Genomic DNA, 72,089 nt, shown 5'->3' with positions numbered 1-72,089 from the left:
GTCTAAAGTACCGTGAAGATTAGGCAAATTAGTCCGGTGACATAGGACTGCGTGCGACTACTCCTCCCAGTCCAGGAAACATAGCAAGTCCATAGCAAACAACTATTACAACCAAACAAAATGCTGCATGAACTCAACCAATCAGCATGGTCAGTGACCAAGTCCCACCCCCGAAAGTTTGTGAACTTTGAAAAAATACTACCTCGAGAGCAGGGACTTTCTTAGGGGGGAATTTTTACCCGGAACTTCATTTAGACTCTGGTCCCTGAGGTCGAAACACACCAGGTACCCTTAGGCGGAGCGTGTGTAAGATCGCAATGAATTAAGATGAGTGACAGCTTAGTGGTTATAAAGGGAGCTCTTTTATGCATGCTTTCTAGGCTTTATAACTTGTTTTCGCCACTTAATAAAAAAATAAAAACAGTAATTGCGACTTTATCTCAGACTTTTTTTCTCACAATTCGAGTTATAAAGTTAGAATTGCCAGATATAAACTCACAATTGCATGATATAGTCACAATTCTGAGATAAAAACACAATATAGTAACAATTCTGACTTTTTTCTCGCAATTGCGAGTTTATATCTCAGAATTGTGACTTTATAACTCGCAATTGTGAGAAAAAAAAGTCACAATGCTGAGATAAAAAGTCGTAATTACTGTTTTTAATTTTTTATTTAGTGTTAGAAACTGGCTTCCATAATATAGGCCTAATTCATTCAGAATTTGAAGATCACATTTTTTTTCCATTTATGTTGGGATGTGTATAGGTTGCTGATAGGCGACACGTAGCCTAACTATTTCATGACGTGTTTTCATGGAGGAATCGCATCTAGCCTTACCCGAGAGTTGGTTCACCCTCCGCCTATGCAGGTACCACCCCAAAGTCCCTAGTTCCTGGGGAGAGTTCCTGTGGTGGAAACGTGGCTTAAGAGATTATCAAACCAGCAATAGAGTCATTTATTAGTGTTGCTTGTGAAGGTTTTTAAATCATGCGGCTTATTGAGGAGAGGTGTGCTCTGACTTTTATGAGCCCATTGAGCCTATGATATTCACTCTGCGGTTGAAAAATTAAGAGAAAAATAGACTTAACACCAGACATAACTTTGTGACATGCCCTAGCAACCAGTTACAGCACCCTAGCAACCACCCCATAAACTTCCACTGAAAAAAAAAGATGGATCAGAACATCTTCAGAAAATGTATGTCTAGTTATTAATATTAATAAAATAATGAAATAACCACTATGCAGCCCCATACGCAACAAACAGTGATGCACTGTGTATTCTGACACCTTTCTCTCAGAACCAGCATTAACTTCTTGAGCAATTTGAGCTACAGTAGCTCATCTGTTGGATCTGACCACGTGCATCAATGATCCTCGGCCGCCCATGACCCTGTCGCCGGTTCACCACTGTTCCTTCCTTGGAGCACTTTTGATAGATACTGACCACTGCAGACCGGGAACACCCCACAAGAGCTGCAGTTTTGGAGATGCTCTGATCCAGTCGTCTAGCATTCACAATCTGGTCCTTGTCAAACGCGCTCAAATCCTTACGCTTGCCCATTTTTCCTGCTTCTAACATCAACTTTGAGGATTAAATGTTCACTTGCTGCCTAATATATCCAACCACTAACAGGTGCCGTGATGAAGAGATGATCAGTGTTATTCACTTCACCTGTCAGTGCTCATAATGATATGCCTGATCAGTGTATAAAACCTGTACTAATTAAAGGAAAATAAGTTGACAAAAAATGCAATATTTCGTGATAATATAAGAACATTTTTAAAAGACTTTTTTGACTGGGAACACAAAAGGTGTTACAGGCATAAGGGTTACATGCATTTGTTATTTATTATAATGGGGTTGTTAATGTAAGTTGAGCTGATTCTTTCCTGCTCGGATTCAGAAGGAAAGCCTGCATCATCATCATCATCATCAGCTCAGCAAAATGACACAGATATTCAGCGTTTCCAGGCTTTATTGCTAGCAAACGCCGCCGACGGCATGCACCAAACCACAGAACGAGGTAAAGAGTTTCCTAATTAGCCGGGAATAGGCAGCGCGAGGCAACTCTTTCTCTTTGTCTTCAATCTCTCTCTGTTGTGGCATAAAAGCAAACTGAATCAAATAGCTAGGCCTCTTTTCATGTCATGATGCCGGAACAGAAGTAGCCCCTCTCGACACCTCGGCTCGATGGAAATGAAAGCGACTGGTGTGAATATCAACACCCACCCGGTGGCTCTGTTTCACACTAACACACAGGAGACAAGTCTAAATTTAAACTCTCCGGCTCCTCGCAGCGCTAGTATTAGCTGCTAATGCTCTGGAGACCGTCACGCCCACTCGCCTTCCTGTCACGCTTGTTATTGTTTATATTTACACGTTTCACTTCTTCAACCACCTGTGCTAAAATAGAAGCCGCCATCTCGTCTTGTCATCTCGCCTGCGCTCTTGCTATTTGGGAGCTAACGTGTGTGTTTTTGGTATTCTTGGATTCTGAGTCTGTCCGATAATCTAAAATATATCATGTGTGAAGTAAAAAAGTGCACAATATTATTTTGTTAAATTCATGTTCCTCGTAATCTCGAATCAAAATAACTTCCAGCGACAACACTTCTCTGATTACGAGGGCGGGGCGACCTGTCACTCACATGAGATCCACCAATAGCTCACACCACCTACAACGTCACCAAGGCCCTGATCAGCCTGACGGGGGCGCTACAGCCATCATAAGTACGAAATGACTCATAATTCCTGAACCGTTAGGCCTAGGCTCAAATGTCTTATATCGTTGGAATCTTTGAATCAAGGTGGACAAGATTCAAAAATGTTGGGTAATTTGGATTTTTTTGAAAAAAACTACTTTTGCGAACTAGTCCTTGGTTTTTGACCCAATCAGAACCAAATCAGTGCAGCGAGATTATCTGGAGTCTAAGGGCCGCCAAAATGTTCAAAGTGATTGGAACTATAAAATGGCTGTAACTCGTGAACAGAATGAGATATTTTCACCAAACTTGGCACACCTATGTAAGAGCTCATTCTGTGGCCATGTGAAAAAGAATGTGGTGACTGGCCACTTGGTGGCGCTATAACAGGAAAAAAAAAACATGAAAACTGCTATAACTACTTCACCATGAAGTCAATCGACTTGAAAATTGGCATGTAGTGTCGTTGTCCGAGGTGCCACGACTGTCTGTGAGGACGTTGACATCTCGAAAAACATGACCGTCATCGGCCAATGAAATTTGAGCAGCACAAGGTTAACGGAGGCCGATCGGAATGAAACTTGCTGGGCCTGTTCGACTCACTGCCCTAGACGTCTGTGAGAAATTCGAAAGAAATCAACTTTGCCTCTAGGACCGCCGCTGTCCATTGAATCATTCATTAAATATTGGAGATTATTTCAAAAACCACTTGCGAACTAGTCCTATGTTTTTGGCTCAACCTCGATAACTTAAAAAGCTTTAAAAACACATTTCCTATGGTAAATTGCCTGTATTTACTGTAAATGGTCTTTTCCATCTATGATTGAGATATTTACAGGCTTGCTAATTAAAATATTATACCTTTTTATGCATGTGCTTAAAGGCCTTGAAATGCTTGAACCTCGATAATTGGTGCTCGCAGCTATATTTAATATTATTATTATCATTATTATATTGGCAATAATTTAATGATCAAATAATTAAAAATAATTATTTACATAATTTATTTCATTTATTAAATTGCTGTTATTATTATTAATTAAATCAGATATTTTTAAATATTTATATTATTTATTATTCAAAATGTTTTAATAATAATAATAAATAAAAATAATAAAAATATGTATTAATTTATGTAATATTTTTATTTTTACTTTTACTTGTTCTAATTATTTTTATTATTAGAATATGAATAATAATGATGATAAAATAATTTAAAATAATATGTATTATTTATATAATTTATTTAATTAAATTATTTTGGTATTATTATTACTACTAGTACTGATGCAGCTCCACATTTGATTTGCCTCTGGTTTCTGCTACTTTCATTTTACTAACTCTAGCTGCTTTGTTAAAGGCCACAGTGGTGAAATGAAAGGTAAATGGTGAAGTGAAGCTGGTTTTGGCACTGGCGGTAGTTTCTAGCTAAGGAATGGAGGACAAACCTTCTCAATCGAGGACAAACCTTCTCACAAACCCTCTCTATTGTACAACACTCACATCCGTCCTGACAGCTGAGCTCTCGTGTTTTCAAAGTATATAGTGTGAACAATGTGAAATTGCATCCGGAAAGCTTTAGGACACATCTAATGCTCGTCAGATCTTTTCCAGAACATGAATGTTTAATTCCTGACGGAGTTTCCTCCATAGATCGTCTTTACCTGAGGGATGCGCGAGTGTTTTCCTGCTGAGGAAACTTTTGATGCCGAGGACCGTGAGTCACAAAGCGCCGTTCTCATTATTTTCCCTCTTTTCTCTCATGTAGCCTATAGCTTTCTGTTTGAAATGTATATATGCTTTCACAGGAGCGCTTACTGGGAAATACGTTTCTCTGAATGTGTGAAAGCCAAGAATTATTCTGTTTGAAAGGGAAGCTTTTCTCACGGGGTTAAAGACAAAAACAGACAGAGTCAGCTTAAAGAACACAAGAACACTTGAGTGTAAGAAATAACTGCAGTAATACATTAATGAACATAAAAAACATTAAAACATTATTATTTAAACATTTTTTTAAATCAATGATATGATGCAGCTCAACGTTAATAACACATTTATATAAAATAATAATTATTAATAATATTTTTACATATAAATATTAAGTTGTTTAAACTTGTATGTAGAAATTATGACAATTATTTTATTATTACTATTATTAACAATAATTCAATAAATTATATAAATATATTATTTAATAAATTTAATTATTAATATATTGTTATCATAAACAGTGTATTTATTCATAATTTTAATGTTTTTATTTTTATTTTTTTTAGTTACTTTTTGGTTTTGTCAGTTTTTATTATATTAGTTTTTAGTATTAGTTTTTTTTTTTTTTTTTTTTTTAATGTTTGGTTTTTGGTCAGTTTTGGTAATTTTAGTGCTTCAACAAACTAAAATGAAAATTGGAAATGTTGCCTGAAATAAAATAAGGTTTGTGTTTGTTTTATATCAATTAATGTAGATGATTTTATTACATTTTGTTTTAGTGAATGATAATAACACAGATGAATATATTAAAAATATTAAATCAATTAGATCAACACATTTGATACAGTTTGCTAAATATATTTTTGTGTACTTATTGAAAAATGGAAACAATTTTAAAATAATTATTCTAATTACTGTATTATAGTTCATCTGATATCAATTGTTTTATAATTTAAAAATATTTAGATGAAAAGAAAAAAAAATTATATAATTTTAATATTTAAATATACAATTTAAATATTAACATTTTCCAAATTTTCACTCTAATTGATGTCAACAAAGAAAAGTTAAGGAAAATTAAGAAATATTCTTAATTTATTAAATTATTTTAATATTTAAATACACAACTTAAAAAAAGATATTCATAATTTATTGTAATTATAAGATAAATATTAAATTATCCACATTTTTGCTCAAATTTTAAGATAATATTGTTTGTAATAAAACAAAAAAAAGATGTAGATTAAATCGATATGCGATTAATAAAGCAAGATGAATTTAGGAGCAATATTTCATGCGTAACATTCAAGCAGATGATTGTAGGAACATTTAGGCAATTATTATACATTGGCATTTAGTATAATTAGACTTCAGAAACGAGGACCCTGAAAATGCCCGTTTCCGTGCGACACTTGTCATACTGAGTTCAGGTTGACCTCGTGACCCGAACGCCCATGGCCAGACTCGCAGAAGTTTACAAGCACATTTTGGACGCGGTTCTGGCTGGATGGAGTCGGTCTGAAGATGAGCCGTTGACTCACTGACGCGCTGCATCTGTCTTCTGCTCCAGTCAGTCAGCGCGAGTGGCGCCTCGACAGATTTGACGTGGGTGAGACAATGACTTTGGCCCGTCCCCAGCTTGACTTCCAACAGCAGCTCCCTGATGACGTCCTTCTCCCTCCAGAATGAGTCGGATGTCTTCGCAATGAGCTACAAACGCCAGTCTGCGTAACAAATGCTTATCGTATTTTCCAGAAAATAAGGTCCTGTTCACACCAAGGATGATAACTATAATGATATAACTATAACGATAAAGATATCATTTTATAAATCGTTTAAAATTTAAAACTATAGCTGAGTCCACACTACAGCTATAATGATAACAACAGAGAGAAATGATATCATTGGAATCACTTTCAGAACAGCCAATCAGAATCCTGTTACAAAGCATTTAAAGCGGCAGGCGACAAAACTGCAGCTCGCGCTTATAATAAACAGAACATAATATAATATAATGATCATTATAGTTATCTTTACAGTTATATAAGTCGCTTTGAAGATAAGTCATAGAAGATAAGTCGTAGAATGTTTCAGATGATAAATTGCGTTATATAAGTCGCTTTGGAAGGTAAGTCGTAGAAAGTTTCAGATGATAAAAAAAATTGCATTATATAAGTTGCTTTGGAAGATAAGTCATAGAAGATAAGTCGTAGAATGTTTCAGATGATAAATTGCGTTATATAAGTCGCTTTGAAGATAAGTCATAGAAGATAAGTCGTAGAATGTTTCAGATGATGAATTGCGTTATATAAGTCGCTTTGGAAGATAAGTCGTAGAATGTTTCAGATGATAAATTGCGTTATATAAGTCGCTTTGAAGATAAGTCGTAGAAAGTTTCAGATGATAAATTGCGTTATATAAGTCACTTTGAATATAAGTCATAGAAGATAAGTCGTAGAATGTTTCAGATGATAAATTGCGTTATATAAGTCGCTTTGAAGATAAGTCATAGAAGATAAGTCGTAGAATGTTTCAGATGATAAATTGCGTTATATAAGTCGCTTTGAAGATAAGTCGTAGAATGTTTCAGATGATAAATTGCGTTATATAAGTCGCTTTGAAGATAAGTCGTAGAAAGTTTCAGATGATAAATTGCGTTATATAAGTCACTTTGAATATAAGTCATAGAAGATAAGTCGTAGAATGTTTCAGATGATAAATTGCGTTATATAAGTCGCTTTGAAGATAAGTCATAGAAGATAAGTCGTAGAATGTTTCAGATGATAAATTGCGTTATATAAGTCGCTTTGGAAGATAAGTCGTAGAATGTTTCAGATGATAAATGGCGTTATATAAGTCGCTTTGGAAGATAAGTCGTAGAATGTTTCAGATGATAAATTGCGTTATATAAGTCGGTTTGAAGATAAGTCATAGAAGATAAGTCGTAGAATGTTTCAGATGATAAATTGCGTTATATAAGTCGCTTTGGAAGATAAGTCGTAGAATGTTTCAGATGATAAATTGCGTTATATAAGTCGCTTTGAAGATAAGTCGTAGAAAGTTTCAGATGATAAATTGCGTTATATAAGTCGCTTTGAAGATAAGTCATAGAAGATAAGTCGTAGAATGTTTCAGATGATAAATGGCGTTATATAAGTCGCTTTGGAAGATAAGTTGTAGAATGTTTCAGATGATAAATTGCGTTATATAAGTCGGTTTGAAGATAAGTCATAGAAGATAAGTCGTAGAATGTTTCAGATGATAAATTGCGTTATATAAGTCGCTTTGGAAGATAAGTCGTAGAATGTTTCAGATGATAAATTGCGTTATATAAGTCGCTTTGAAGATAAGTCATAGAAAGTTTCAGATGATAAATTGCATTATATAAGTCGCTTTGAAGATAAGTCGTAGAACGTTTCAGATGATAAATTGCGTATAAGTCGCTTTGGAAGATAAGTCGTAGAATGTTTCAGATGATAAATTGCGTTATATAAGTCGCTTTGAAGATAAGTCATAGAAAGTTTCAGATGATAAATTGCATTATATAAGTCGCTTTGAAGATAAGTCGTAGAACGTTTCAGATGATAAATTGTGTATAAGTCGCTTTGGAAGATAAGTCGTAGAATGTTTCAGATGATAAATTGCGTTATATAAGTCGCTTTGAAGATAAGTCGTAGAAAGTTTCAGATGATAAATTGCATTATATAAGTCGCTTTGAAGATAAGTCGTAGAACGTTTCAGATGATAAATTGCGTTATATAAGTCGCTTTGGAAGATAAGTCGTAGAATGTTTCAGATGATAAATTGCGTTATATAAGTCGCTTTGAAGATAAGTCGTAGAATGTTTCAGATGATAAATTGCGTTATATAAGTCGCTTTGAAGATAAGTCGTAGAAAGTTTCAGATGATAAATTGCGTTATATAAGTCGCTTTGAAGATAAGTCGTAGAAGGTTTCAGATGATAAATTGCGTTATGTAAGTTGCTTTGGAAGATAAATCTTAGAAAGTTTTGTCGCTTTTGAAGATAAGTCATAGAAAGTTTCAGATGATAAAAAAATTGCGTTATATAAGTTGCTTTGGAAGATAAGTCATAGAAGATAAGTCGTAGAACGTTTCAGATGATAAATTGCGTTATATAAGTCGTGTTGGAAGATAAGTCGTAGAATGTTTCAGATGATAAATTGCGTTATATAAGTCGCTTTGAAGATAAGTCGTAGAAAGTTTCAGATGATAAATTGCGTTATATAAGTCGCTTTGAAGATAAGTCATAGAAGATAAGTCGTAGAATGTTTCAGATGATAAATGGCGTTATATAAGTCGCTTTGGAAGATAAGTCATAGAACGTTTCAGATGATAAATTGCGTTATATAAGTCGCTTTGGAAGATAAGTCGTAGAAAGTTTCAGATGATGAATTGCGTTATATAAGTCGCTTTGGAAGATAAGTCGTAGAAAGTTTCAGATGATGAATTGCGTTATATAAGTCGCTTTGGAAGATAAGTCGTAGAAAGTTTCAGATGATGAATTGCGTTATATAAGTCGCTTTGGAAGATAAGTCGTAGAAAGTTTCAAATGATAAATTGCGTTATATAAGTCGCTTTGGATGATAAGTCGAGGTATGTTTCAGATGATAAAAAAAAAAGGTCGTTAAAATATTACGTTATTTTCCGAAAGATCCTGACTCGCGATAACTTTGGAGTTGAACTCAATGTCGTTATGGTCTTGAAAGTTTCTCATTTGTGTTTACATTGTCATGAATGGCAGGAAAACATAGTGCGACTATACTCTGTTGAGCGATATACCCGATACTTCAATGTGAATCTTGTTATTTTTATCGTCACAGAAACCGTAGTAAATGCTTAACTCATCTTGACCAAAGTCGAATTGCTCTTGTTTTTCCTCTAGGTATGTGAGTGCTCTAGGATCTGTCCAAAACGTAACTATTATGAGATATTTAGTATTTATTCGTATAATGTGAATCGTAGACAAACGTGCGATTAGAAAAAAGTAAGCCTGAAGGTCCACCACTAACAACACTGCTAAACATACCTGTCACTGGGGTGTAAGAAGAACCTGAGAAAACGTACATATGAGATTGCCACCAATTTAAAAAAAAAAACAGTTACGAAAATAGTTACGATTTGACACGAGATGATCCAAACACATTGGGCGAGTTGTATCAGTGATTCATAGTTACGATAGCAAAAATAAAAGGCATGTTAACTTATGAAAAGTGAAGAAACACTTCCCTTTTCATTTGTCGTCGCTGTCAAAGATTGTGCATCAACTCATATGGTAAAAGCTAGCCGAGTTAGCTAGATGCTAACACAAACTTTCTTTTTATGGGCTATACCATGCTTTTGCCACTTGAAGTGAATTCTGGGTCTTGAGGCGAAATGTTTGAATGTTTTATGTGGTGTTGAAGGACAACTTGGCTCTGGCTTTCTCTGTGGAGAGTTGCATTCTGGGCTTCAAACGCTTCGAGATGAGGCACAAACGCTGAGCAGTTCTAACCCGGAGCCATAACAAAACCAAACAACAGCATGGAGCGCTGCATGAGACTGATTTCTCTTTGGTTTTCCCGTCTTGAGCGTGAAAACGCTGCTCTGGAGAGCCTGGCGCGGCGCGTGACGTGTGCGGGATGGTTAAGTGGATCTTGACAGGACCGGGGCAGTGGCTTCACACCGGGGTTGATAAATGATGCTGGCACGGGAAGCTCCCAGATGCTGCCCTCCGAACAGACTCACGACCCACTAAATGGCTCTGTTAAAAGCCCGAGTCGGCCTTTGCCCTGTCCTGGGATCGGCTCAAGATGACATGTTGTCAGAGAGGCGGGAGAGACCTTCAGACACGAGCGCTTTTATGTCTGAACGATGAGAAACAGACCTTTGAGGAAAGCCGAAACCTGCTCAGCATTGCTGCAAGGGACACTTTATATATTAGCATAGCATGGGAACGCATAAATACTGTGCTTCTACGGTCGCTTTTCGGTTTCTGGTCAAAAAGTATCTTGCTGAGCTAGTTAACACTGTTTAATGGCATAGATATTTATAGGAAATGTTGTGTTTTCTGGCCTTAGACATTTTATAATAATGATAATAACAGTAAGTTATTATTATTATTAATAATAATAATTATGATAATTAAACAACAATTATAATAACAATTATTATTTCACATGTATTTTTATTTATTTTAATTTAGTTTATTTGTAATTATTATTTTAATTATTAATGTTTTGAAATAGTTTTGTCTTTTATAAAATAAGTTATTGTTAATAATAGTATTTATATTAAATTATTAATTCTGATAAATAAACAATACAAATAAGTATTATCATTATTTAACATTAATAATTTATATTAATTAGTTAACTGACATTTACTTCCTTTTAAATTGAAAAATTGATCAAGTACAATATATAATAATTATGATATAAACAATTATTTTTTTTAATAATGTTTGTTAAAATAAAAGAATGATTTAATATAACGTACATATATATTTTGTAATTATTTATTAATTATTAATTTTATAATTATTCATTTTAATTAAATCAAGAAAATAATTTATTTTAATATATATTTTATATATATTTTTAACCACCTTATGAAGAGGTCTTCACTGTTTTTATTTACCATTAAATACATAAAATATAAACAATTTTATACAATGTATCTATATTTTATATATAAAATATTTATTAATTTATTTTAATGCATTTCTTATTAAATAAAATATAAGCAATCTATGATTCTAAATATAAAATATATATAAACTTATTTTCATTTATTTTAAATAAAACAAAATGTACATTATGTAAGTTATGATTAATAGTAGTATTTATTTAACAATTGTTTCTTTGAATAATAATTATTAAAATAAGAGAATAATTTACAGTAATGTAGCATTTATGAAGACGGTTACTGTTCTCCCTGTGCTCGTTGCTTCTTTATCGCCAGTAAAAGTAAATCCTGTCAATGAAATGTACAAAAGTCTCACATTTAACTCCAGAAATTATTCCAAACACAGTTGTTGACAACTGCTAATTAAAAGATTAGTTAATGCTGTGCGTGATTAAAACCACTGCGGGCGTCAGACGTTTTTCTACTCATCCTAATGTTAAAGAGCTGTCGCTGGGCCTGTAATGAGGTGCGCGTTGGAAATCATTTGCATTTTTTACTGCCTATCTTGTTTATGGCAGAATTAGCGATGAAATCCTGAAGAGGAGCAGGAATACAGATGGCCGCCCGAGAGTGATCTGACACGAAGGTGACTCAAGTGTGCATGGAAATGGCTGCATATGTTTATAGGTTTATAATACATGGTGTTTGTGAAGCTAAACTAAACATTCAATGTTTTTACATATATATACTGTATATTTATTTAGTTTTTCCCAGAAACTATTATATATATATATATATATATATATATATATATATATATATATATATATATATACACACTGCCCTTCAAAAGTTTGGAAACAGCCCTGGCAAAGTGTGGTTTTGGACGATAGCAGCATAAATCCTTATCATTTTTTGGTGCAAATACATTACAGTTACTTGACATTATCATTGAAGACCAGCAATAATAATTTTCAATTTGATTACATAATAATGGGAATATAAACATGTCAAAGTCAGACATGCCCCTTTGCCAGCTGTGATGCTGTTTAAACTTGGCCCAGGTTTGTAAAAGATGTTTGGGTCAGCACACCTTAATAGCTTCAACAATTGATTGCCAATTAAGTTTAGAATACAATGAACCAATCAGAACCCAGTTTAGGTCAGATAGCTGCTAATACTGGATATTTTGATGAATCGAAAATTTAAGTTTTTTCTATGTATAAACTGTTTATGTAATAAAATATGTGTTCGTAGTTTGTGTTGTCCCTTATCAGTGCAAAATTATCACAAATTAAAAAGGATTCATGCCAATATTGTCCAAAACCCCACTTTTCTAGGGCATTTCCAAACTTTTGGAAGGCAGTGTATATATATATATATATATATATATATATATATATATATATATATATATATATATATTCAATGTACAACAGTCTCCAAAAACTCAAACCAATTAAACCAATAAGTTTGAAAACAGCCATTGCATCCATTGCATTTTACCGCACAGCAATTTGTTTGCTCAATCTATCAATTAGAGTAAGAAATCAACAATTCCTTTATTTTTTTTTATTTTAAGCAAACAGAAATCTGAGGGCAATCAGAAGCCACTGGTATGCAGGTGTGGGACCTCAATTAATAAAACAATACAGCGATCAGTCTGAAGTTGCGAAAGTCAAAAGTAGAACAACAAGGAGTTTGTTTTCTGATGCTGACATGTCTGATGGGGAAAAATACATATCTGCTGGCTGTGTCTCTGTAATCTTCCCTCAGATTCCCATTATGTGAAGAAAGGCCTGCGGCTTATCTCCAGCTGGAGAACTTGAAACAATCTCTCGCCGCACGTAGCCTTCGATAGCAACACTATCCACGTCTGCGGTGATGATGAATCTGCTGCATATGAACTCGACCCCAACCGGCCCGCAACGCCGGCCAAGAACCCAGGAGAAATGAATCAGAACAAAACACCATATGACACGACAGCTGTCCAAAACCAAGCTTCGTCATGGCCACTTTGAAAGCCAAATTACAAATTTCTATCTTTGACAATTAAAGAAATAATTCCTCCAAAAATTAATGTTTGACCATGCTTTATAATGAATAGCTTTCTTTCTTCGAGTTTTTGGCAAGTGTTGTCCACTGAATGGGAACTGGAGCTTCTGAAAAACATCATAAATGTATAATAAAAGTGTCCACACAGTATAAGTCAAACATTAGCTATGTGCGAGGAATGATCAAAATTTAAGTCGTTATTTACTGAAAATATTCAAGAGAGAATTCATGAACGATTCAGATCTTTTTGATGACTCCGGTCTAAATGATTCAATCACAAAATGAACTGAAGGATGGGAACTGGAGCTTCTGAAAAGCATCACAAAAGTCTAATAAGTGTCCACACAGTATATTCATGAGTCAAATGATAGCTATTTGTGACAAAATCTGACCAAAAGTTAAGTTGTTATTTACTGAAAATATTCAAGAAAGAATCTGTGAATGAATCAGATCTTTTTGATGAATCTGGTCTTAATGATTCATTCACAAAAGGAACTGATTCAGCTTTTTAGTTTGACTACCTTTGTAATTCACCGTCATGCCTGTTCTTAAAGCCAAATTACGAATTCAAATTTACATTTTTGACAATTAAAGGGATAGTTCACCCAAAAATGAACTAACTCTAAGGAGTTTTTGGAGGCTTTTTCTTTATTAATTACCATTGGACAAGAACTAGAGCTCCAAGAAAGCATCACAAAAGTATAATAAAAGTGGTTCACACTGTATATTCATAAGTCAAATGTTAGCTAGCCTATTTATGAAGTACTGACCAAAATTTAAGCCGTTATTTACTGAAAATCTTCAATGAACGAATCATTCTTTTGAATCAGATCTTTTTGATAAATCTGGCCTAAATGATTCATTCACAAAATGAACTGATTCAAAATGTGACTATTGTTTTGTAATGCTTTCTGTAGCTACACATTATTTTGTTACATATTTTTGAGGTATTTTTTGAATCTGTTTTATTTTTAATCTTTGTTCATTTCTTATCTCATCTCATCCCATCTAGGGCACCAAGAGAGCCAGAACTGCCAAAAAACCCAACAAAAACAGTTGCACAATGCCCCATTTTGGGCGCCAAGACTGGTTTGGGAAAGAGGTAAATGAAATTTGTTGGTGCTTACAAAGATGTTTCACAATAACCGGACTAATGCAGCTCAGAAATATAAAAGAATGTCATGTTCTTATTAGCCAGGGTCATTTATTGTGGTGACATGAATAGCGCTTTGTGTCGCCATGCTAGTGGATACGCACACAGATGCCCACACAAGCGAGTATTGAGTATTGACACGGATCCCGAGAGCACACCTTGTTAGTTTTCTGCTTCTAGCTCTGCTGTAATGGGCAAAACTGCACCCTGTGCCCTAACTAGGTCACACTACACTTAACGAGTGCCATGAGGTGATTCATTGTGTGTGTGTGTGTGTGTGTGTGTGTGTGTGTGTGTGTGTGTGTGTGTGTGTGTGTATATATATATATATATATATATATATATATATATATATTTTTTTTTTTTTTTTCTTTTTTTTTCTTTTTTTATATATAACAGTCAATAAATAGATATATAATTGAAAAAAAATATATTTTTTATTATTTGTAAAACAATAAAATACCAATTTGGATTCTATTTAAGGAAAGTGCCATAATTCCCACACTAAGTGCTGCATATGCAGCAAAGGCTTCTGGGAAAGTCCGGCAGATACAGACCCTTTAATTGTTGCCTTTAGAGATTCCCTAAGTGCTTCTCTTTTGAGGACAAAAACAATTAGAGTTGAAAACGCTGGTTTTAGGGAGCGTGTGCTGCGCTTTGGGCAGCTGGAAGGGCATTGGTGTGAATGGATGATGAATCGTCTCATTAATTCTTCAGAGAAGAAACCGAGAGAGAGACACAGAGGGCCGTGTAGAGCTGGACTGAGGCACTGACTGCAGTTTTTTGGGCTGTAATTACATGACGGGACTCAGCTGAAGCAGTTTTATTTATTTAATTTCATTTTCTGTATAATTTAAGCTTTTCGACAAAAGGTTTTCTGCTCATCACAGTGCCAAAAATCTCACACTTATTAAAAACAAAACCATCTTATTATGTTTCCATATAGCACATCGATGTAAAAATGTTTTTGAAGTCGTGAAATGACTGGTGATGGTGTACGTGACAGATTTAGGCACTTTTTACAAGCATTTTCTTAATGTTGCAGAAATGTTGTTGTTATAACATTAGCAGTACCATTTCTTTTATTTTATATTTAATATTGCTGAAACATTTTTGAGACGTATATTAACTTATATTTATTATTGTTTAAACAAGTTACATTAATGTATTAATTGTACAACCTGACAGCTACATTTATTATTATTCATTTATTTCATGTATTGAATTTATTTCATTATTAATATATTGCATTTATCATTAGAGTTATTATGCCTATTATAAAAAGCATTATATTTATTATATAGCATTATATTTAACTAAAGGTTCCACAAACAATGTTTTTTGTGAAAACCTTCCAGGATTTTCATAACATTTACTAAACATTTAGGACATTCATATATTTTCAACTGTTAAACGTTTTAAAAAGTAAACTTTTACTTTAAATAGTTACTTTACTTTTACTTTTTGCTTTAAAAGTAAATTTCTAAGTTTTAAAGTTTACATAAACTTTTACTTTTTACTTTAAAACTAAACTTCTAAGGTTCTAAGTTTTAAAAAAAGTGTTACTTTAACTTTTACTTTAAACTTTTACTTTTCACTTCAAAAGTAGTCTTCTAAGTTTCTGAGTTTTTCTAAGTTTTAAAGTTTACATAAACTTTTACTTTAAACTTTTGCTTTTTACTTTAAATATAAACTTTTGTTTCTAAGTTTTAAAAAAGTGTTACTTAAACTTTTACTTTAAACTTTTCACTTCAAAAGTAATCTTCTAAGTTTCTCAGTTTTTCTAAGTTTTAAAGTTTACATAAACTTTTACTTTTTACTTTAAAACTAAACTTCTAAGGTTCTAAGTTTTAAAAAAGTGTTACTTTAACTTTTACTTTAAACTTTTACTTTTCACTTCAAAAGTAATCTTGAGTTTCTAAGTTTTTCTAAGTTTTAAAGTTTACATAAACTTTTACTTTTTACTTTGAAACTAAACTTCTAAGGTTCTGTGTTTTAAAAAAGTGTTACTTTAACTCTTACTTTAAACTTTTACTTTTCACTTCAAAAGTAATCTTCTAAGTTTCTGAGTTTTTCTAAGTTTTAAAGTTTACATAAACTTTTACTTTAAACTTTTACTTTTTACTTTAAATATAAACTTTTGTTTCTAAGTTTTAAAAAAGTGTTACTTAAACTTTTACTTTAAACTTACTTTTCACTTAAAAAGTAATCTAAGTTTCTAAGTTTTTCTAAGTTTTAAAGTTTACATAAACTTTTACTTTTTACTTTAAAACTAAATTTCTAAGTTTCTAAGTTTTAAAAAAGTGTTACATAAACTTTTACTTTTTACTTCAAAAGTAATCTAAGTTTCTAAGTTTTTAAAAAGTTTACATAAACTTTTAATTTATACTTTTACTTTTTTCTTTAAAACTAAACTTCTAAGTTTCTAAGTTTTTCTAAGTTCTGAGTTTTCTTTAAAAAATAATTACATAATTTGTTTGAAATAAATTCATACATAATTATTTAATAATGGTAATTATTAGTAATCATTTTTAATATAATAACAATAATTATTATAAATATGATAACTTGCTGTATAAAATAAATCGGTACATGTTTTTATTATAAGTTATTTTATTAATGTTGTGCTGCAATGTAACCTAACTGCAACCAAAATGCATCGTTTAGGAAACACACAAATGTTTTGTATGTCATTTGCACCTAATTATGTCTCTAGAAATATTGAAACCCAAAGCATAAAGCAATGTGATCAGGTGACCTGTTGATGTTTCCAGAGGCTCATGGGAAATCAGGCCAATTGAACATCCTTGCATCACAATAGCTGGGGTGAAAGGTCATCGTTCCTGACAGCTTAGATTGATGTATGGATTGAAATTGATTTCCCTTTATTATAGTTTGCGTAATGAAAGTGCACTGGATTGATTTGCCTATTGAATTTCCATCCGTTTTCCTAATGTTAATGGCGATAAGTCACTTAAACAAACGCTAGACTGTGTTTTTGTTTTCTCCCACTTTGAGTAGAACAAAAAAAAAATCAGCTGAAAAGAAAAGAAATAACTTAATTACATATATAAACACATTTGTGTCTCTATTGTATGAAAACTACATATGAACTGACTCTAGATTCACAAGTGCCCTTGAGTATAAATGGCTTCTGATTAGTAGCTTTCATTTTCCCATCAGAAACATGTTAGCTTTGTATTTTAACAGTTTGTCCTTGATTATAGGATAAGAAATGTCTGTCAGGTTCTGTACTAATAGTGCATTTTACAATTTTCTTCAGTATTTTCCTTCTTTTTTCCAGGATTTTTGTCCCGCAGACGTGTTCTTAGAGAAACCCCGCCGTCTCGCCGTAGCTCGAGCGTCAGATGTCATTCCCGCTACTCAAACAGTGATCTGCATACAGAGAACTCATCATCTGGATCCTGTTGTTTAGGCTGGGAAACCCTGCAGCTTCGCCAAAGGTCACATGACAATCAATCTTGCTCAGGTGTCGATTTCCCACTGAATTAATGAGAGTTTAAGACGTTTCCACTCTTCCTCTCATTTGATCACACATTTATCTTCAGCGTGTCACTCAGATGTTTAGTCAGTGAGCCCTCTGGACAAGATGGATTGGAAATATTAGATGTGAAAGCTTGAGAAATCTACAGCGTGATCATTGCGTCTCATGCTGGTATGGCAACATCTTCATTTTAGTATCAAAATAGAATAAAACTCTTTTTTCATGGAAATAAATATATGTGATGTGAAGCTGGTAAACTCTCAGTTCTTCATGAAAGTGTTTTTTTTTTATTTTAACGTAATCAATAGAATATGAACATAATGAAATAAAAATATCAATGTATATTAAATTATCATATACAAAATTGTCTCCAGAAATCAATATTTTACTTTTTAAATATTTTTTTATATAAATAAATATACGGTTCTATGCAGTTTTTTATTATTAATAATGATTGTATTTATTATTAAAATCCTTGTATTATTTTATTAATTCTAATTATCACATTTAGATGAATAATTATTTAAATAAATTATAAAATAATTAAATATTATACAACCTGACAGCTGAATAAATTATTATCGAAGCTGAATGTATTATTAATATTATTGTTTTTATACTTATTAAAATCATCATCATCATCATTATTATTATACTTACTTGTAAAACTGTTATTTATTTATTTACTTAATCATATACCTATTATTAATTTTTGAATAAATTACATAATTTATTCAAAAATACATACTACATTGAAGTTACATTATTTATTTATTTATTGCATTTCATTATTATTTCATTTATAGCATTTATTTAATTATTAGTAACTGAATTATTTTACTTATTAAAACCATTATATTTATTTTTATTATATTATTTTATTAGTAGTATTGTTTATTTTTAATATTTTTAAAATAAAGTTTATAATTATAATAATAATTTACAAACTACTATGAAGCTAAAATGATTATTATTTTATTATTTATTTATTTATTTATTTATTTTATTATTTAGTTTTTTTTTTTTTTGTTTTGTTTTATTAAATTCATTATTTTTATATGTATTATTAATTATTTAAGAATTATATTGAGTTAGCTTCATTGTAGTTACTAGTTTGTATTGTTACTAATTATTTTTATTTTATAATTATTTTTGTAGTTTGTCTCCGTTAACGGATACCGTTGGCAAGTCCGCCAAAAGTGCTTTTGCATCTCAGTTGCTGACTTTAAGCAAGTATTTATATTTGTGTTTTGTCATATTTTGATGCTGTTATATTCGTAACACAACATATTAGTCTCAGTGGATCGTCTACATTAAAGGGATAGTTCTCCCAAAAATGAAAATGATCCCATGATTTACTCACCCTCAAGCCATCCTAGGTGTATATGACTATCTTCTTTCAGACAAACACAATCAGAGATATATTTAAAAATATTCTTTTAAGCTTTATAATGGTTGTGAAGGGGAGGCCAGATTTTAAAGCCCAAAAAATGCATCCATCCATCATAAAAATAATCCATATGGCTCCAGGGGGTTAATAAAGGCCTTCTGAAGTAAAGCGATGGGTTTATGTAAGAAAAATATCTGTATTTAAAACTTAATAAACTATAAACTTCTGATAGACAGAATCGATTTGCAGTGGAAAGTAACCCCTGACCCGACGCATGACGTAACGACAAACGCAGAAGCTCAGAGGATAGAGCAAAACATGGTAAATCATGGGATCATTTTCATTTTTGGGTGAACTATCCCTTTAAAGATGTCAGCAGTTGTCCACTGGTTTTCTCATTCTCGCCTCCGAACCGCTGGCGGAAACTTCCACGACATCCAGACGACGGCGGGCGAATCTGCTGACGCACGACTCTGACCTTTCTGAGCCATCTTTAATTTCCCCTCAGACTCTCTCGTGTCTTTGACCAGTTAAAGTCTGAACGCTTCCCGGTCCTTGCAGAAGTTCTGTGAGAGTTTGTCAGCTTGTTTGGCACGTGATTCATTTCATTTGGAGCGCCGGCTCGCGTTATTAAAGGCCTTTCAGTTGTTTCAAAGGTTCCCCTTTTCCTCACAAGACAGTCTCATTTCTGCCTTTTGTCCTGGACGGTATTTACGGCCATAATTGAACAGCGTCGGGTCTGCGAGTTCAATTGCAGTCAGAGGGGCTGGAGCTGGCGGATATGAAAAATGGGGCTCTTTTAAATGCTAATCAGCATGGTTAACGCGTAGCTCCTGCTTGCCTGGCAAAAATAATTGTGCAAATATACATGAAAAACTGCAGTCCTTATTTAAAGATGCGTCCCGTTGGCAGTGGGAGGGCAGTCATGCACAAAATATCCCTTATTTTTCTCCCGGCTTTTCTCTTTCACACTTAGCAGAAGACTTTGAGTGATAATTCCAGTCAAATATTTATCATCCTGAAGAGTTTCTGTGTCGTTTTATTGGGAAATGTCCAAAGAATAACGGAAAATAAGGATTATTTGTAACGATGGATCAAACAGCTTCTTGTTCACGAGACTCAGCGGGAGATTAAATTAAATATATTACCATATTTTTGGGGCTTTTGTGAGAGTTTGCTGCTGGGGACCAATTATAACTAATGTCTGAGGAAGAAACCAAACAGAATGAATGCTGGGAAAATTATATATGAGCTGGTTGATCTTCACAGTCTAGAGTCTTTGTCTCAGATTTTTCTTATAAACTGTCTTAGGAGACATTAAACCGACCCAGATGAATGTGAACTGCAGATCAGATCATTTGATTTTGGAAGAACTGAATGAGAAACATCTGAGTCCATATTGAGATCTCAAACTTTGATGGCGAGCCACACGTGAGATATCTGGGGTCGTTTTCCTTTAAAGAGACATTTTAGATGAAGTAGACTTGAGACAAAGTCTCTATTCAGCCTCATCACCATCTAGGAGGAACAATTGCTACATTAAATAAATGGCATTTTATATTTTTCATTGATCTATTAAAATCATTATTTATTTTTATTATTAATTTAATTATTTAAATATATAGTAGTCATATTAATTATACACTCTGGCAGCTACATTAAAGCTGAAATCATTATTATTAAATATTATTACTTAATTTAGTTGTTATACTTATTATTAAAATAATTCTTTATTTATTATTAAATTATACAACAATTATGTAAATTCTAAAACCGTACATCAAAGTCAAAATATTAATAATATTATTGTTCATTATTATTAATTGTTTTATTTCATTTAAGTACTATACTTTGTATCAAAACCATTATTTGTTGAATTATTAGCAGTTATTTAAATTATACAATATTTATTTTAATTACACAACCTGACAACTAAATTGAAGCTAAATTCTTTTTCTTCTTATTATTATTTATGCTTATTATTAAAATAATTAATTCATTATTCATTTAATTATTAATAATTATTTAAATTATATTATATTATATTATATTATATTATACAACATGACAGCAAAGCTAAAATATTATTATTGTTTGATTAAGTTTATTTAATTAATATATTTATCAAAATCATTATTTAGCAGTTATTTAAATTATACAATATTTATATTAATTACACAACCTGACAACTAAATTGAAGCTAAATTCTTCTTATTATTATTTTTATTATTTATGCTTATTATTAAAATAATTCATTTCATGTAATTCATTATATATTCATATATATTGTTATTATTATTATTCATAATTATTTAAATTATATTATATTATACATGACAGCTACGTACATCAAAGCTAAAATATTGTTATTGTTTTTAATTAATATGTTTATCAAAATCATTATTTGTTGTATTATTAGCAGTTATTTAAATTATACAATAATTATACAACCTGACCACTAAATTGAAGCTAAAATATTATTGTTGTTGTTAATATTATTAGTGCTGTCATGTGATTTAAAGTCTAATTATTTACACGATGTGGTGATTAATTATTCTAATTAATTACAAATTAAACGCACATCAATTTTGGCTGAGAAATTACTCCAAAAAAGTCATGAGAAAAGTATGAAATAGACATAACAAAAAGTAGCTTTAGAAAAAAAAAATATTTGATTTGATTCAAAATAAAAGGTATTACACCTTGTAAATGATGGCAGAATTTTCATTTTTGGGTGAACTATAATATAGAAATGTTGAATCGTTGGTTCACCCAATTGATTCGTTCAAAATGAGGATTTGTTATATCACAATACTTCTCATTTATTGAACTGTGTATAAAATCAATATCACATTTGCACTCATGCAATTCGGAATAAAAACAGCACTCGTGTGATATTGTTACTGGTGTGATATAGCTTAACTATATAATGATATAAATATGAGACAAAAACTATAAATTATACAGTTATAATAATTATACAACCTGACAGCTTTATTGTAGTTCGCAGATTGTAGTGTAACTAACTACTTTTTCGAAGCACTAGCTGAAAGTGAAAGTGACATGTGAAGGGCAAGTATGGTGACCCTCTGCATTTAACCCTTCCAAGTTAGTGAACGTCAACTCTCAACTGACTCTCTAACCATTACTCCACCACTGCCCCAAAGCCTGACGGTAGTTAGACTGAGTATTTTTTGGTCCTCAGAGCTGCTTTCTCTTGTGCTTGACGAGCGTGAATCGATTGTTCTCCGGTCGCTCACAAACAAGCGTGTCGTTGTTCCACGAAAGTGCCTGCTGAGGGTGAAGAAACAAACGAGGAGGAAGAATGAAATGAAATGCAGCAGATTTAAATAGTTGATAATCAGATCTGAGAACACCTGCGTCTCGCTGATAAGAACAGAACAACAGAAACAAGATGAAACGATACGGCAAACAGAGACAGAGGAGAATGTGAGTTCACTTTGTGCTGGAAATATCAGTGTTCAACAGCAGAAATGCGTATCGAACAGACTGATTATTTGAAATGACCAAGACAATATAGCAGACTTACTGTTTCACAAATGATGCAACTTTATGCTGGTTATTTGGGTGTTTCTGACTGCAGTGTTTTGAGTGTTCACTCCAGCAGATGACCCGGTTGAAAGCGTGAAAGGAGAAACTGGTTGGCACCAGCATATAGAGCATTATGATCAAGTCTTGTTGAAATAAAGTCATGAATGACCTTCTGTCTCCAGCTCATTAAGGTTTCTTAAACACCTAAACTCTAACAACAGAGTTTATTTGCTTGTTGAATTTTAACTGTGAATCAAAAATGACACCCAAGTTCTTTACAGGAGTGCAGATTTAGCTTTCAGCAGTCCTAAATTAGAGTTAAGACCATCTAAAAAATATGAAAGGAGCCAAATAAGATAACTTCAGTTATTTAATGGAAGAAAATGATCACCTAACCAACTTTTAATGTTATTTGCACAAGCTAACAAAGCATATAAGGATTTTATGGTAAGTGTAATTGGGTGTCGTCAGCATAAATATGATAGAGATGGAGCAAATAAAGCAAATAAAATCGGGCCCAAAACGGAGCCCTGCAGCACCTCATATGTAATGGACGCTGGAAATGAAGAAAATTCACCAAAGAAACTCCTCTTAGTAAAATGGGACTCAAAACAATCTAAGACTGCATCACAGATGCACAGATTTTAATGAATTTAAAAGAATGCATATAAATTCATGATTTGTAGACATGTGTATATATATATATATATATATATATATATATATATATATATATATATATATATATATAATATTAGTTTAATTATCTTATAATAAATATAATATAATGCTTGTAATAATTTCATAAAATCTCATGTAATAATTAATTCACATTAATATTTTAAATAAATTATATAGTAGTTATATTAACAATACAACCTGACTGCTACATTGAAGCTAAAATAAATTCAAATAATATTAATAAATATTTAATTAATAGATGTTTTTTCAATTAATGAATTTTACTTTATTAAAATTAAATTATTATTAATTATTATTAAATAAATTCAATTTTATTATTTAATTTATTGAAATTATATATTTTTAAATAATTTATTTTATTATTAATTACTTAAATTATTATTACCAATTTAAACTAGTTATGTGTGTGTATATGTGTGTGTGTGTAAATAAATAATTACATATCATTTGATTAAAAATGATTATTTGATATGTATTATTTGATAGATATACTTGACATAAATTTTATTTAAATAATTTATTTTTGTGTATAATTAATGCTAACAATGAAAGTCAACATGGAATATATTGAAATACATTTAATGTTTATTTAAATTAAATTACTATTAATTACATTTAAATGTGTATTTTTGTTGTGAAACTGAAAATTCAGCACTAAATAATGGTGTGAAATTTATCCTTGTTTGCCAGCGAAATTATTATTTTCTCTATACGCTGTTGTACTGCCTTCTATTCTCATTGAAATGATTATATTTGTAAGATGAATGCACTATATTTACCGGTGGGATTTTCTTTAAGCCACAACTTTACAAATATTTGTTGCTGCACTAGAGCTTAAAAAAAAGCATCTTAGTAAGTTAAAAAGCGATAAATGTGTATTATATTGGCCAATATGTACATTTCACAAACAGAAATCACCTTGTAATAATGACTTGTAAGCTTGTAAATAAGATCTTCTCATGAGGACTTGCGTCAGCTGGAAAGTCATTAAAGTGCCGGCAAAAGTTATTGCATTTTGATGAAAGATTATGAAGACAAACATTTTCTCCTTCAGTCTGGATTGAGTCTCAGTGTCTGTGCAGGAGAGTTTTATTACGGGAGTGAACGGGATGAGTTTTGATGTCTAGTTATCTCTCACATCAGCTGGATCCAGCTCTATATTCTCCGCACCACTGAATCTGCTCCATGTTCCAGACGTCAAATCTCACTCCATCTGTCACTCGCTCCACACCTTCCCTGATTCCTCTCGCTGTCGTTTAGCTGTGGAAACTCGTCACTGGGGTTTATTGGCTTCAGGGTCGCTGACACCCGTCACATGGTGTCTTTGTCCTGAGGGCGAATCCAGAGCAACTTTCAGAGACGCCGCTGGCTCTTTTTACCAGGCTCTGAATAAGAAATCACAAAACACTGTCTGAAGATACAAAGAAATGCCCAAACTTGCTTCACTGAACCTGTTAGTGTCAAAACATGAAACCTGAGCCTATAGCGGTTAGCTCAGATGCTAGTTTTGAGAGAATACTTGATTATTATATAGTGAACTTTATCTGAAGTCATGTAAAATCTGTATCTAAACAGGATTCATTTCAAACTGACTTACATGCTAAACCTAGTTGCTAGTTTAGCATCAACTTTTTCATTGTCTATCTTAAGAAAATGTGATTTCTTTTTGTATTTTTTATCATTATTTTTCTAAAAAAAAAAAACTAGCTTTTCTGTTTGTTTGCTTGCATGAAGTTTTCTTCATTTAACGCAATTTAACATGATATTTTAGCATTAGCATTAGCCAAAATGCTAATAAAAAAGATAAGAGTTTATTCTTTCAAAAGCCTTTAAAACAGCTTTAGCTTTTCAGAGCATTTTTTTAAAGCTTTTTTTAGGTTAGCATTGAATTTTTATTCTGTATCTTCAAATAAACATCATTTTTTCTCTGTATTTCTCTTATTTCCCTGTTAGCTTTAGCATGAGGGTTGTCTAATGTGTGCTATATTAAGCACTAGCATAAGCCAAAAGAACCTCCACAGAAAAAAAGTTTAGTTTAACAGTGATTTTTCATTCTGTATCTACAAATAATGTGATATTTCCCATCATTTATCGCTGTATTTCTCTTTTATTAGCTTTAGCATGAGCATTGTTTCTTTGTTTAACAGTCTAATGTGTGGTATTTTAGCATTAGCATTAGCAAAAAAAGGCTTTCACAGATAAAAAAAAGAAAACCGTTCATTGCTAGCTTCTTTCAAAAGCCTCTAAATTGTCAAATCTATCTAAAAAAAAAAAAGAGTAATAAACGTATCAAATGTAGCTTTAGCTTTTCAAAGCGCTTTTTAAAAGCTTTTTTCTTTTTAGTTTAGCAGTGATTTTTCATTCGGTATCTTCAAATAATGTGATATTACCCATCATTTCTCAATGTATTTCTCTTTTATTGCCTGTTAGCTTTAGCATGAGGGTTGTTTCTTTGTTTAACAGTCTAACGTGTGGTATTTTAGCATTAGCATTAGCAAAAAAAAAAAGGCTTTCACAGATTAAAAAAAGGAAAACCGTTCCTCGCTAGCTTCTTTCAAAACGTCAAATCTATCTAGAAAAAGAGTAGTAAACAAAATCAAAAGTAGCATTAGCTTTCTAGAGCATTTTTTGTGCATTTTTAAAAGTTTAACAACAACTTTTTCATTCTGTATCTTCAAATAATGTGATATTACCCATCATTTCTCTCTGTATTTCTCTTTTATTGCCTGTTAGCTTTAGCATGAGGGTTTTTTCTTCATTTAACAGTCTAACGTGTGGTATTTTAGCATTAGCAGTAGCAAAAAAAGGCTTTCACAGATTAAAAAAGGAAAACCGTTCCTCGCTAGCTTCTTTCAAAACGGCAAATCTATCTAGAAAAAGAGTAATAAACAAAATCAAAAGTAGCGTTTAGCTTTTCAGAGCGTGTTTTTTTTTTATAGCTTTTTTAAAAGTTTAATAACAACTTTTATTTATTTTTTTCTTCAAATAATGTAACATTATCCATGATTTCATGATTTATATCGCCATCTTGTTAAAAAGCTAGCTTTTCTGTTTTTGTTTTTCATTTTAGCACAGTCGAATGTGTGGTATTTTAGCATTAGCATTAGCCAAAAGGCCTCCACAGAGTAAAACAGAAAACCTGTAAGACATCAAAATCTATCTGGAAGAAGAGTATTAATCATATCAAATGTAGCTCTGACATGTTTCAGCTTGTTCTGAACATCTGTACGCTACGAGTGGGCGAATGTTGGTGTGTTTCCCAGAGATTTCCCGTTTTCCGCTCAAAGCTCATAATGAATGGCTCTGGTATGATCAGGGAGATTAGCATGGCAGAATCTTAATTCTCTTGTCAGGGGAAATGTTGGGGCAAAGTAATTGTTTGTACACTAATCATGTACACCAGCGTGTGGGCGAGCGCTCGTGCACATTCACACTTCTGCCTCAGTCGTGTTATTAATCACGACTTGATTTGTCCTGGTTAGCCCCAGCGAAGGCCGGCTCATGCTAGCATGCGTACAGGTCAGTTGGGTACGTGACTTCTGACACCTGAGGCCTTTGTGAGCAAAACAAATCATCAGTCACAGCTAAAACCATGCTGTACTTGGACCTCACTGTGTGTGAGTGAGAGAATAGAGGGTTTTTGAGGAAAATGTAGCGGTACAAGTATGTTTTGCTAACCTAGGAGCATCTCTATGCTAACACAGTAATGCAAATTCTTCCAGCTACGCAAACTCAAATGCATGTGCTATTGATTGCATCAATTTTTGTATATACCTAATTAACAATAAATGTGTTTTAATATCACATTTTATAGAAACTCTATCGCCCCCTTGAGTACTGGAGGATGTCTTATGACATGATTAACTGTTTTTGCAGTGTTTATTTTGCGTTTATCAAAGATATATTTTATTGTATTGTGTATATAGATTATTTCACACAAATCCTCATGAATAAACAGTGTTTTTGTGCGGTGTACCTGTGAGATCCGGTCTGCTCTCTCTCACAGGTGTGGCGTGTCTCCTGTGCTCAGGGTGAAGCAGACAGTCGTGCGGCGCTGCATGTCGAGCGCTGGTGCTCAGACTCGAGCGCTGCAGAGCTGATGTGACAGCGGCCCGTTCACAGCCCTGATTCAGTGTGGCAGTGAAGAGACTAATTACCTCCTGCGAACAGCCCTCACAAACAGCCCTGCAGCGCTCTGATACCCGCTCACTCGCTCCAGACCTGCTGAGAACATACACTGCCAGCGCTTTCACATGTCATAGGCACTGGAGATGGGTCATTGTATGCACTGACTAGGTCTTCAATAACTAGTGTCCTAAGTGATAAGGATTAGAATAAATTATATAAATTAAATATAAATAGGGTAAAGTAAGAACGTTGATCCATAAGCAACAGTCAGGTGTTAGTTCATTAATTACATTTGAGATGATTGTTGGTAGTAAGACAAGTTTCACATATTCAATCATTTTCAATGTTTAAAAATTTTCAGAGTTGAAATATGTATCAGTTAAAATCTGTATAACAATTCCATGAAACACATATTTAGTCAGAATCTCTATTAAAACTTATGTATACATATTCAATGACAGAATCTCGACTGAAAAAAGGAGAACAGTATAGAGGTTTATTATTTATTGTAGCACAAAATAAAGGCATATAATAAGGCAAAAAAGACAAAATTAATAAACAGGATGAAAAAAAAACATCTCAAATGTGAATACATGTTGATGGGAGCACTGTTGATTGATCACAGGTTATCATCAATTTTTGATGCGGTTCTGTTAACCACAAGCTCAACAAGCACTTTCCAGTGAGAAACCATCAGACAGATGGACTGAAACTGATCATTGACTCCAGTGTATATACATATATACAAATATATACATGTATTTCCACAAGAAATAAGGCACGTATATAGTACTTACACATACACACATAAGATATGTGCATAAATATATAAACATCTAATTGGGAAAATGCACTCTAACATTTCCATAGAAATGGTACAAATGGTACTTGGTCATCTATTAATAACTTTCTACAAATTAAAAAATTTAGTTTTTTTTGTAGTTAATATTTTAATTTATTTGAATGTCCTAAAAAATCTTTGGTTTTAGAAAATATTTGCAGAACTTTGTTTTCTTGTTAGAGAATTTTAGTTCTTATTAAAAAAAAAAAATTGCAAAACAAATATCAAGTAATATCATTAAGACAAATTATTTGTCTCATAATGAAAATGTTATCTCATTTAGCAAAATTCAAAGCAACAAATGAGGAATAAAACAAAAGCTGCTTTTCCACCGTCAGACTGAACGGTGGTATGAACGGAAAGAAATGGTCGATCAGCCACCTTGGTGAATGACGTCAGGGAGGTGCTGAGTAATAACTTCTTTAAGTGAATCCGTTTGAGATCGAATTAATGCTAGATTTTTTGTTATAAATTACTGACATGGCATTTGAGGACTAATTCTCATTTTCCTCAGTTATTTCCAGATTACATCAAATGCTTGTTCTAGAGCACGTACGCACATGCGCACTCTCCAAAAACGGTGCTTCAAATCTCTTGACAAACTAAAATATGTAGCTAAATGACATTTGTATATATTTGAAATAAAAGATATACATTGTACTTAATGTCAGCTTGCTTATTTTGCTCAAGATAATGATTTATTAAATCCACATGTCATAAAAACTATGCTTCTAAACAGCTCGAGAGAAGTCATTTCAACCACACAAGTTTGCGATGCAGTTTGCGAATGTTCGTTTGAACTATGTTCGGGAAACACCAAATCGTTGAACTATGTTAATAACGACGGAACTTGCGATGTTAGTTGGCTAACGATGCTTTTGGGAAACACACCCCTGGACGTGTGTTGTGTAGTGACATCACTGCTCAGGATTGGTCACTTTGCCTGGCTGCCAGTTTCTCTGTAGCACTATTTGCGCACTATTTGAGCGAAGTAAACACAAGAAATATCCCATCATCTTCCTCTTGTGTCTAATGACTGACGCATTTATTATACATTCCAAAGAGCTCCGTTATCAAACATGCAGTGGAAAATGAAACCATGTCCATACCGGCTGGGCCGGATTGGCACGGAATGGAACGGATAAGCAAAGAGAACAGTTTTGCCCCATGGTGGAAAAGCAGCTTAATTGATTCATTCTAAAAGAAAAACTAAAAAGCTAAATTTCAAGATTACAGATGGAGGAAAAGGTAAAAGTATAAAGAAGATTGTTTTACATGTGTATTTGAATGCTCACGGAAAAGAGTCTTTTAAAGTCTTTAGATGTTTCTTGAACTTTATAAAAGAACTCAGTTGTTGGGAAGATCATTCCACAGGTGAGGACCTGTGAAGAGAGGTTCTGGAAAGTGATTCTGTGCCTCTCTGTGAAGATACCATGAGGTGCTGCTCACTCATGACTTGGGAGGGGGAGAAAGGGGGGGGGGTGGATTCAGCATCTCATCTTCTAGAGGCGACATGGACTGTGTTTCAGAGTGTCGAGTTTTGTAATATCTGACGCCTGTGAAGTGAGATAAATGGAAGTTTAAAGAAATTTAAAGAACATTATCAAGGGATTCGCATATAATTTCAGACACACCACCAACAGAATTCTTACAGTTTGATCATGTCAGAGAATAAAAAACAAAAAACAAAAAAAACATGATGGAACTGATAACAGCAACAGGTTCACATTCACTGCACTCTTTTTCATTGTACTGCCACACACAGAAACACGTGTAAATACAGTACTTACCAGATTTGAATTTCTTCCTGAGTTTCCAAAGTAAATACAGTACAATCAGTACAAGAATAACTGCAATGACTATTACAACCAGATACATGATATATGAAGCATTTGATCCAAGTACTAGAACACAGAGAAACATAAACACAAAACACAATGAATAACATGGGAAAAAAACAACAGAAAAAGTAAAGGCATTTTCATTGTCAGTAAAATGTACAGGTAGAAAAATTAACCAGGTTTCAACTTACTGCTAGTATTGGTCCCATTCACAGTCATAGTCCTCTGGATGGGCTCAGTCAAACTCTTGTGCTCCACCACACACGTGTAAAGGGTCTCCTTATGTTCGTCTGGAGGGACAGAGAGGTTAAGTCTCCTCTGGAAGGTCCCGTCCCCATTTGGTAGTGTTTCTCCAGACTTCACTAATTTACTGGAATCACTCATAGCTTGTCCATTCTTCCTCCATGAGATGATTGTGTTTCTGAAGAGAAAACCTGTGACATGACACTCCACAGGAGAGTCTGGGTTCTTCTGCAGCAGAGACACTTTAGGAGGATCTAGAAGTAAATGCAGAACAGGGAACAAAACTGAGAACAGAGAAAGAAACACATGCATGTTCTGCTTAATTACAGTTTATCAGTCTCTAATTTAATGTTGACCTGCAGAGATTTATCAAGCTGTCTGTTGAAACACGGTTTATCTGGGATCTGCACATGCAGGAAAGAAATGATCAGCTGTCTCTCCTGGTAACTCTGATACTATACCTGCTTTCTCAAGAGTAGCTTTAGACACACGTAAGAACTTCTTCAGCCAGTAAACACACTCATAACTGTAGAAACGTTCCAGAGATTCAAGCTGTGTTCTGTCATTATTCCACTTCTGTACTGTGGTCATTCCCTGCTGTACAGGTGTGATGTATCTGAGCTCCTTCAGGTCCAGTGAGATGAAATCCTCTCCATCATAAGCGTACTGATCAAACCCTTGTGAGTCTTCAGTCTCATCGTCCCACTCACATCCATACATCCTCTGATACGTATGAACACCTGAAGAAGAAAGAGTGGTATACTTATTTTTTTTTCTTTCATTGTACAAGATAATCCTTTGAGGTTTGAAAATATAGTATAAGTAAGGGATAATGTACAAATAAACCTCTTCACGGTGAAACAAGACTCCTCCTGATCACCCTGTCAGGGTTTATTCTGTGATAACAACTGGCTGGATGTACACTATCCCGCTTATTACATGGCTACTTGCCATATAAGTAAATAATTAGACATTAAATATTGATTTGAGTTGAAATATTTTTATTAGCTAAATAAAAAGCTTCCACAAAGAAAAGCTTTTCTTCACATAAATAACAAGCACATGAAAATCATTTTAAATGACCTATTTATTATCTTATCCATGACAGTGTACAAAACAATAGTTCTAGCAACAAAACGAACACTTGAGCAATATTACCATAGTCCTCTGGTTTCATTTTACATATAGTCAATAACTAAGGCTGAACATTGCTATTGAAGACAGTCATTATCTTGAATAACAGACCTCAGAATGTCAGGACTGGCCAATCAGAATCAAGCATTTCAGAGAGCCATAAAATATTTTAACTCACCATGTGACTGACTGAATCGCTGCATTAGCACAGGAATGCCGTTATTGTACACCTGCTGCACATGTTTTCTGATCTCAGTGTCTTCTATCCACAGCTCTGTAGATGCATAATCTTTCATCCAGTCCTTTCTGGGAATCAGCTTCTTCGTGTCACTGTCATAATAATCAATCTGCTGATCATCCAGTGTAGTTACAGCAGAAAACTCTGGGATTCCTGCAGTCGTTTGGCCTGTTATTCCAGTGTATGTGGTCATGAAGGTGTGTGACTCTGAACAAACATTGAACACACAATCAACATTACAAAAACACAACACCACAAAGCTATTAAACATGACTCAACACCACATAGTGTAATAAATCAAATTATTATTTCTGTCAGGACCACTATCGTCAAATATGATAGATAATGCATAGAGTTTGTATTGGGGTATGGTTCTGTTCTGGGCAAGAACTCCCTGCGCATCCATGCAGCCTAGCATGGATAAGAGCAGGGAGAGCAGCAATAAACCCCCAAAACAAACCATATGCTGATATCCCCAACACAAACTGAGTGCGAAAATATTTTTTATTTTTTTATTTTTTTTTATTATATAAATAAATGGGGGAAGCTTACACCTGTAGCGGCAGCAAATCTGATACAACAAGCATGTTGTAGCGCATTTAGTTAGCGATTTTTATATATCATATATGCTTACACCGTTAGCAGCAATCTAGTCGGGGAAGCATACACCCATTGCCTAATATAAAATTATTATTATTTTATTTTTATTTATTTATTTATTTTTACTTCTCTCTCCTATTGGGGGAAGCTTACACCCTTAGTGGCAGCAATCTGTTACAACAAGCATGTTGTAAATCACAGACTAGTATTAAACTAGTGGTAGTCGGGTTGGGGAAGCATACACCCGCAGCAATAGCTCTGAGTTAGATGCAGCGTGCAGCTAAGAAATGAAATGCAGTGCTTCCTCGTCATGAGCACGATTTCTGCTCCAGTCGGGCCGATTCCTTTGGCTACAAAAGAGAAGACTCCCATGATATCACACTCCTTACAGGACCATCAAGTTCGACATTGTTAGGGTTGAATAAGAAACCTCTGTATTTAAAGAAAAGCATGTTACAATACTGATAAGTTTTCAAGCCACAGACATTTGTTCACTTATCACAGAATGTTGCGATATGATCGGATATCATAAAGAGCATAAGTCTAAAACAACAGCTTAAGATAACATGTACCTGAATAAACTTACCACAGTAGTGCTTATAGTATGCAGCAATGACATTAGAGCTTCGGTAACAAGCAATTTTTTAGATAGCCTTAAGATCAGCTTGTTAAATAGCAACTAGACCTTTAAGAACGAGCGTTTCCAGTGGCACTATAGCTTTAAAGGTCCCGTTCTTTGTGATCCCATGTTTCAAACTTTAGTTAGTGTGTAATTTTGTTGTTAGAGTATAAATAAAATCTGTAAAATTTTAAAGCTCAAAGTTCAATGCCAAGCGAGATATTTTATTTAACAGAAGTCGCCTACATCGAACGGCCAGTTTGGACTACATCCCTCTACTTCCTTCTTTAATGACGTCACTAAAACAGTTTTTTGACTAACCTCCGCCCACAGGAATACACAAAAAAGGGGGCGTGGTCTTGTTGTGCTCCAACGGAGAAGAGCAAGAGTTGCGTTTGTAGAGTGTGTTTGTCGCCATGTCGTCGAAACACTGTTATTTTCATCCCGCAGTCCAATCACCTTTGTTTGGCCTTCCCAGGGATGCTGTACTTAGAAATCAATGGTTACAATTTATGTTTAACTCGGTTCCCGAAAATTATAATTGTGGTATCCTTACTGCAATAGTTAATGTTGGACTGCAGTGCACATAATGGCCACAAGAGGGGACTATGTTTATGTATATCAGCGGTTCCCAAACTTTTTTTCCTGCGCACCCCCTTCTATGTCCCAACCGGGTTGGCGCACCCCCTATCCCCACTTCAAAAAAAACAAACAAAAAAAACGCAACAAAGCTTTGTTTTATCGCCATATAAAGACTCATGTTTAATCGTGCGCAAATAACCAGAACATGCATGACAATAACAACATCAACAAAGTTTCAATATAATGCAACAAAGCTACGCACAAGCTTCCACTTTTAAGAGGACGAGTGACAGACACAGGCTCAGTAACAGAAAGCACGGTTATTATCAGCCGCGTAAAAGAAACATTGCAGCAATAGGCTAGCCTGCAGTGCGTAGAACAGTGGTTCTCAACCTTTTTCCCAGTGGGCCGCACAATGGTCCAAGTGCAAGTCTCACGGGCCGCATATAATTTACATATGACGTCCCCAGTGCAAACCAATCAGATTGAATGTTATGGTATTAGCAGATAATAATATTATACCTAGATGTTGCACACAATAAATAACAAATAAAAACTAACTTACTGACATTAGCTTTACAATAATAATCAGATAGTATTGCTCAATGAACACAAAAACTGTGTATACAATCACTTTAAGTTGCCATTTAATTCTGTATGACTGTATGACTCTCTTCAACAGCATCGCAATAGCCACCAAACAATCACATAAACGCCTTAATAAGCAAATGTTACTCAGCTCTTTTTACAAACAACACTGAGCCTTGTAATTACAATCTCTGACGATTATATCAAGCATTCTGTCACGTCGCAATCCCTCGCGCAGCATCGGATCCGCGAGCGCGCGGCCGAGTTGGGCTCATTCCAGCCGCGGTGCGCTGATGCGGTTATTTTTACTTATTTAAAATACATCAAACACACACATCGAATTCACAGTTCAGTCTTTTGAAATTGTAGGTTTTGCTTGTCAAGTTAGTACTTTACTACAGAGCAAACAGGAAGGCTGCCCATCTCGCTCATTAACAACTGATTCTTCCATTCTTACCTTTACCGCTGATGCTGCGACTCTTCTTGTTTGCATGTGTTCCTTGTTTGTATGTTCCACATTTAGTTTTTCTCATCTAATAACAAATTTGAGCATTTTGAGGCTTAAATTTACAAAAATAATGGCAACTGTTTGAATTCTTCCAAAGCGCGCACTTGTAAGTGTTCGTTTCGTTAACTGAGTGATTTCGTCATTGCCTGATGTCTGAAAATAATAAATGCTCACCCAAATGATTTTATATGACAAATAAAGCATTATAGCTCATTTATATGTATTTAATTCACTTCAATTTAAATTTAAAAACAAAAATAAATTGTAATGCTATAATTTAATTTTTTAAATTGTGGTCGGCATATCGCGGGTCGCATTTACATTCGTGATGGACCGCAGGTTGAGAACCACCAGTGCCCAAGGAAGTCGACCGGAAGTTGAAGTCGGCCGCGTGCCGCCATCTTGTAGCAGAACTTCACTTGCGTTAGCCATCCCATTGACTCCCATTCATTTTGGCGTCACTTTGACAGCAAATAACTTTACATCTGAGGCGTTTAAAGACTCAATTTGTCCATTATTTATTTCTAAAAATACACGACAATGTATAAAGGGCTCCATTACCTTCTATGTTACATTATGGCCCCATAGAAACAGTTTTTGTAAAAATAGGCTAACGATTGCGTCATAACCACCCGACTCTCTGTCGCACAGTAGAGAAATTACCGTACAGACAGGAGGAGAAGCTCGCAGGCAATAGTATGCATTAACTTAATATGGCGTACTGGCGTTACATTTTAAAATACTATACAAACTAATTAATCAGAATACTTACTCCTGCTCACTCACGCCAAAGAACTCCCCGCTCAAGCTCGCCGTCTCTGCAAGATTAACGATGGCAGTTTGCACGCACAGCTACTAGAAGATTTACATCTGTCAGACAGGTTGCTGACGTCATCAAGCTTAGTTTGAGTCTGCGCGTCAGAAACGGAAGTGCTAAAAATCGCTAAAAATGGGCTTCACTTGTCTCAATTGAGTTCCAATGGGGTCGCTGTGTCCATTTCTTTTACTGTCTATGAGAACCACTGGCGTAGAAGACAGCAGCTGTCTTCTTCTACGTTTCTATCAAAAACTAATAAATTATAGTTTTTTATTTAAAATAAAAGCGATTACAAAGGAAATGTTTACTGTTCATGTTTTTTTTATTGTATGGAAAAATCCCACTTAAAAAACAGACCGCCATTACATTTTTCCTCTCGCGCACCCCCTGGCGGCAGCTCGCGTACCCACTTTGGGAATCCCTGATGTATAGACCACTTTGGAGCAGACGTCACAATGACGTCACTTGCAGCTGCGCGCGCATAGTGGTTGCAGAAAAATAGCGGTAAAAATCATAGGAAAATGTGCAAAATCCACAGAATAAGAGAAAAATGTTTTGTTGTGCCTCTGGATGTTGAAGTCGGAATGCAAAAAATATAGTCTTCATTTTTAAAGAAAACCATCGTTGAAAACGTCCTTTGAAGCTAAACGGAGACGTTTCACAGACTGGACTGATGACACCTGCAAGGATTAGTCTACTATTAAAGCAGGAATTTGATGTAAACAGTAAGTCTACATAATATTCACATGCAGTTCAGAGGGCATACATACATAGCAGTTACAGCATGAAATAATATTTAAACCTATAACATTTCACATAGATAACTTTTAAACAGTCTATACAATTTTAATTTAACAATTCTGACTTTTTTCTTGCATTTGCGTGTTTATTACTCCCAGTTCGGACTTTATTACTCGCAATTGTGAGTTTATTTCACAATTCTGAGGGGAAAAAAGTCAGAATTGAGGGATAAATTGCAATTCAGAAAAGACAGAATAACGAGTATATCTCACAATTCTGTTTTTCTTTGTAAGAAATGTGAGATATAAACTCAGATTTGCGAGAAATAAAAGTCAGAATTGTGAGATATAGCCTAAACTCGAAATTAACTTTTTATTCTTTTAATTCGTGACTTAAACAAAAACAAAACAAAAAACAAAGTTGTACGCGTCAAGAGACTAATACGCTTTTAGCTTCTCCTGAGTATACACTTGAGGTGTCAATCAGGTAAATATATATCTCTGGCCACTGGATGCTTGGCCATTTCGTTTCGTCGTTTAACCACTGACAAGGTGCTATGGCAAACGGATCCGTAAGCTGTATCCCACTCGGTAACAGGCCCGGCTCCACGGGGGGGCCAGGGTGGGCCTGGCCCACCCAATCAGAGGCTTGGCCCACCCTGGCCCCACACCACATAACAGCCAATCACAAAATTAGTGTGATATTCAATTCAGCTCCAGACCAAGCGGCAACCTCCCCCTTAGTAGTGCTGCTAAAATATATATTTTTTCTAAACATGTCTCTAAAATATGTTAAACCGTCCAATACCGCTTCTCTACAGTATCCATATGACAGCGAGTTCACGCACATCGCAGCCTCCTGTCACTCACTCAGCGCAGCGGCAGGCCTCGAGACTCTCGTTCGGTCCGGTTGAAGCGTTTTTGTTATGATAACAACTGATACGACAACTTTAGCATTCATTCATTCAGTGTTTCCCATTAATGACCCTGTGCGCCGCCACCGTTTCATAATGAACCGAAAATTTAAAACATAAATGGTCTCTACATTGTATTTTGCCAATGAACTAAAATCGAAACCGTAATGGCTTTGTGCCTTAATAAAGCACCAAAAATATATACAGTGATTAAGTATATACTATTTAGTCTGTTTGTGCTGCGTGTTTTAAAGAGAAGTGTGCACTTTGCTCACACGATCAGCTGGCGATTTGGTGATCAAAATTAAAGCTCAAGGATTAGAAATTGGCTACAAACTAGTATTTTAATTTTCCTATACGTTGTGTAAAGTAGCCTAACCAATATATATATATATATATATATATATATATATATATATATATATATATATATATATATATATATGTCACAGACACGTCAGGTTCCACCTCACTCCCTTACAATAGCCTATATGGATATTACTGTCATGTATGTATTATTATTTTATTGTTATAATTGTTTGGCATCCTAAAACACCTAAAACGATGTAGACTTTATATCACAACTAAAAATATGTTTGAACCCTCTTTAATGTCCAGGTACAAGTCAATGTTGTTTCTTTGGTCAATTTGCACACTGTACATGAGTTGAAGCTCTTAATTTTGAGCTTCCAAAGTGCACCAGATTGATGCATTTAACCTTAAAATGTACAAAATTTTCTTACGGGGGTGCATGCCCCCGGACCCCCCTAGAGGAGGTATTGGACAAAAGTTCTAATTTCGTACAGTATAAACAGCTTGTGCAAAAAAATTTTAAGAATAAATGTTGCAAATATTATTTGTGTTATCTCACATTATATTTTGTAATGTGATTTTTCAAAATAGTATAATAGTTTATAACAATAACAATAACAAACAACCCTAACAATTGCCTTATCTATATCAATAGACATGTGAGATTAAAGCATTAAAGCCCCCCACCAATCCGACCGGCCCACCTGGAATATCATTTGGCCCACCTTTCATCTCATATCTGGAGCCGGGCCTGCTCGGTAATGTTAATTTTTTTAAATAACAGTGCTTATCGCTGGGTGAAGCTGCTGTGACATGCCGACAACATTTTAAAAAAAAAATAACAAATCAAAATATTCTATAATGTTTCTAAATCTTAACTACTTTGAACCGCTTCGTCGTAACTCTCTAGTCGTACTGGTTATCACTCCCGGGTTTTCTGCAACCATGATGCGCGCGCATCCCGAATGTTTACAAACATTAAATAGGCCTATATGGCTGTTTTCCGTATGAGGTACTCTTCTGAGTGAGTGCTAACGTTGTACATTTTCTGTCGCTGCTTGTGGAGATTAAAGAGTTCAGTCTCTCGGGAATTATTGTCTTTTGTGTTCATTCGGCACAACACCGCAATAATCCACATGTAAAACTATGTGCAGCACACGTTATGGTAAGAGGCGTGACCTTTCCGGGCAAGGAGCACTAAGCTGCTGTCGAATCACAACACAGGAACCGCTGGCACAATCAGAACTCGTTACGTATTTCTGAAGGAGGGACTTCATAGAACAAGGAAGTCATCAGCCGTTTTTATGACAGTGGAAACAGCGGTATACAGATAAGTAAATTATGTGAAAAATACGGTGTTTTTTTACACGCGAAACATGAACACATGTTATATTGCACACTATAAACACAAGCTTCAAAAAAAACACGAAAAACGGGACCTTTAAGAAAAACGATGTTTTCTATGTACTGCACCAGAACAGAAAAGCCGTTTGCACCATGAATCTTTGTTTCTGTCTCTACTGCAAAGCTGCTTGAATCTGCGATAAATAGCGCTAAACACGGCGATCCGACCAGCGTGTATGTTGCTATACGAAAGACTTCGGTAAAGTTGGTTTTATATTCGCACATTCGGCCATCCGTATTCAATAGCCTTGTTAATCACAATACATTGGACATTCAGTGGACATTCACAAGTAAATATGCCATTAAAACAATACTTGCCTATTTTGATCGACTGTGAAAAATGTTGTAAGTTGACAATCGTTGGTTGTCAATATGTCGCTGCTTAAAATTCACAAACATTAATTTATTGCACATTTATTGGAAAGTCTGAATTTATCAGAAGTCCGAATGTGCGAATATAAAACCAACTTTACCGAAGTAAACGAAAGCGCCCCGACCAGCGTGTGCGGCGATCAAGCCGGTTGCCAATGACAACAGATAGTAACGCACATCGCCAAAAACGATCGCAAAAGCTTTGCGAAAACATTTTTACTGAGAAGGACTAGAAGCCTAAGCAAGAGTGATAGCTTTAACAACATCATGAGTTAGCTTTAAAACAATGAGCATTAAAAGGAACTTAGCTTAACTTCGTGGAAACATTCAGAGATGAAGGAGAGTGAAATAGCCGGCTGTAACGTGGATGTTTGATCTTGTCTTGAAACGCCTCTTCATGCGGGGAGTGCAGATCATCTGAACTGCCAGTCCATGTCTAATTGCAACAATGCGAGAAGCAATGCTAACCTTAACTCAGTCATTTCCAATCAGTCGGCTTATGATTAGTGATGTGACGTTTGACACCGAGGCTTCGAAGCTTGTATCAAAAAAACGAAACATCTCCCAGTGAAGCACTGTATCGGAGCTTGATTCGTTTTGCCATAACCACGTGATCGGTGACGTCCGAAGCTTCGTTTTCGTACACAACCACGTGACTGCTTCTATTCTGATTCACATAACGTGAACCCTTGCGCAGATGTGAAGTATCATTTGCTTTTTAGCAAAAAATATGCCATAATCTGAATAAATATTTACATGTGTTCAGTTTGTATTTATTCCCAGTTCATACTTCATTCTATGACAATCATCACAAGCCAAAGCTTGCCTATTTGTCCCCCCAAATTTTATTCAGACTCATTTATTCAAATTGTGTAAGTGAAATGAAAGACTTTTTTTATGTATAACAATAATTTACATTGTTTTATACGCTTTTCATAGCTTAAACCGATTTATTACATGAAACTCCAAAAATAGCTGCGTCGTCTGGGACGCAAAGGCAGTTTTTTCCACCTTTTGACCACAAGATGTCGTTAGTGTGCACTGTGTTGAAAAGCTTCGAGTAATGAACCTTTTTACGATACACTTGAGGGGAAAGCCTCGGTGCTTCACAAAGCTTCATTTCGCCATCACTACTTATGATCAATGCAGTGAATGAGAGGTGAAATCAATCCACAAATCCCTCTCGCTAAATTCCCGATTGCACAATTCCTAGTGAGATGATGCTGTTTGCCTGTCGAATTCACCATTTAATTTGCTCCTGAGAAATGCAATAGCTGCTGATAATACTGAGGAGCTTATATATAGATGCCGAAATAGGCGTCGTATTCCTATAGGTAGACGCAAGTCACCTGGGAGTCAGCTGATGCAAGCTTGACTGACGTGACCTGCCAGAACTGACGCTAACGCTAGATTTGACACCAACCAAGACAAGTCATTTAGTTTTTTCCTTTTCAGGTCTGCATCAAATAAAAATTCTTATTTTTTTATGGAATATTACAGTGTCATGAGACTGAAGACGAGGACTGTGGATGAGGAAGAGGAACGGAGCGGCTGAAGGCCTCGTTGAGCCGTTCAACAGCCTGAATCTGACTGGAAGCGTTTGCTAAGACTATGCCATTTCAAAAACTCACTCAAATTCACAGCACTGGAGAAACTGCTGTTATGACAAGTCAGCATGAAATCAAGATTCAGTGATTTATTTTTAGTTTTGTGTTTACACTTTTTTTTTTACAACAATACTTCTACAGCAGTTGCTGTTAATTTTAACATTTACTAATGGATTATTAAAAGTTAAAAGTTGTATTTGTTAAAATTATTTAAATAATATTCCTTAACTGACATGAAATAACAGTTGCATTGTTATTAACTAAAGTGGTTAACTAACTAGTAGGTTAACAAGAAATAATAACTACTGTAAAAATGTATTGCTCATTGTTAATTTTAGTAAACATTAATAGGACCTTACTGTAAAGTTACCAATTGGTCATTATAGTTCCAAGAACGCTGATATTTCACCACTATCAAATGAAACAGTCTCTTCTGTATTTCTAGTTTTTATTGAGGATTATTCATTGCAACATTTAACCTGATGTTCATGACTTGGGTAAAGTTGGTTTTATATTCGCACATTCGGACTTCTGATAAATTCAGGCTTTCCAATAAATGTGCAATAAATTAATGTTTGTGAATTTTAAGCAGCGACATGATATTGACAACCAACGATTGTCAACTTACAACATTTTTCACAGTCGATCAAAATAGGCAAGTATTGTTTTAATGGCATATTTACTTGTGAATGTCCACTGAATGTCCAATGTAGTGTGATTAACAAGGCTATTGAATACGCATGTCCGAATGTGCGGATATAAAACCAACTTTACCCAAGTATTATCATGTTGAGGACAGTGGCGGAGCCAGGATTTTTTCACAGGGGTGGCCAGGCAGGGGCCAGCAACGAGTCCGGGGTGGCACAGAAATCTTCATTATTTCGACATAAAAATGAGTCTGAATATAATGTACTGGACTGTGCCTATACAACACAGCTGAATACAGTTAATTTGTACTTAACTGTAATTGAGATAGTGAATTAGATCATGGAATGCTGAGTGAATTAGACCTTTTTTTTTTTTAAATCATACCTCACCTGCAGGCATATTAATAAAGGGGCTCACACTATAGCTAAATTTTACCTCGTTCTGTGAGTTCTGGTTCTCAAAACCCCCAATAGCTTGTTCTCCATTGTTGCATCTTCATGGATGAGACAGATAGGCCTAACTACATACTGTAGTTCAAAGATTATTCAACCTGTTTTTTATGAATAATCAATGGACTTCAACAATTCTGAGTTTGTCTGTTTCAAAAACTAACCAAAAAAGTAAACACTAAATGTTTAACTTTCTATATTGTCAAAATAAATAATTGCAACAGTTCAGTCATACCTAAACTCAGTACAAAGGAGGAAAAAGTATTCTCTTTTGAATTCCCATTTTGCTGATGCAGAAGTCAACAGCACATAAATGCCAGAATGTAAAATTAATTATTTTATGCATTTAAATGTGATACATTTTTGTTTGTTTGCAAAATTAGGACAATTCTAGTACAAATGCACAGTTCTCACATTTATTTATGCATTAAAAAATTACATATTTTGTGCCATACTGTGATCTCACATAGCATAATATTAGAATATTTCATGTGACGCATAGGCCTATATACTGTATATCTCAAATAGACCTACATGCATGCAGCTTTAACGCAGCTTTAATCGCCTTTTTGGTTATTTCATGACTTAATAGACGACAGAACTATGACGTTGCATGCTCGTAGTTTCTTTTGTGCTTTATTTATAGTGAGTAATAGGCCTATACAGCGCGCCGTATTTGCGCGTGATTGAAAAGTGCGCGGTCTTGCAACCCACCAGTTGAGAAACATTTGCGTAAGCTATATATAATGTTCGCCGTTCACTTGTTCTGCTGAAGCTCATTCGGCACCTGTATCATTTCCGCGCGCGTTTGACTTGCGCTGAGGCGAAGTTGCAGTGCGCGTTTGAAAAGTCTCCCGTTTTTTGTCTTAAAGAGACGGTTCTGTGTTTAAATAAACGCAATTCTTGTCAACAAAAAAGTAGACAGAAACAGCAGCTGTGAGCGGGGTGGCCAAAGGGGTGGCCAAGCTTAGGCCAAGGGTGGCCACGGCCACCCCCTGGCTCCGCCCCTGGTTGAGGAATCCGTGATCGGGCTATGCTTGACAAATAATGTATGCTACTGAAATTTTATAGCTGATTTTAAAGCTATTATCATTTTTTGGTCAAACATCTTAAAATGCACACATGTAGCTACACCAGGGGAATCAAAATGATGAAATCCTCCGTACGGGCCCTGGCTATTATAATTTCAAATCAAAACGTTTGCACAGATATCTTCACATAACCGCGGCACACAGACACACCTGCACAGCAAGCCTGTAGTTTCATCTACATTAAAATGTAACGTCAATCATTTATACAGGATCACTAAATCTGTTAACTAGTTAGTTTGGTTATATCAGATTTGAAATGTCTTATTTTCTGTCAGTTAAACACACGGAAGTAGCTGAAGGCCTTGCTGACGGAGAATTCATTGTTTAAATTCTTGCGAAATGAATCTCACCTGAATGAATCAAAGGTATGCAGATGAAGAAAATGATCAACTTCATTATGGACGAAAATCCATTCATTTCACCACACTATTCTTTGTGTAGTCATTGAAGAACGCTGTAAAAACGCTTTACTTTTTGCTAAATCTGAATCGACAGGAAATACCTGGTTACAGTACGTCACTAGTGCAGATCTAGGTAAACAACCTCAATACGGAAGTTTAGGGTGGATCCTTTTACTCACAGTTTGTCGTTGCTCTTCCGTTTCTTCCTGTCCATTCAGATACGAGTTTTTACAGCGCTCTTTGGTGATTTCACATAAAGAATTGTGTGTCAAACAAATGGATTTTCGTCCAGAATGAAGTTGATCATTTTCTTCACCTGCATACCTTTGGTTTACTCAGGTGAGATTTATTTCGTTAAGTCATTTAAACGACGAATTCTCTGTCAGCAAGACCTTCAGCTACTTCCGTGTTCAGTGTTGAACTGACAGAAAATCACGAGATGTTTTAATAGACAGTTTAGTTTCTCATGTAAAGATCAGAACTGGATTCACAGTCAAAAATGTGTTTGAATGAGAGAAACAAGTAGAACTTGTACAAAAACAAACAATCAAACAAACAAACAAACAAAAAAGGGCCAAAAATGGCCTTTTCCCAAAAGAACATGAATATCAATAATAAACAGCTTAAGATTAGGGGGATAGTGTCTCAAAATCAATTAATATTCATTTAAATAATGGTATTTTAAAGTTATTTGATTTGACACTATGAGATGCTTAACCGTGTTTCAGAGATTGATGTCTTTTTTTCAGGGATTCACACCTTCATCACCACATACACTGGAATAAGAGGCCAGACGATTGCAGGAATCCCAGAGTTTTTTGCTGTAACTACACTGGATGATCAACAGATCGATTATTATGACAGTAACATAAAGAAGCTGATTCCCAGAAAGAACTGGATGAAGGATTATGCATCTGAAGAACTTTGGACAGAAGACACTAAGATCAGAGAACGTGTGCAGCAGATCTACAAACTCAACATTCGTGTTCTAATGGAGCGATTCAATCAGTCACATGGTGAGTTAAAATTCTTTATACTACAATTTTAATTGTCAAAAGTATTACCTTGTGCATTACACAAAAAGAGCAGATGTTGTATTTTTTTCTCTCACCTCATTTTCTTCTTCCAGGTGTTCATTCATATCAGAGGATGTATGGATGTGAGTGGGACGATGAGACTGAAGACTCACAAGGGTTTGATCAGTACGGTTATGATGGAGAGGATTTCATCTTACTGGACCTGAAGGAGCTCAGATACATCACACCTGTACCACAGGGATTACTCACAGTACCGAAGTGGAATAATGAGAGAGCACAGCTTGAATATCTGATACAATACTACAATTATGAGTGTGTTTACTGGCTGAAAGAGTTCTTAACATTAGGGAAAGCAGATTTAGAGAGAAGAGGTACCTTGTCTTTGAGAAATAGATCATTTATTATAATTATTATAATAAGAGTTATTAATATGTTTCTTTTCTTATGCATTGCCTCATTAAATCATAAAAAACTTAGCACAATTTAATAAGATAATCATATGGATAAATGTTAATGATCTAATCTGAAGTATTAAATATGTTCCTCACGTTTATCTCAATCTTTTTCAGCTCCTCAGGTGTTTCTGTTACAGAAGGATCCCTCCTCTCCAGTGATGTGTCATGTCACAGGTTTCTACCCATCAGGAGTCACTATTACCTGGTTAAAAAATGGACTGGATCACTATGAGGATGTGTATTTTGGAGAGACACTTCCAAATGAGGACGAGACCTTCCAGAAGACATCTACCCTTGATGTTACTCCAGACGAGTGGAATAATAACCAGTACACTTGTGTTGTGGAGCACCAGGGAAAAACCATAAAGAGGATTCTGACTGAGGATGAGATCAAGAGCAACAACAGTAAGTTGTTAATAGTGCAGTACAGTGTTTTTAAGGGTTATGGTTTTTTTATACTTGCTACAAAGTTCATCCTATCCTTTCCACATTTGGCTAATGGGTCATTTGATTATAATGGAGGGACAGAAATCTCTTAGATTTGATTATAAAACTATCTTCATTTATGTTTCACAAATGAAATAAAGTCTTACAGGTTTGGAATGACGTGAGGGTGAGTAAACGATGATAGAATGTTCAGTTTGGGGTGAACTATCCCTTTAATATGTTATTTTGATTTCAAAAAACTATTTGAGTAATTTGCTCAGTGTGATCTTAAAGGGTTAGTTCAGCCAAAAATGAACATTCTGTCATCGGTAACACTTGTGTCGTTTGTTAACATTAGTTAATAACTAAAATAACCATGAGCAATTTATTTGTTACTGTATTTGTTAATCTTTTTTAATGTTAGTTAATAAAATACTGCTGTTCATAGTTTGTTCATGTCAGTTCACAGTGCATTAACTAACGTTAAATACAACTCTTGATTTTAATAATGTGTTAGTAAATGTTGAAATTAACATTAAGATTAGAAATCTTTTTTGAAAATCTGCTTTTTTAATCACTCAAACAGCACTTCAGCTCAATTTGAATGAAGTACCCATAGAATAAATAGTACAGAGCTCCTTTCAGGGGTGCAAATCTGTTCCCGCCCCGATTGTAAAGCAAAACGTGGTTGGTTGTAGCGAGAAGCGATTGGTCAGCACAATGTGGTCATTATCTGATTGGCTTGAGTAGTCGGTGGGTGGAGTCGACCTATTTGTGGATTTGTCTGCAGTCTTGATGCTAAAACTGTTTCGGAATCCACAAATGTACAGGTGGTGATTCATAAATGAATGGCAGGAAGAATTGTGCTTGTGACATAAAAACATATTTGTGAAATATGTTTTTTATTAGCAAATATCACTTTATTTATTTGTGAATTTAGTTCATTTTTGTGAAATTCCTGAAATTTATTTGTGGATCATAATCTATTTATCTGGAATATTGGAACGATTCTATCTCCATAGCTGCCGCTTGAGCGAGACCATAGACGTCATGTCTCTCAAGTTGTCGTGATCTTTCCTAGCATTCTGTAGCGCATGACAGCACCATCAGTTGCAAAAGCCCATGAACCGATCATCTCTTCCACTTTACTAGTTACAACATGAATGAACCTGTAAGGAACCCCGCATCGGCCCAAAAACAGAATCCGACACCCCCGGGCGAAGGTTAACGTGTGTATGCCTTTTCAGCGTCTCTGAATGTTCACTTAATTTCACTCGTTTAATCTGACTCCAATTTCAAATGATTATTACTCTTAGGTTGTGTTTCCAATTAGAAATTAATCATTTGTTATGTATTAATTTAGATATTCGATTATTCTGATTACCTTATATCTTCAATTATTTCGTTCACTGCAGTCCCGGTATCGCTTCAGAAGAGTCACTTTGGCCAACTTGCTCTTCCCGGACACAAACTCATCAGTTCTGACCTTAAACATTGGATGCAGGGTAAATATCTACCTTTAAGTCGGTCGCGCTCTGCTTACTCGTAACAAAAAGCATAGTTTTTATATATTTACGAAAACTGCAACTTATTTAAGGCAGTGATTGTCAGAAATCGAAATGGACTTAATTGACGTGCCCTATGCTCCATCTATTAAACCTTTCGTATGATCAATCCTGAACACAGATTTGAGGTAATACCTTCGCTTTGATCTACTAGAAATAATGGATTAAGAATAATACAGAATCAACCAAATATAACCTTTTATTTGTCAAGTAAAAAATATATCATGCCAATTACATTACAATTAGAATCCAATTCAGAAATGTTAAATGCATAACATCGATTACTCAAAGAAATGCATATATACACAGGGATGGGTGAATGTCCTCAGACATTCACCCATCTCTGCGGGGGCCTGCAGAAGATCCCACATGACTGCTTTGCTCTTTACCTTTTATACCAGAACCAGAACAAAAGGATCATAAATGTTTATTACACCAACACCTGTTTTGGGGGAGAGGAGAAGAGACACCACCCAAAAAGAGGACAGAATTTTCCTTAGTTTTCAATCTTCTTCATAATTCTAGTGACTGCTGTGAAATTGAGACCAGTTTACCAATCGCACTGAGACAAATTAAATGATACCAAACATGAAAGGGAAAAACAATATATATACAAGTTACATTATATGTGTTGAATAACTTTCAGTGACTTGAGGCAGGGGGAAGGAGAGTTTGTGTGTGTTTCTCTCCAGATACGCTTTATTGCTTTATTGCAGGATGCTTGATCTCAGTTTTCGTTTAGCAGGAAAATCAAGCCTTACAAACCTCTGAAGGTATGTTGAAAGATATAGTACAACTTAACGAAATCCGTATCATGTCTTATGTAATCGCTCAATGAATGTTTCAACCGCGGAAAGACATCAACAGATTGTAAAAAATGTCATTTACCACAGAAAAGCCATTCAGTGTCCAAAAACTTGTTAGTCAGCTACAAAAATGAACTTGGAGAGAAGCATTTTGCTAAATATATGCACTATAGGCATTCTACTATTAGTAGAATTATGTCATTAAAAATGTAATATAACGTTATTATAAAAACTTATTTGTGTAATTTATATGTAAGTAGCTTACAAATCGATTAGTTTTAACCTTTAATATTATAATGTACCAGCTGTGGTTCCCTGTATGGTCTACAGCATTAGTTGAAAGATATTTTTTTCTTTGAGAAACTTTGCCATGTACTTTACCTTATTGGCCCTAAATTAATCAATATTGAATCGAAGGTAATTAAATCAAAATCAAATCACAACTTTCTGAATCGAAATCTAATCCAATTGTGAAATTTGTGTCAATGCCCAGCCCTTTTGTCAGTGATGTCAATTTTTTTTTACTTGAAGCAAATGTTGTTTTTTCCATTTATGTTCTTGTCAGAGTGCACCAAAATGCTTCTTTTACATATTAAAATCACAAATAATTTCTCATAGGGGAGGATGCCTCCAGACACCCCTACAACTATTTAGTTCACCACCTTTTTCACCTCTTGTGAGTTTGCAGATCTGTTTATGAACTAACATTAACAAAGATTAGGGCTGCACGATTATGACAAAAACATAATTGTCGATTATTCCCGAAAGATTGTACTTGCGATTATTAAATTACGATTATCACAATTTACATTGAATGATGTTTTGAATAGCTTTATACAATTGTTTGAAGCAACTGCATGCCATATTTTTATATGAAAATAAACAACCTGAAAACATTCTTCCTGAAAAAAACTTTTAATGCTTTTCTATAGCATTAAGCCTCAAATGTCAACTATGCATTGGTTTGGTTTATTCTTAAAAAAAAATACAAAATATGCATGGTATTATAATGTTATACTAAAATTAAAACAAGGGGGAAAAATCCTTAACTGCAGAACCTGTATAAAAAAAAAAAACACTTTAAGCACGCAGAATAATGTAAGTGGACTTTTTTTGTTGTAATTGCGCCTTAGAACGATTACATAATTGTGGCATCCATAATTGTAATCACGATTAGAATTTCGATTAATTGTGCAGCCCTAACAAAGATGAATAAATACAGTAACAAATTTATTGCTCAGTGTTCATGTTAGTTAATACATGAACTAATGTTAACAAATGAAACTTATTGTAAAGTGTTACTCTGTCATAATTTTCTCACCCTTACGTTCCAAACCTGTTCATCTCTCTTCTGCAGAGCATAAAAGACGACATACAGCTTAATTTCTAGAGAGATCGTCTTTCATACAATGAAAGTGACTAGAAAAAGAGTTTGACAAGACAGGAATACAACATGAGAATCAGTTTTAGTTTTTTGTTAATGATAATAATCCTGGAGCTAACTAATTAATATCTTGTTATTATTAGTATTGATTATTATTTCATTAGTTCAGCTATGAATTAATTTAGTTCAGCCTTATATTGCTGTTTCTGTATATTACTATATTTTTTATTTTTTTTAAGGACCTATACATTACTTCACAATAGTGGTGTGTGTGATGGCAGTATTCCCAATCCTGGTTATTGGTGCTGCAGTCTATATTATTTACAAAGTAAGTATATGTTTACATCTTTTTTCTGCTCTTATTTTTCATTTAAGTGGTTTCATCAGCTGTAGGATGATGGGAATGTCCTCAGAAATCACACAAGCATTCAAATGTTGGATTTACACAGACATTTTAATGAGTTTGATAGAAATTCCAGTAAGGTGAATTAAACATGGATACTGTTGAAAATCACTATTATTTTTTAATTATTGTACATGATGCAAAGACTCATCTTCAATAGCCATCACTTCAGTTAAATGTACATGTGATAACAAACTAGTGTAAACTACCTCCAGAATGTCTTCGAATGTCAAGGAATTAGACATATTATTAAAAATAAAAAGGATTATTTTTTTTTTTTATACACATACTGATTTGATGCAACTGAATTTAAGTTTTAAAACCTGTATTTAAAAAAAATAGTAAAAGCCAAATGTTTGTCTTTAAGCACATTTTAGATAAAGAGGTTTGCAGAATTTGCTGTTTTTTACAATTCCAGTGTGGAATCACAAAGAAAATGTGGTTTGGAAATGGTCACATTTTGTTTCATTGGTCATACAAACTGTGTAAGTCTCCCGTTTTTTGGTCTTAGAGAGACGGTTCTGTGTTTAAATAAACGCAATTCTTGTCAACAAAAAAGTACACAGAAACAGCAGCTTTGAGCGGGGTGGCCAAAGGGGTGGCCAAGCTTAGGCCAAGGGTGGCCACGGCCACCCCTGGCCACCCCCTGGCTCCGCCCCTGCATGCAACAGATCATCAGTGTTTCTGGATCATCACTGACTGAAGCACAGGCTCTACTCTCCTGCACAATGGTAACCTCACAAAACTCAGATAACAGAAACAACATTAAACACTGCAGATCTTCAGATCTTGCATTTCACTTATTAAAACCACTCTGACTTTGTTTCTTTCATACACATCTTCTTAATGAGGTGTTGATGTTTTATCAAAATTTATAAATGTCATCGTTACGGAGGTAAGTGCTTGCTTTAGTTGGGCTCCTGACCCTTGACGTTTTGACTTTATTTTTTATCCAATTGCTGTAATTGTGTGTTTCTAACGCATTTTTTACAAAATTAAAAAAAAAAAAATGTGAGAAAAAAAATCTGATCAAATGGGTTTTGTTGCTCATTGTTGATAATTATATCATCATATAGTGGTCTTATTCATTGGTCTCTGAATATTGTGTTTCTTTCATGTTGTAGTCCTATGGAAATGCATAAAATTCTGTCCTGCTTTGATATTTTAAAAGTTTTTATCATTATGCAGAAATTCATACAACATCATGTAGATTCACACAGGCATCAAGATTCTGCGTATGAACCTTGACAATGGGGACAAAATGTTCAGATAAACAGATCAGTTCTGAGCATCACAAAACAAGCTACAAAAGTCACAAAAAAGATTTTGGTTTAGTGCCACCATTGTTGAGGTTCATATGCTGATTCATGATGTCTGTGTGAGACTAAAAGACACAATTTCTATTGCGTTATTTGCGATAACAATTGTGTTTTGGAAACACAGTTAAAACAGCCAGAGAAAATCTAATCAAGAGTCCATCTAAAGCAAACGCTCACCCCCATAATGGTGACTTCAAACTTTATTATTTTCTATAAAACACCCACGCAGAAGGCGACGTTCTCGTGACTTTGCACAACTTTGCCTAAAAGTTCTCTAAAAGTGATAAAAATTCTGACATTTTACAGAACATTTGGGACATAAAACGTCCTCTTTTGGTAAAGTGCTGCAGTTCAAGGTTCCTTATATGACTTTAGGGGACGTACGTTCCAATTTGGATAATTTTATGGTCACATAAGAATGTTACAAAGTGGATATTTGGGACATTAACTGAACGTTGCCACATGGTCCTCTGTTGGTCATTTAATAATGTTCCCGATATGAGTTTAGGGGGACGTTCTATTTTGGTTATTTTATGGTCGTGCAAAAACGTTACAAAGAGGACATTTGGGAAGTTAACAGAACGTCCAATAGAAATAGTCCCCTAAACATTCCCAGAACGTCCTGAAGGTCCACCAAATAACGTTCCCCAAACCTTAAAAGAACTCCACATCGTGACCGTCTCTGAACGTTCTGGGAACGTTACTAGGCAACGTCCTTAACACCAGTGGATGTTCTGAGACTGTTCTGGGAATGTAAAATTTCTAGCGGGGTAACCTGTCATCTAGTAACGTTCCCAGAACATTCAGAGACGGTCACGATGTGGAGTTCTTTTAAGGTTTGGGGAACGTTATTTGGTGGACCTTCAGTGAACGTTCAGGACACTCTGGGAATGTTTAGGGCAGTGTTTCCCAACCCTGTTCCTGGAGGAACACTAACAGTACACATTTTCCAAATCTTCCTAATCAAACACACGTGATTCAACTCATCAGTTCGTTAGTAGAAACTCCCAGACCAGAAATATATGGTTCAGATAAGGGAGACATTCAAAATGTGTACTGTTGGTGTGCCTCCAGGAACAGGGTTGGGAAACACTGGTTTAGGGGACTATTACTATAGGACGTTCTGTTACCTTCCCAAATGTCCTCTTTGTAATGTTCTTGCGCGACCATAAAATAACCAAAATAGAACGTCCCCCTAAACTCATATCAGGAACGTTATTAAATGACCAACAGAGGACCATGTGGTCCCAATTCAGTTAATGTCCCAAATGTCCTCTTTGTAACATTCTTTTTTGACCATAAAATAACCAAAAGGGAACGTTCCCCTAAACTCATATATGGAAACTTGAACTGCAGCACTTTCATTACCAAAAGAGGATGTTTTAGGAACGTTCCGAAGGTTCTGAATTTTTGTTACCTTTTGAGAACTTTTTAGGGAACGTTGCACAAGGTCCTGAGAATGTTGCCTTCTACGTAGGAAAGATACTCATATAACTTAATTTTTTATCCATCCATAGGAATTGTTTTGCACTGATTTTTAATCTGTAAGTTTGTCACAAGTGAAATGACAGACGGGAGGGTTACCTTTTTTCCTGAGCTGTTCCTCAGTGACCTCCAGTCTGTACTTCAGAGACCTCATAGTGGATCTCAGCTCTGCCAGCTCAGCGTAGATCCCTGGGAGAAAGTGCTGAAACTCAGCAGAAGTCAAAACAGCACTTTCCTCTTCATTCAAACGCTCAGTCCCCTCAGTCTGCACTTCCTTCTCTTCCTGCTGGACCTCAGACATACAGGCACAGCTGAACAGAAGAAGCAGCAGCGGATACAGAATGGTGCAGGACATCTTTACCTGAAGATAATCTATAAGTGAAGAACTGCAGCTGTCAGTAAGGAAATTAATATTATTGTGCTTCTGTTGAATGTTCCTGCACCAGACACTTACAGTTGTTTTATATGCAGAAATATCCCTTCTGGATTAATGTTTAACTCATGACACATTTTATGAGGAAAGAAAGAAAATAAACATTTGTTTTGCAGATAATCACGTGTAAAACGTGATCCATCTATGAGAAAAACAATTTATATGCCCTGCTGATCAGTTCATATATGACACACAAGATATATACTGTAAGATATATGCAATATATGTAATATTAATCTTCAATTAAAACAGATTTTAAAAGTATCTTTTTATCAAGCTATTGTGTAAAACATGACACACGTGTGGAAAAATAACAAAAGACCAAAGGTCAGATTGATTTACAGTAGAATATAAACACTATCAGAGGTTTATTATTTAAAGCCATATTGTTAACTTCGTCTAATTGCAGTTTTGGACAAGAGGTTTCAGCGTCTGGTGCAACTCTTGAAAACAGGTGCATTGATGTTTAACTCATGACTCATGTAATTGAATGAGGAAAGAAAATATGAAATATAGGCTAGTTTAGTCACGTGAAGAAAATAATCACACCTGCAGGTCTGGTTGGAGTTTCTCTTTACGGCTGTGCCCTGCGGAGATCACATTTGTTGGCTGCATACGGCATTGAGATTGCCTCATTTCAGAAAAGTAACCATTATATTCCAAAGTTAGAACTACTTATTTCACTCACTGAAATGCAAATACAATTTTAATCTTTATATAATGTGTTTTTTTTTTGTGTATGTGTGTGTGTTAATTGTTGCAGACCATGTACACCCTTTAACGGAAATGGTATTCCCTGGTGTCTGTGGCCTCTTTCAGCAGGATAATGCTCCTGACACAAAGCAAAAATGGTTCAGGAATGGTTTGAGGAGCACAACAATGAGTTTGATGTGTTGACTTATTCTCCAAATTCCCCAGATCTCAATCCAATGGAGCATCTGTGGGATGTGCTGAACAAACAAGTCCGATCCATGGAGGCTCCACCTCGCAACTTACAGGACTTAAAGGATCTGCTGCTAACATCTTGGTGCAGATACCACAGCACACCTTCAGGGGTCTAGAGGAGTCCATGCCTCGATGGGTCAGGGCTGTTTTGGCAGCAAAAGGGGGACCAACACAATATTAGGAAGGTGGTCATAATGTTATGCTTGATCGGTGTATATATATATATATATATGCAAGAAAAAGTATGTGAACCACTTGCAGAATCTGTGAAAATGTGAGTAAATTTAATAAAATAAGAGAGATCATACAAAATGCATGTTATTTTTTATTTAGTACTGTCCTGAGTAAGATATTTTATTAGTGCAGATATTTCACACTGAGGACAACTGAGGGACTCAAACACAACTATTAAAAAAGGTTCAAACATTCACTGATGCTCCAGAAGGAAACACGATGCATTGAGAGTTGGGGGGGTGTAAACATTTGACTTCAAATATCAAGGTAAATTGTACTTAATTTTTCTGCCGGGAAACATGCAAGTATCTTCTGTTTCTTCCAGAGGGCAGTACTAAATGAAAAACAATGATATTTAAATAAAATAAGAAAAATTGTGACATCTTCATCTTGTTAAAAAGTTTTCACCCCCCGACTCTTAATGCGTCGTGTTTCCTTCTGGAGCATCAGTGAATGTTTGAACCTTTTTTAATAGTTGAGTTTGAGTCCCTCAGTTGTCCTCAGTGTGAAAAGATGAATCTCAACATCATTCAGTCGCTGCTGGAAAAGGTTCAAATATGCAAAAAATGCTTGAAAACTGATGAATCTGCAGGAGCTGGAGGATTTTTCTGAAGAACAGAGCTCAGTTTAACTGCTCAAACAAGAGACTCATGAACATCACAAAACAACAAAAAACAGTCATGGATCATCATGGGGCCATTTGAATAAATTCAGCTATTGTTTTGTCTTGTGAACTAAATGTAAACATCTTTTATGTAAAATATCTTACTCAGGACAGTACTAAATAAAAAAATAACATGCATGTTGTATGATCTCTCAATTTTATTAAAATTATTCACATTTTCACAGATTCTGCAAGGGGTGTGTGTGTTGATGGCGGCAGTTCATAGTTCGCATGCAAGTGAACGCCACAATGTTGTTTGGTAAAACTAAACAACCACACCCGTTGTAATGCAATAGGTGCAGATAAGATGCTTTGGCAACTATTATGGACTATGTGTTTGATTGCAACAATCAAGCTTGCATACAAATAAGCACTACTCGCTACCTCAGTTGTTCACTGACATAGTGAAAGATGTATATAGAGGCTCCTTTATTGAAGTAATCTGCGGAGAACAGCTCACTTACCCAACACCACTTCAGATAGGCATTAAAACTGGCTGCCCTTGGAGTGCAATTAATTTTATAATTACCATCAACCAATGTTTAAAGTGGATGTGTCAATGTGCCCCCCTGATGTGATATCTCCTATTCCAGTGCAGGGCTATGCAGATGATGTCCAGGTCACATCTACAGAAGAAAGTGTAGTTAAAAACATGCTGGCCAGAACAGATTGTTTTCTGAAATGGTCAGGTCTGGAGATTAAAGACACAAAATGTGCTGTTCTGTATGAGAGGAGGAGCGGAGGGAATAGGTGGTACCGTTCAAAAACTGACAAATGTCCTGTGTTTACAGTAGCAACAAATCCTATACGTGTATATTCTCTTCATGAGACATACACTTATCTTGGACACAAAATTAATATTGCAGGAGAATGGAAAAAGCAAGTAAACATCATCGTGTCAGAGTATACATCCAGGTTGCACTTGATTGACAAATGTCCACTGCCACAGAACCTGCTTTTGCTGAGTTCAACATGTTCCTGGGTCAACATTTTTGTTGATCCTGGAACAACATTCAAATCAACCAATCAGATTTGAGGAACAAGTTTACAGATTATGTCAAGTTTAGGCTTAAAATCATGAATTGATGCTTCTACATCAGTGTTATTCATCTATCATTTCCCTCTGATTTTTGGGATAACTTATGGGTAGGGTTAGGTTTAGGGATAGGAATAGGGTTAAGACTAAATTTTCAGACTGGAATGTTGTTCCAGGATCAACAAAATGTGTTGACCCAGGAACACATCTAACTCAGCAATATCAGGACGTGCGTCCACTGCCACTGACTATGTAGTTAGAGGCTATTAGACAGGTGGCGCTGTCTAAAATACATCATCTGTTCTCCAATGTTCATATTCAACAGAATGTGCTGAGTGAAATGAATAACAAAACAGTCAGCTTGGTCGAAAGTGGTTTGGACTGATACACGTAACACTCGTGATATTATTTTTCATCCCCAATGGGAAGGAGGGTTGGGGGTGCCAAACATGATATGGATTTATACCAGCATGCTGATTTCCCATCTTCTGAACATGCTGAATAATGATGATAAAGATGTTAGGGAGCTGGCTAGATCCTCCCTGTTCCTGGACCTAAGGAGATGCAAGGTGCCGTTGCCCAGGGAGGCAGAGCCTCACTTCTTTGGCTTCAAAATAAAACCCAGTGGGAAACTTGACACCCACTCTGCTGGTTTTGGTGTCAGGTCAGACTGGCCGGACTTGAATGATCTCTGTGTTCGAACTGGAGTATCGCTGGCAGTGGGAGAAGTCTGACTCTAAGGACTGTGAGAGTCTCAGAGGACATTATTACTGACCCCCTCACCTACGTCAGAGCAACAGCCACATACGGTGGTCATAACCACCCGTTAACATCTACAGGTGCCCGGCGAACTCTTATGAACTTACATCAACATCACCAAAAACAACACTTGGCGCGACTGAAACTTCAGGGAAAACTTGCATGTCTTCCATCTGCTGATCACTCTGTTTCTCATTCACTTCTTAAGAATACAGCACTTAGTTAGGACATTGTCATTTTCACAGTAAAAGCTAGATTACAAGTTCTTCCTACTAGATTTAACCTTTCCATCTGGTTTTCACAACTCAGGTACCACATTGGCTGCCATGCTACAAGGGAATGTACATAGCACGCCATGACAGAATTGTGGACCTTATAGTGAAAGATATATCAAATCATTTCTCGTCTTCAGTAATAATGTATAAACATTCCTGTGTAAAACCATACATGTTTCAGTATTGCAATAGTAACTTTGAAACCTTTTCACATCTGTTGGCTAATACACCTGATGTTGTTGTGATTAATGAGGAGTCTAGAGAAGTGTTCGTTTTGGAGGTTGCACTTTTGACTCCAGTATGGAGGAAGCCTTTATGACTAAGGTAGTTAAATACCAACCACTCCTAAACATTATTTTAGAGATAGGTTATCGGGCCCGATTACTTGTTTTCATTATTTGGCAGCTTAGGACATACACACAGGCTGGTAGTAAAGGGGCTTCAACAGCTTGGGATGCTCAAAAAAAAGGGCTAAGCAGTTAGCAAGGTACTGTGCTCTGTCTGCTATTATAGGCAGCCGCCTTGTTACTTATACCCATAAAAACTGAGAGTTATGCTTAATATTTTGATGATCTGCTGTATGCTATTGGTCCATGATTTTATACATGTATTTGACTGCACCTATAATATTTATGTCCCTGTGGATTATTTCTCTTAAGTGGATTTAAATAAATTGTTAAAATGTGTGTGTAATTCTGAATTTCTATTTAGAATAAAAAAAAATCCAAGATTCAGTTTAAGCTGTGGGTTAGTTTGTAGTCATTTATAATTACTCTTAGAAGTACATGGTATATTCTCAGTTTAATAGCAAAGTAAGCAGGTTTATAATCACTGCTACTTTCTTCCGGTCACAACTGAGAGATGACAAAGGCAAACTCAGACACCCCTGAGTCCTAGAGGGTGAGCAACCGCATAGTCTCAGCATGGGTGTTCTGGATCACCGGATGGAGAGTTTAGGTAAAGATTCTGCCAGATCTCACATCTCTGATTCTAACTTAATAGGTCTATTGGCCAACTATGTTGAAGTGTGTGTATGTTCTTTGTTCATAGGTCGGCAGTCTTACCCATGATTGCGGTTTTGAGTAATGAACCAGGCTGGGAGTTTTTAAAAGCCTCAGGAATCTTTTGCAGGTGTTTAGAGTTAATTAGTTGATTCAGATGATTAGGTTAATAGCTCGTTTAGAGAACCTTTTCATGATATGCTAATTTTTGGAGATAGGAATTTTGGGTTTTCATGAGCTGTATGCCAAAATCATCAGTATTAAAACAATAAAAGACCTGAAATATTTCAGTTGGTGTGCAATGAATCTAAAATATATGAAAGTTTAATTTTTATCATTACATTATGGAAAATAATGAACTTGATCACAATATGCTAATTTTTTGAGAAGGACCTGTATATATATATATATAATTTTCCAAAGTTGAATTCTGTGTGTAAAAAGTATCAATACATTAGGGATATTTAACATGGTCAATGGTGTGTACATAATTACAAATACAAATAGGTTATTATACACCAAAATAACACTGTGCCTAACTGATATTTTTCAGTAAAAATGTAAAGAAAGTAAGAATCTGTAAGAATCATTTAAAGCTACAACCACAAATTAAATTACTTTATAACATTTACAAACAATTCAATTTTAATAAAACTGTCACAGAGATAAAATTACATGAAATATGAATGAACAAACAAACATTTATTTTACTCTTTAGTGAATCAGCACTTGTCTTAAAAAATCATCACCTGCAGTTAAGACTTGTTGAGAAGTATGTTGAACTTCATGAATTTAATAAGACCTCAAAGAAAAAAAAGTAAATGGCCAGCAAATGAAGTTAAGTCAGCTTCATTATTAAAGACCCATGTATTGTGTCGGAGACGCACATAGACATGATCTCCTTTCTCTAGAGTCAAAGAGAATGAATTAGCTGTTGATTCATAGCGGTCACCTAGAGGATGATTAATAACATATACCATCGGTTGTCCATTTTTAGAGAGACTTAGATCCATTAGTCTGTTTGAGCGGTAACGTGCAGAGACAGAGAAGAAATAGACGCCTTTAACTGGTGCTGTGAAGATACCTGTAATGACAAATGCAACAATTAACACTGATGCTTTTATGCTCATACAATTACACTGTTTATTTCACATGTAGATTTCAGAGTGTGATATCAAACAGTGATGCAGAACACACACCAGTGGTTGGGTTGTAAGCTCCTCCTTCATTCACAAAGACCTTTTTGTAAACCAGAGTGATATCAGTGTTGAAAGGTCCGAGGTCACCAATGTTTCCAAGTGTGGCGGCAAATGCCACTTTATAATCTACATTAATCAGAATTCACAATTTGTCAAAAACAATCATGAAAACCTATGTGTAATATATCAATTACACATCTCAAGATGTTTATTCCAACAGATGATTAGTTAACAATAAACAACTATAAGATGTATTCTGATACTTGGCTATCACCATATATTTATCAGATTTTATTTAATCCATCCATAGTAATTCATTTTGTTTTCGTTTTCCATCTGCAAGTTTGACGAGTGAAATGAGAACAAACAAGGGGGTTACCGTTTCTCCTGAGCTGCTCCAGTTGTTCCTCAGTGTTCTTCAGTTGTTTCTCATTGTCTTCCAGTTTGTTCTTCAGCAAATTCACAGTAGATTTCAGCTCTGCCACCTCAGAGACGATCGCTGTGAAAAAGTGTTGCTGACATTCAGCAGGAGTCAAAACAGCACCTTTTTGTTCCACATTCAAACGCTCAGTCTGCACTGCCTTCTCTTCCTGCTGGACCTCAGACAGACAGGCACAGCTGAACAGGAGAAGCAACAGCGGATACAGAATGGTGCAGGACATCTTTACCTTAAAGTTTGCAGTCACACCACTTGAACACTTTCCTATGATGAGCTGGCTACTTGATGTGTTAATTACCAGAGTACACAAGAACTGCACTGCAACTGTGAGTGAAAAAAAAAGAATATTACTGGGCTTCTGTTGAAAGTTCCCTACAGCCCTGCACAAGACACTTACAGGTATTTGTTCCAGAAATTCCAGAAAATCCTGATATATTCCTGGTAGGCTGATGTTTAACTAATGACACACATTTTATGAGGAAATATATTTGTTTAACCTGTTAGCCAGCACCCCCGCTTTTGGAAAATCCCAAGAAATGACATACCCAAACTAAAACAGATACAGTTCATGAACCCTTTGCACTAAAAGCATAAGTAAGGTATCATTTGAAAGCGGACACTTTGCAGTTTTTTTGTAAAGTCATAATTAATTATTGTCACAATGAAGAAAATAGTTAAAATAGCTTCAATTTTTTTTAAAAAGTTAAATATCTTTATGGAAATAAAAGTGAAGTTGGCCTTGTGGCAATCTAGAAATGCACTGCAGCTGAAGCCACATGTCTGACCATATTATATTTAAATCTGAAGATGATAAGAGTTTTATTATGTTTTTTCAAGACCATGTCATGTGATTTTATTTTGAGAAGACTCTAAAATGTTAACTGATGTTTATTGCCACCATCAAGCATCTATTCAAGTGTATTGTCTCGTTTGTTATGTGGTGCTAACTGCCCCATTCAGTTTCAGTCTCCCCTGAACACCTTCACACATCTCCGGCCTGCTTATGGCTCTAATTATTCTTTTCTTTTGTCTTTATTATAATTACTGATGATGTTCTATTCAAGAAGATTTAATCCATCATTTCTTTCACCAACTTCTCACTTCACCTTCTTTGAAACTGTATCTAATGCTCTTCTTGAAAAAAGAAAAAAAAAAATCAGTGAGCTTTATGATTCAAAATTATTAATTTGCATTAGCTCAGAACAGGTGCATCTCTGGGCTCATTAGCATGTTAGCTTAGCACACCAACAAAACACGACAATTTGTAAGATTAAAACCATGTTTTTGTTCCAAACTTATAAGTCGGGAGTTTTAAATAACCTTCTTTGATGTGATGTGGCTTCGGATCAAAAATCAGACAGAAAATATATAATTTTAAGCTATTCTGCACAATGAGAATAGCTATCTCAATTAGCATAGCATTATAAATATAATCTATTATTATGAATACCCGACATGGCCTATGGAACACAGATAAACCACATATCATCACAATCGTGTATTATTTATTTTCAAAAGTGTCTATCTGCATATTTATCCATGACTATAGCGATCTCTAGAAGCCTCTGTTAGTTCCTGGAATGTCACATGGTATGCCTGTTCTTCACTGAGACATTTGTGGACTAAATGTGCACAGAGCGCCCTCCGGCTGCAGGTATGGCTTGAAAATACAGTAGATCAGAGTAATCCAGTGCTCGTAATAAGGACAACAGCGTGTTTTGGGGTAAAAATGTTATAAATATTACTCCTCTGTATAGAAAATTTACATAAACGTATGAGAATCCATCAATATTTCTCAAAATGTGCATACTTTTAAGCTAAAAGCCCAGAGGGATGTTATTTGTCAAGTTTTTTTCATGACGATCTCACAAGAGTGTTTTCTCAGCGGATGAGGATGATGCTCATATTTCAATGAAAAGGTAACAATTCCATTTTTCATATTCATAACTCCTGATGCATATTAACAAATAACGGCCACTATACGATATTGAGAGTAAAATAGAGATTAAAAATTGAAGCTTGAGTCTTAGATCTTTTTTAATGATGTATAGATTGTTAAGGTAATTATATTACATCTAACAGTAAATTTGAGCTAATTTAAACAAGTGTGTATATGACACAAGATATATGCAATACTGTATGCATCTGATAAAAGAAAAGAGATACATTCTCTGATATATAAGACATATTGGGTTTAATAGTTAACCCGAAAATTAAGCTACAAAATGACACTACTTGTTAACTTTAATTTGCCATATTGTAATGAGGCTTCAGCTTCTGATGAAACTCTTGGTATAAAACAGATGCACTGATGTTTAAAGACTCAGATCCAACTCAATCTCAACACTACAGCTTCATATTCTTATTAAAATATAAATAAATAGCCTGAACCAGGTTGTGCAGGTTTCTAGTGTCATTTGCTTTTTTTTATAAGGATAAATCATAATACAAATCAATATTTACATTTGTAGATTTTTGTGTATATTCAATTTGTAATCATCCCCAGTTCACAAGCACGTCAACTGACCATTCCACAATAATCTTTATTTATTTTCATCATATGCCTACAGTACATGAGCCTTGTCTATGAACTCTCAGGTTTAGAACTAAGGCAAAAACTTATGAATTAGGCTGCATGTGTTGAAGAAGATTCATAAAAATTGTTACAGTAGGCCTACAAGTTAATTTGTCCCATTTATTTATTATTTCATAAATTCATTCACAGACTAATTTATTCATTATGTAAGTATCATGACAAGTGAAACATGTATTTATATAGACTAAATATTTGCATTGCCTTTATGGTTTTAATTGTACAAACTGATTGATTTATATGGTAGAACCATCACTTCTATCACTAAAGATTGATTATAAATAATCTTCCCAATCAGTTTCTACAGAAGAACTCGATGTTGCAACAGAAACTATTGACTCTCTCTTTTCCAGCACTTTAGACACAGTTGCTCCTTTGTGCTTAAAAAAGATTAAGGAAATTAGTCCAACACTGTGGTACAAGGAGCACATCAGGCCCTCAAGAGAGCAGCTTGAAAAATGGAGCACAGATGGAAGAAAACAAAACTAGAGGTATTTCAAATTTCATGGAAGGAAAGTTTTATTGCATACCAAAAGGCCTTAAAAACTGCTAGATTTGCTTACTTTTCAACTCTTTTAGAAGAAAACAAACACAACCCTAGATATTTATATGATACAGTGGCTAAATTAATGAGAAAACAGCACAGCAGTGATGACTTTATGAATTTCTTTACTTGAAAGATTGAAACTATCAAGAGAATATTATAACCATGCAACCGTCTACTACAGTATCACATCAGACGTTGTTCTATTCGTTGTTGCTATAGTACTACTAAGCTACTGAAAGAGATTCTTCCAGAAGTTGATCCTCTTCTTAATATCATTAATTCATCATTATCATTAAGATACATACCAAAACCTTTTAAGCTGGCTGTTAACCTTCAGGAGGACGGTTTCCCCCTGAAGGTTTCGTGGGGGAACGCAAACATTTGCGAGACAATGCAAAAGCATTGACTTATTATTTTTCCTCCCATCTTAAATTTTTTCCACCACCATGTCCCCTTCGGTGCTCTGTGCTATACAGACATGGAGTTTGAATATTTAAAGCCAATATTACAATGTTCTTAAAATCTTTTAATGAACAAAATATTCAATGTTACATGTATTCACCATCACAAATCAATCAGAAATGGCAAAACTTAAATGTTTCTTGTAATTTAGAAGTGTATCAACAAAGCTATCAAAGAGGAAAAAGTAAATGGCCAGCAAATGTAGAGTAGTGATATGCATTATTATCATGGATCCATGAGTTTTCCCCAAGACGCACATAGACATGATCTCCCTCCTCTAGAGTCAAAATGCCTGAATCAGATGCTGCTTCATAGCATTCACGAAAAGGATAATTGATTTTACTGACCATCTTCTTTCCATTTTTACAGAGATACAGACACATAGGCTTGGATGTGTGATGTATCCCACTGAAACTGAAGAAAATAGTTCCCTTTAACAGGGGCTATGAAGATGCCTGTAATAGCATAGATAATAATGAACATGTAAAGTCCAACATCCTCAGCATGTAGTTTTCAGAGTGTCATATATGAATATTAATACAGATTCTACATACCAGTGGTTGGGTTGTAAACATTATCAGTATTCACGAGCACATTTTTGAAAACCAGTGTGACCTCAGTGTTGAATGGACCGGTGTGTCCTGTGACTCCAAGTGAGGCAGAAAATGCCACTTTATAGTTTTCTGCGCAGAGATTCACAAAAGATTCACACACAAACCAGTGTACAATATAACTAACTTTTTTTTTCATCAATAGGATTTTTTTCACTAATTTCTCATCTGTAAATTGGACATCACTGAAGTGAGACCCGACAGGTTACCTTTTCTCCTGAGCTGTTCAGCTGACTCCAGTTTGTTCTTCAGAGTCCTCACAGTGGATTTCAGCTCTGCCAGCTCAGAGTGGATACTTGTGAGGCAGATTTGCTGAAACTCACCAGAAGTGCAAACAGCACCTCTTACCTCTTCATTCAAATTGCCAGTACTATCAGTCTGTACTTCCTTCTCTTCTTTCTGGACCTCAGGCATACAGGCACAGCTGAACAAGAGAAGCAGCAGTGGATACAGAATGGTGCAGGACATCTTTATCTGTCACAATCATGTAACCTGAACAGCTGTGGACTGAATGAATGTGCAAACTGAAGAGGAGACTGTACACTATCCATTTGTCAGTTTGTCAGAAGTATTAACCTGTGACACTAAAGACTGGAGTAATGGCTGCTGAAAATTCAGCTTTACCATCACATGAATAAATTACATTTGAAAATATATTCAAATAGAGAACAGTTATTTTAAATTGTAATAATATTTCAGTTACTATTTTTTTTTTTACGGTATTTATGAACCAATCAATGCAGCCTTGATGAGCATCTTTTAAAAAAAACACAAAACAAAAACTTATTTATTCCAAACATTCATGTTTGTTAACATGCTCAAACAATTGCAGTTCATTTAGCCAAAATTGACACAAGCAATAGCACAGAAGAGCACATACCAGTGGTTGGATTTTCTTTGCGGGTACATCTTTGTAAATGGTGCAATTTCAGTGTTAAAGCATCAGATGTTTCTTGTATTCACTTGGTGTATTAGATATCTGAGTAGTACAACTATTACAAGAAAAATAGAAAGCCAGCGAAAACTGATTTGGTACTTTATACAAGGTGGATTAATGTTTAATTCATAATGAGGAAAGAAAATCTATTTTTTTAAATTTGGCTGACAGTTAAACCACGTGAAAAATGTGCCACACATGAACAAAACAACACCATCAAAGGGTTTAAAAGCCTATATTATGATGTTCAAGTATGTAAGATTGGCCTGATTTCCTGACAAAACTGGACTCGTGAACTTTCGCAGAAACAGTAAACCATGTGAATAAAACAATAAATCTACACACCTGAATAAACAAGTATGACGTCTGCCATATATGATGCATGATAGAAAACACAAGATGAGATGAATATGCAAACTCATGTCAGACTCTTACTCAACAGAAGCTCGCTAAGCATACATACTAGATTGAATGCATTCTGGGTGCCTCATACAAAACTCATCCATGGCTCCCAGAATGCATTGCGGCATGAAGCATGTCACCATTGTTGAGATTCATACACTGATTCTTGATGTCTGTGTGTAAGTCAATCTTACAGGAGGTTTGAAGTGTTTAGTGTGCTTCACTTAAATCTTCTGGGTTTTCTCGACACATGCTCTGAAGCGTCGGCACAGATCGTAACATCACTATTTTCAATTCAATTAAATTGACAAGGGCAGCAGGATGTTCTGAGAACATTTCCAAATAAAGTATGGTTCCCTAAACCGTTCAGAGAATGTCTGAAATGTTTCCTGAAGGTCCACCAAATAACGTCCCCCGAACCTTAAAAGAAATTCCACATCATGACCGTCTGTGAATGTAACTAGGTAACGTCCTTAACACCAGTGGGGATGAGAATGTTCTGGGAACGTAAAATTTCTAACGGGGCTGACATGATTGACATGGCATGTCTATCTAGTCCAGACCACACGTGACCCAATCATAAATATTATTCTCAGGTGGTTCCTGATATTGGCCTCCTCAGACGGCATCCAGTCCTCCTCTGGACACTATCATTGTGGAACTGTAACATGCTGTGCAGTAACCAGACAAGACTCCAGACAATGTCCTTAGATATGCTTTAATCATGGCCGGGAGTATCTCAGACAAATCAAAGATGAGATGAGACAAAAAGATGACAACAGTTTGTATAGAACAGGTACATGAGCAAAGATAGCATGATGATTTCTCTAATATAATTGGCTCTTCATATATACAATTTAGCAATCTCTCTACTCTGTCACAAGCTAAAAGTTAACTTTTGAAATTTTATTAGCTTTGAAGTTATAAGGGTTAAATATAATATTCATACAGCAGTCTAGTGCTTGTTCCCTCCATCTACATCAGCTGTTTTACCACACTAGCTTTCACCAAATCTTGTCCTTAAAAGCTCTTCTTATTCATATGAAAACACACCAGAATAACATTTTAGTCTTGAAAAAGAAGAAAAAGAAATGTTACTTTGTGATTTGGAGCTTCATGAATCTTAGTAAGATTGTCAAAGAGGGAAAAAGTAAATGACCAACAAATGAATTGTGGTGACTGTAATTATCAAAGACCCATGAAGTCTCCCGGAGACGCACATAAACACGATCTCCTCTCTCTAGAGTCAAAGAGATTGAATTAGCTGTTGATTCATAGCGGTCACCAAAAGGATGATTGAAAGCAATTATCCATCTGTTGTTCATTTTTAAACAGTCCTAAATTCAGAACTTTAGAAGAGCGGTTATGTCCAGAGAAACTGAAGAAATAGGCTCCTCTTACAGGTGCTGTGAAGATCCCTGCAACAGTACAATTAACAGTGATGTTTTAAATAATTACACTGTTCATTTTGACAAAATGTAGTTTTCAGTGTGATATAAAACACTGATACGGGTTCATTATAAGAGCACACACCAGTGGATGGGTTGTAAGCTCCTCCTTCATTCACATAGACATTATTGTAAACCAGAGTGACTGGAGTGTTGAAGGGTCCAAAGTCACCATTTGATCCAAGTGTGGCTCCAAATGCCACTTTATAATCTGTGTGAATCAGATCATGTTTTGCAAAAAATAATCAAACACAATAATCACACATATAGTATAGTAATATATAGGATAATAATGCTTATTATTCATTTTGTTGGATGGTTAATATTATACTAAAGCATGGTGTCTGAATACACTTGGTACTTTTGTCAACAGACTATAAATGTTTCACTGATCTCTACTGCAGGACAGCGTGAGGACAGAGTACTGCAGGACACTGTTCAGTGTTTTACAAGTATAGGCTGACAGAAATTATGAGAACAGGCAGGAATATGTCACCATTTTTTCTGAGCTGTTGTAGTTGTTCCTCGGTGACCTGCAGTCTGTTCTTCAGGGAACTCACAGTGGATTTCAGCTCTGCCAGCTCAGACTGGATCCCTGTGAGAACATTTGTCTGGACCTCAGACATTCTGGCACAGCTAAAAAAGAGAAGCAGCAGCAGATACAGAATGGTGCAGGACATCTTTACCTACATATCACAATCACATAACCTGAATAGATGTGGACTGAATGAGTGTGCAAATTAAACTCTCCTCAACTGTGCACTATGAAATTGTCAGTTTGTCAGAGGCATTAACCTACTGTACCTGAATGATGTGACACTGAAGACTGGAGTAATGGCTGCTGAAAATTCAGCTTTGCCATCATAAGGAATAAATTACATTTTAATAATAGAAAACAGTTATTTTAAACTTTAATTATATTTTAGTTACTATTTTTAATCCAAAAAAGGCAGCCTTGGTGAGCATCTTACAAAAATCATTAATTAAAACTTAATTATTCCAAACATTTAAGCAACGTTGTCACGTTTGCTAACATGCTCAGATAATTGCAGTTCATTTATCCAAAATGTTTTGAGAGTGTCATAAAAACAGAGAACATACCAGTGGTTGGATTTTCTTTGCAGGGTACGTCTTTGTTAAACTAGTGCGATTTTAGTGTCCAGCGTCCGATGTTTCTTGTATTCACTTTACTTAGTGCAACTGTTACAAGAAGCCAACTTGATACTGACTTGATTCTTTATAACAGATGGATTAATGTTTAATTCATGAGTTTGCACAATACAATACAATCAGATGGAGTAAATGTTATGTTTCGAACCAACTCTGGACAATAGGCAGGGAGGAAAGTCAAACAGGGCTTGGGTCAAAATCCAGATTAGTCCATCAGCAAATAAAATTCAATTTGTGAGATGAGAAAGTCGAGGTCAGATGAACAGAGAGATCAAACAAGGGGCAGACAGTATCAGAGAAATTCCAAACTTCATGGTAAAGATCAGGCTGATAGAACAGCAAGAGAGAATCCAGAGAGTGTGAGAGAGAATCCAGAGTCCAAAACCAGAACCAGGTGAGATGGCCGAGACAGGTGAGTTCTGGAGGGGCAAACAGTCAACCTCAACATGACTGGGCTGAAGAGAAAAAAATAAAATAAAACAAACAGGGATCCAAAACTTAAAGGATTAGTTCACTTTCATATTAAAATGTTCCTGAATCATTTACTCATCCCATGTCCATGTCCTTCTTTCTTCAGTTGAAAAGAAATTAAGGTTTTTGATGAAAACATTCCAGGACTTTTTCTTCCTTATAGTGGACTTCAATGGCCTCCAAACAGGTTGAAGGTCCAAATTACAGATTTCAGTGCAGCTTCAAAGAGCTTTAAATGATACCAGACGAGGAATAAGAGGTCTTATTTAGAGAAACAATCGATCATTTTCAAAAAAATATAAAAATGTATATCCTTTATAAACACAAATGATCATCCTTGCAAGTGCTTTCGCCAGACCGCCTTCTGCATTTTAAACAATCTTACGCTGTATATCCAACACCTTCCCTATTCAACTTATGGAAAAAACGGAACTGGTACAGTGTTCGTTCTGTAATTTGAATAGGGAAGATTCAGGAAATACAGAAACCTTCATTTCTTTTCAACTGAAGAAAGGAAGGACATTGACATCTTGGATGACATGGGGGTGAAGTAAATTATCAAAAAAACATGCAATATGAAAGTGGACTAATCCTTTAACAAAATAATGGCACAAAGAGACTGGAAACTCAAAACATACTGCTGAGAGAAAAGAGGGAAACATATGATATATCTTACCTAATCTTCTCTGCTCATCCATCCTAAGCCCTCCTCTCCTCTCTCCCTTTCCTTCTCTACTTGGCTCAGGGCACCAAAAGTCCACTCAGAATGGCAAAAGTTCACTAAAATGCTTATAAATCACATATGTTTCTTATGATTTCATTGTTTTTTTCCCTTTCATGTTTGGTATCATTTCAAAAGTTTCAGTGTGATTTTGTAAAATCTCAACTTCACAACAGAAATACTGGATATTATAATAAAGATTCAAAACTCTCTCTGTTGAGGGGTGTGTTTCCCCCAGAGTCTCTGCTAAGAGTACTTTCCTGTTCTAAAACATGTCTGACCCTTGGGTAATTTTGGTAAATAGTAATTTTGTGTTATATAGGCCAGTAATTGTTGTGAGGTTGTCAGAGCAAATATTTCCATTCATGTTCCTAAATCCTCAAAGCACTCATGACTGATTAGATACACCACATATAATGACTAACTTCAGCAGATAGAGGGCAGCATTTAACTTTGTTTGTAACTAAAGACCATCAGTAAAGACTGGAGGTGTGTTGATCCCTCAATCCCTATAGAGGTCCCTTAAAGCAGAAACTCCTACAACAGGGGTCCATGAAGCTGGTGTGGCTAGCCAGATAAGTGTTAGATTAGTTTGGGCTTTTAGGTACCATGAAAGCAGCATAGCAGGTTTTATTCTGGGCAAGAGATCTCAAATGGAAATTGTGTATCAACTGAGAGCAAAGAGACATCTCTGATGCAACAAAGTCAATCCTCCAGGTTTGCTCCAGATTAAAGGTCACTTCACTGTAAAGGAATTTTAAAAACATATTTGCTTGGCTTTTACAGTTGATTATTATAATTATTTTATTTTATTGATTGATAATTATACACTTAATCCACAGAGTAATTGTTGTTTAACAATAACCAATTTAAGCGTTTTAGTTGAAGTATATATACAGTTAATTTGTAATATAAAATAAGCTTTAGACTCAATACACAAAGCTGTGAACACTTTTTCATTTTAAAACAGTATACTGTTCATCCTATATTTATATTTTGCTGGAAATTCAACACAAAATGTACATAACCCTGCAGTAATGCCTATTTTTTGGCTAATGCAGGGAATGAAACATTACAAATTAAAAGTTCATATGAAAGCAACACTACATTAAGGGGGTGTAAAAGTTTGAACAGGATGATCTGTAAAATGTGATGCATCTTATGTAGCTTCTTAAGAGGCAGAACTAAATTTAAAAAAGACCAATTTACACAATCATGAATAAACAAGCATCATGAATTAATAAGCATTTAGGATATGACAGAAGAACAGTGAGATATTATTGTCAAAGTTCTGTAAAGTATTTATTTTGGTCATTTTAGTGAATCAAGACTAACACTGAATGTTTTTAAGGTTAGCTCTTGTGGTTAAGACATGCTAAAAAGTAGATTGAACTTAATGGAATATATTATAAATTGTGTGGTAGAAATTCCCTCTCTGCACCTGACTTAAGTTACCTCAGTGCCTCTGTGTGTCCCAGACATCTGAGATTGACCCGATCCCAAACCAGGGAACCTGACATGATTTACGTGACATGTCTATCTACTTCAGATCACACGTGACCCCAATCACAAATATTATTCTCAGGTGGTTCCCTCTCTGACAGTGTTCATCCCCCAGAAACATAAGATTGGCTTCATCAGACGGCGTCTCACCCCCCTCTGGACACTATCATTCAGAAACTGGATCTCTACTAACCTGCTGCACTGCAATAACAGACAAGACTCCAGACAATGCCTTGCTTTAATCATGGCCAGGAGCATCTCAGACAAATCTAAGAAAACCCACTGGCAAAAAGATGACAACAGTTTGTACAGGACTTTTCTCTAATATAATTTGGCTGTTCATATATACAATTTAGCAATCGCCTTCCTTTGTCACAAGCCAAAAGTTAAAATTTGATTGGCTCAGGTTGTTGCTCAAGTTATAAATGTTAAATATAATATTCATACAGCAATACAACATTTTAATCATTATGGATGAGTTCAATCCAAACATTATTATATTTGTAGGTCTGATACTGAAGAGCCTGAAGATTTCTGCTGACAGACTCATCTGAGCTTCTTCCTCCTGTTCACCTTTAAATAAAACTAAACCTTCATTTGTCTGAATACTAAAGTAACATTAATCATTCAATATCACATGTTTCTAACACACATGCTGCTTTATTTCATTGTAAAGTCTGAGTCTCTTTCATCTGTATGAAACACATTTATATGAAGAGCCAATCAAGGCCAAAATTCATTCTGGCACTCTCACACACATACATTCTCCTTTTATACATATATATTCTCCTCTCACACACATATTCTCCTTTTATTATATATTCTCCTCTCACACACATACATTCTCCTTTTTCTCCTTTTACATACATATACAGCTATGGAAAAAATTAAGAGACCACTCCAAGTTCAGAAATCAATGTTAAGTGGTCTCTTAATTTTTCCCATAGCTGTATATTCTCCTCTCACATACATACATTCTCCTTTTACATACATATATATTCTCCTCTCACACACATATATTCTCCTCTCACATACATACATTCTCCTTTTACATACATATATATTCTCCTCTCACACACATATATTCTCCTCTCACACACATACATTCTCCTTTTACATACATATATATTCTCCTCTCACACACATACATTCTCCTCTCACACACATACATTCTCCTTTTACATACATATATATTCTCCTCTCACACACATATATTCTCCTCTCACACACATACATTCTCCTCTCACACACATACATTCTCCTTTTACATACATATATATTCTCCTCTCACACACATATATTCTCCTCTCACACACATACATTCTCCTTTTACATACATATATATTCTCCTCTCACACACATACATTCTCCTCTCACACACATACATTCTCCTTTTACATACATATATATTCTCCTCTCACACACATATATTCTCCTCTCACACACATACATTCTCCTTTTACATACATATATATTCTCCTCTCACACACATACATTCTCCTCTCACACACATACATTCTCCTTTTACATACATATATATTCTCCTCTCACACACATATATTCTCCTCTCACACACATACATTCTCCTTTTACATACATATATATTCTCCTCTCACACACATATATTCTCCTCTCACACACATACATTCTCCTCTCACACACATACATTCTCCTTTTACATACATATATATTCTCCTCTCACACACATACATTCTCCTCTCACACACATACATTCTCCTTTTACATACATATATATTCTCCTCTCACACACATATATTCTCCTCTCACACACATACATTCTCCTTTTACATACATATATATTCTCCTCTCACACACATATATTCTCCTCTCACACACATACATTCTCCTTTTACATACATAT

The 72,089-nt window shown here is 35.1% G+C and overlaps 4 protein-coding genes across 5 annotated transcripts; 1 reads left to right on the top strand and 3 right to left on the bottom strand.

Annotated features, from left to right (window-relative positions):
* Nucleotides 1-28,035: 28,035 nt before the first annotated feature.
* LOC125263266 (major histocompatibility complex class I-related gene protein-like) lies at nucleotides 28,036-43,582 on the bottom strand. 2 transcript variants are annotated; one of them, XM_048182264.1, is made up of 6 exons: nucleotides 43,427-43,581; nucleotides 31,766-32,032; nucleotides 30,915-31,193; nucleotides 30,402-30,707; nucleotides 30,160-30,273; nucleotides 28,036-29,925 (listed from the first exon to the last, which is right to left on the bottom strand). In XM_048182264.1, exons 1-6 carry the CDS (start codon nucleotides 43,491-43,493, stop codon nucleotides 29,819-29,821), a joined length of 1,140 nt encoding a protein of 379 aa, XP_048038221.1. In that variant the 5' UTR covers nucleotides 43,494-43,581; the 3' UTR covers nucleotides 28,036-29,818. The 2 variants fall into 2 exon arrangements, with proteins under 2 accessions (XP_048038221.1, XP_048038219.1); XM_048182262.1 differs by lacking the exon at nucleotides 28,036-29,925 and having other exon boundaries at nucleotides 29,965-30,273; nucleotides 43,427-43,582.
* Nucleotides 43,583-43,659: 77 nt separating this feature from the next.
* Nucleotides 43,660-49,543, top strand: LOC125262599 (major histocompatibility complex class I-related gene protein-like). The gene is made up of 6 exons (XM_048181442.1): nucleotides 43,660-43,816; nucleotides 44,227-44,493; nucleotides 44,607-44,885; nucleotides 45,084-45,374; nucleotides 49,390-49,478; nucleotides 49,526-49,543. Exons 1-6 carry the CDS (start codon nucleotides 43,771-43,773, stop codon nucleotides 49,541-49,543), a joined length of 990 nt encoding a protein of 329 aa, XP_048037399.1. The 5' UTR covers nucleotides 43,660-43,770.
* An 8,842-nt stretch (nucleotides 49,544-58,385) lies between these two features.
* LOC125263264 (complement C1q-like protein 2) lies at nucleotides 58,386-59,757 on the bottom strand. The gene is made up of 3 exons (XM_048182260.1): nucleotides 59,283-59,757; nucleotides 58,904-59,029; nucleotides 58,386-58,788 (listed from the first exon to the last, which is right to left on the bottom strand). The coding sequence occupies exons 1-3, from the start codon at nucleotides 59,563-59,565 to the stop codon at nucleotides 58,508-58,510; spliced, it is 690 nt and encodes a 229-aa protein (XP_048038217.1). The 5' UTR covers nucleotides 59,566-59,757; the 3' UTR covers nucleotides 58,386-58,507.
* A 6,264-nt stretch (nucleotides 59,758-66,021) lies between these two features.
* On the bottom strand, nucleotides 66,022-67,495 carry LOC125263265 (complement C1q tumor necrosis factor-related protein 4-like). The gene is made up of 4 exons (XM_048182261.1): nucleotides 67,444-67,495; nucleotides 66,839-66,978; nucleotides 66,428-66,553; nucleotides 66,022-66,312 (listed from the first exon to the last, which is right to left on the bottom strand). Exons 2-4 carry the CDS (start codon nucleotides 66,966-66,968, stop codon nucleotides 66,176-66,178), a joined length of 393 nt encoding a protein of 130 aa, XP_048038218.1. The 5' UTR covers nucleotides 66,969-66,978; nucleotides 67,444-67,495; the 3' UTR covers nucleotides 66,022-66,175.
* Nucleotides 67,496-72,089: the final 4,594 nt, after the last annotated feature.

The sequence above is a fragment of the Megalobrama amblycephala genome, linkage group LG2, assembly GCF_018812025.1.
Source record: "Megalobrama amblycephala isolate DHTTF-2021 linkage group LG2, ASM1881202v1, whole genome shotgun sequence".
Classification (NCBI taxonomy): domain Eukaryota; kingdom Metazoa; phylum Chordata; class Actinopteri; order Cypriniformes; family Xenocyprididae; genus Megalobrama; species Megalobrama amblycephala.
This window is presented reverse-complemented; position numbering and strand designations above follow the sequence as displayed.

Coding starts and splice junctions, on each gene's coding strand:
- LOC125263266 (XM_048182262.1), bottom strand. CDS start 43,493: ATGAATGGATTTTCGTCCATAATGAAGTTGATCATTTTCTTCATCTGC. Junction 31,194..31,765: donor GCGATTCAGTCAGTCACATG/GTGAGTTAAAAT, acceptor TTTCTTCTTCAG/GTGTTCATACGTATCAGAGG. Junction 30,708..30,914: donor AGCTACTCTTGAGAAAGCAG/GTATAGTATCAG, acceptor ATTTACTTCTAG/ATCCTCCTAAAGTGTCTCTG.
- LOC125263264 (XM_048182260.1), bottom strand. CDS start 59,565: ATGTCCTGCACCATTCTGTATCCGCTGTTGCTTCTCCTGTTCAGCTGT. Junction 59,030..59,282: donor GGAGCAGCTCAGGAGAAACG/GTAACCCCCTTG, acceptor TGATTAATGTAG/ATTATAAAGTGGCATTTGCC. Junction 58,789..58,903: donor AGCTTACAACCCAACCACTG/GTGTGTGTTCTG, acceptor TTGTCATTACAG/GTATCTTCACAGCACCAGTT.
- LOC125263265 (XM_048182261.1), bottom strand. CDS start 66,968: ATGTCTGAGGTCCAGACAAATGTTCTCACAGGGATCCAGTCTGAGCTG. Junction 66,554..66,838: donor ACAACAGCTCAGAAAAAATG/GTGACATATTCC, acceptor TGATTCACACAG/ATTATAAAGTGGCATTTGGA. Junction 66,313..66,427: donor AGCTTACAACCCATCCACTG/GTGTGTGCTCTT, acceptor GTACTGTTGCAG/GGATCTTCACAGCACCTGTA.
- LOC125262599 (XM_048181442.1), top strand. CDS start 43,771: ATGAAGTTGATCATTTTCTTCACCTGCATACCTTTGGTTTACTCAG. Junction 43,817..44,226: donor CATACCTTTGGTTTACTCAG/GTGAGATTTATT, acceptor TCTTTTTTTCAG/GGATTCACACCTTCATCACC. Junction 45,375..49,389: donor TGAGATCAAGAGCAACAACA/GTAAGTTGTTAA, acceptor ATTTTTTTTAAG/GACCTATACATTACTTCACA.